The sequence below is a fragment of the Strix uralensis genome, unplaced genomic scaffold (assembly GCF_047716275.1).
Source record: "Strix uralensis isolate ZFMK-TIS-50842 unplaced genomic scaffold, bStrUra1 scaffold_117, whole genome shotgun sequence".
NCBI classification, from domain to species: domain Eukaryota; kingdom Metazoa; phylum Chordata; class Aves; order Strigiformes; family Strigidae; genus Strix; species Strix uralensis.
Genome location: NW_027436759.1, coordinates 117,288 through 189,376, shown reverse-complemented (window position 1 = coordinate 189,376; position 72,089 = coordinate 117,288). Strand labels below are relative to the sequence as shown.

The 72,089-nt window shown below is 42.1% G+C and overlaps 1 long non-coding RNA gene and 1 pseudogene across 1 annotated transcript in view; one reads left to right on the top strand and one right to left on the bottom strand.

Moving 5' to 3' along the window:
* Window positions 1-24,865: 24,865 nt before the first annotated feature.
* Window positions 24,866-60,267, bottom strand: LOC141938500 (uncharacterized; annotated as a pseudogene).
* A 3,362-nt stretch (window positions 60,268-63,629) lies between these two features.
* LOC141938499 (uncharacterized) overlaps window positions 63,630-72,089 on the top strand; it is an 8,822-nt gene continuing 362 nt past the window's right edge. The window contains exons 1-4 of the long non-coding RNA XR_012627312.1: window positions 63,630-63,742; window positions 67,401-67,577; window positions 71,428-71,522; window positions 71,777-72,089. The exon at window positions 71,777-72,089 is cut by the window's right edge and continues 362 nt beyond it. This is a non-coding gene — a long non-coding RNA (uncharacterized LOC141938499). The remainder of the gene's footprint in view (window positions 63,743-67,400; window positions 67,578-71,427; window positions 71,523-71,776) is intronic.

The window sequence follows — 72,089 nt, the reverse complement described above, 5'->3', positions numbered from 1 at the left end:
GGGCCATATCACAGTGAGCAGCAGGTCAGTTGTGGCCATGTCACTGTGGGGCCTATGTCACAGTGGATAGCAGGTCAGTGCTGGCCATGTCACTGTTGGGCCATGTCAAAGTGCGCAGCAGGTTAGTGGTGGCCATGTCACTGTGGGGGCCATGTCACAGTGGGCAGCGTGTCACTGGTGGCCATGTCACTTCTGGTCATGTCACAGTGTGCACCAGGTCAGTGGTGGCCACGTCACAGTGAGCAACAGGCCACTGGTTGCCATGTCACTGTGGGGGCTATGTCACAGTGGGCAGCAGGTCAGTGGTGGCCATGTCACTGTGGGGACATGACACAGTGGGCAGCGGGTCAGTGGTGATCATGTTACTGTTTGGGACATGTCACAGTGGTCAGCAGGTCAGTGGTGGCCATGTCACTGTGGGTGATATATCACAGTGGGCAGCAGGTCAGTGGTGGTCATGTCACTGTGGTGGCCAGTAACAGTGGGCAGCAGGTCAGTAGTGGCCACGTCACTGTGGGGCCATGTCACACTGGGGAGCATGTCAGTGGTGATCATGTTACTCTATGGGACATGTCACAGTGTGCAGCAGGTCAGTGGTGGCCATGTCACTCTGGTGGCCATGTCACAGTGGGCAGCAGGTCAGTGGTGATCATGTCACTATGGGGGCCATGTCACAGTGGGCAGCAGGTCAGTTGTGGCCATGTCACTGTGGGGGACATGTCACAGTGGTCAGTGTGTCAGTGGTGGCCATGTCACTGTGAGGTCATGTCACAGTGTGCAGCAGGTCAGTGGTGGCCATGTCACAGTGAGCAACAGGCCACTGGTGGTCATGTCACTGTGGGGGCTATGTCACAGTGAGCAGCAGGTCAGTGGTGGCCATGTCACTGTGGGGGCCATGTCACATTGGGCAGCAGGTCAGTGGTGGCCATGTCACTATGGGGGCCATGTCACAGTGGTCAGCGGATCAGTGGTGGCCATGTCACTGTGGGGGCCATGTCACAGTGGTCAGCGTGTCAGTGGTGGCCATGTCACTGTGAGGTCATATCAAGGTGGGCAGCAGATCAGTTGTGGCCATGTCACATTGGGCAGCAGGCCACAGGTGGTCATGTCACTGTGGGGCTATGTCACATTGGGCAGTGGGTCAGTGGTGGCCATGTCACTGTGGGGCCATGTCACAGTGGGCAGCATGTCAGTGGTGGGCATGTCAATGTGGGGGCCATGTCACAGTGGGCAGCAGATCAGTGGTGGCCATGTCACTTTGCGGCCATGTCACAGTGAGCAGCAGGTCAGTTGTGGCCATGTCACTATGGGGGCTATGTCACAGTGGGCAGCAGGTCAGTGGTGGTATGTCACTGTGGGGCCATGTCACAGTGGGCAGCGGGTCAGTGGTGGACATGTCACTTGGGGCCATGTCACAGTGAGCAGCAGGTCAGTTGTGGCCATGTCACTGTGGGGCCTATGTCACAGTGGATAGCAGGTCAGTGCTGGCCATGTCACTGTGGGGCCATGTCAAAGTGCGCAGCAGGTTAGTGGTGGCCATGTCACTGTGGGGGCCATGTCACAGTGGGCAGCGTGTCACTGGTGGCCATGTCTCTTCTGGTCATGTCACAGTGTGCACCAGGTCAGTGGTGGCCACGTCACAGTGAGCAACAGGCCACTGGTTGCCATGTCACTGTGGGGGCTATGTCACAGTGGGCAGCAGGTCAGTGGTGGCATGTTACTGTGGGGCCATGTCACAGTGGGCAGCAGGTCAGTGGTGGCCATGTCACTGTGCGGCTATGTCACAGTGGGCAGTGGGTCAGTGGTGGCCATGTCACTGTGGGGACATGACACAGTGGGCAGCGGGTCAGTGGTGATCATGTTACTGTTTGGGACATGTCACAGTGGTCAGCAGGTCAGTGGTGGCCATGTCACTGTGGGTGATATATCACAGTGGGCAGCAGGTCAGTGGTGGTCATGTCACTGTGGTGGCCAGTAACAGTGGGCAGCAGGTCAGTGGTGGCCATGTCACTGTGAGGTCATGTCACAGTGTGCAGCAGGTCAGTTGTGGCCATGTCACAGTGAGCAACAGGCCACTGGTGGTCATGTCACTGTGGGGGCTATGTCACAGTGAGCAGCAGGTCAGTGGTGGCCATGTCACTGTGGGGGCCATGTCACATTGGGCAGCAGGTCAGTGGTGGCCATGTCACTATGGGGGCCATGTCACAGTGGGCAGCAGGTCAGTTGTGGCCATGTCACTATGGGGGACATGTCACAGTGGGCAGCAGGTCAGTTGTGGCCATGTCACTATGGGGGCCATGTCACAGTTGTCAGCGTGTCAGTGGTGGCCATGTCACTGTGGGGGCCATGTCACAGTGGTCAGCGTGTCAGTGGTGGCCATGTCACTGTGAGGTCATGTCAAGGTGGGCAGCAGATCAGTTGTGGCCATGTCACATTGGGCAGCAGGCCACAGGTGGTCATGTCACTGTGGGGCTATGTCACATTGGGCAGTGGGTCAGTGGTGGCCATGTCACGGTGGGGCCATGTCACAGTGGGCAGCACGTCAGTGGTGGGCATGTCACTTTGCGGCCATGTCACAGTGAGCAGCAGGTCAGTTGTGGCCATGTCACTATGGGGGCTATGTCACAGTGGGCAGCAGGTCAGTGGTGGCCATGTCACTGTGGGGGCCATGTCACATTGGGCAGCAGGTCAGCAGTGGCCACATCACTGTGGGGCCATGTCACAGAGGGCAGCATGTCAGTGGTGATCATGTTACTGTTTGGGACATGTCACAGTGGCGAGCGGGTCACTGGTGGCCATGTCACTGTGTGTGCTACATCACAGTTGGCAGCGGTTCAGAGGTGGCCATGTCACTGTGAGGTCATGTCACAGTGGGCAGCAGCTCAGTTCTGGCCATGTCCCTATGGGGGCCATGTCACAGTGGGCAGCAGTTCAGTGGTGGCCATGTCACTATGGGGGCTATATCACATTGGGCAGCAGGTCAGTGGTGGCCATGTCACTATGGGGGCTATGTCACATTGGGCAGCAGGTCAGTGGTGGCCATGTCACAGTGGGGGCCATGTCACAGTGGGAAACGTGGCAGTTGTGGTCATGTCACTGTGAGGTTATGTCACAGTGTGCAGCAGGTCAGTGGTGGCCATGTCACAATGAGCAAAAGCCCACTGGTTGCCATGTCATTGTGGGGGCCATGTCACAGTGAGCAGCAGGTCAGTGGTGGCCATGTCACTGTGAGGGCGATGTCACAGTGGGCAGCAGGTCGGTGGTGGCCATGTCACTGTTGTGGCCAGTCACAGTGGGCAGCAGGTCAGTAGTGATCATGTTACTGTATGGGACATGTCACAGTGGGCAGCGTGTCAGTTGTGTCCATGTCACTGTGAGGTCATGTCACAGTGTGCAGCCGGTCAGTGGTGGCCATGTCAAGGTGAGCAACAGGCCACTGGTTGCCATGTCACTGTGGGGGCTATGTCACAGTGGGCAGCAGGTCAGTTGTGGCCAAGTCTCTATGGGGGCCATGTCACAGTGTGCAGCAGGTCAGTGGTGGCCATGTCACTGTGCGGTTATGTCACAGTGGGCAGCGGATCAGTGGTGGCCATGTCACTGTGGGGGGCATGTCACAGTGGGCAGCAGGTCAGTAGTGGCCACGTCACTGTGGGGCCATGTCACAGTGTGCAGCAGGTCAGTGATGGCCATGTCACAGTGAGCAACAAGCCACTGGTGGCCATGTCACTGTGGGGGCTATGTCACAGTGGGCAGCAGGTCAGTGGTGGCCATGTCACTGTGGGTGCTACATCACAGTGTGCAGCAGGTCAGTGGTGGCCATATCACAGTGAGCAACAAGCCACTGGTGGCCATGTCGTTGTGGGGGCCATGTCACAGTGGGCAGCGTGTCAGTTGTGGCCATGTCACTGTGAGGTCATTTCACAGTGGGCAGCAGGTCAGTGATGGCCATGTCACAGTGAGCAACAGGCCACTGGTTGCCATGTCACTGTGGGGGCTATGTCACAGTGGGCAGCAGGTCAGTGGAGGCCATGTTACTGTGGGGCCCATGTCACAGTGGGCAGCAGGTCAGTGGTGGCCATGTCACGGTGGGGGCCATGTCACAGTGGGTAGCAGGTCAGTGGTGGCCATGTCACTATGGGGGCCATGTCACAGTGGGCAGCAGGTCAGTGCTGGCCATATCACTGTGGCGGTCATGTCACAGCGGGCAGCGCGTCAATGGTGACCATGTCACTGTGGGTGCTAGGTCACAGTGGGCAGCAGGTGTAGTGGTGGTCATGTCACTGTGGAGGCCATGTCACAGAGGGCATCATGTCAGTGGTGGCCATGTGTAAGAGTCGGTCAGAAGATCAGCATTGTCTCAACATTGTTATCTGGGACATGGACATTGAGGGACCCGACAACGACCTTTTTGGAACACAGTTGTCGATCTCTGGAGTGGAATGTGGTGCAAAGTCTCCTGAATGCAGAACTGTGTGGCACAGCCAGTGTTGTGCTGTTCTCCTGAGCACTGACCCGTGTGGTGCAGGCAGTGCCGTGCTGTTCTTTGGTGCCTGAGCCGTGTAATACAAAGAGTGTTGTGCTATTGTTCGGTACCTGGGCCTAGCCGGAGCTGTTAGAGTTAATTGCACAGCCCTTGTCAAAAAAGATGGATCGCGACTGTTGCCATAACATCGATGAAGAAATCATGAACCTTAGACTAACTTTGTTTCATTATAATACCAAAACACAACACCTGGTTGAAGGTTACCCACCTCCAAGACTGACCACGCCTCAGACACTCCTCCCCGTGCATGCGTGGTAGCCTCACTCAAGAAGGGCGGAGACCCCTGAGGCAGAGGTGGAGCAAGGTGTGTTCCTGAGCATAAAAGATGACTTCTGGACAACGAAAATGAGAAGCTTCCCCACCAAGGACCACGACGATCGACGACGCAGCCTCAGCTGGACCCGGGACCGTTAGGACGTCGTGAGATCAGCGGTGGTAGCTATAACCTCTCTCTCCCCTCTCTCTAACCTTAACTTTACTTTTCTCCTTTCTTTCACCCATCTCAAACTATCACGTGCCGCTTCACAGGCAACACAATAAAGTTTCACTGTTTGATTACTGCTATCCCCTTTGGTGTTGGTCACCTTAATTTTGCACTTTCGAGATCGTAGCAAACGAACCATCACGAGTCCAACGAGTGGACCGTGGCAGATGGTGGATGGTGGAGGGTGGATTGTGGAATGGTTGATGGTGAATGTTGGATTGTAGGACCGTGGATGGTGGATGGTTGGAGGGTGGATGGTGGATGGTGGGAAGGTGGATGGGGGATGTGGTGTCGTTGGAAGGAGGATGGTGATCTATTGTGAGATGGTGTATGTTCAATGGTGGATGTTGGGAAGTTGGATGGTGGATGCTGGATTTTGAGACGGTGGATGGTGGATGGTGTAAAGGTGGTTGGAGGATGGTGGATGGTTGATTGTGGGAAGGTGGATGGTGGATAGTCTGAAGGTTGTTGGTGGGTGGTGGATGGTGGATTGTGGTATGCTGGATGGTGGATGTTGGAAGCTGGATGTTCAATTGTGGATTGCGTGATGGCAGATGGTGGATTGTGGGAAGGTGGATGGTAGGAGGTTGGGTGGTGGATGGTGGATTGTGGGATGGTTGAGGTTGGGAAGGTGGATGGTGGATGTTGGACTGTGGTATGGTTGATTGTGGGAAGATGAATGGTGGATGTTGGATCGTAGGATGGTTGATGGTGGATTGTGGATGGTGAATGGTGGAAGGTGGGATGTTGCATGGTAGATTGTGGATTTTGGGATGGTGGATGGTGTGAAAGTTGTTGGTGGATGGTGGATTGTGAGAATGTGGATGGTGGATGGTGGATGTTCGATTCAGGGAAAAAGGATGGTGGATTGTGGATGGTGTATTTTGGGATGGGGAATGGTGGAAGGTGTGAAGGTGGTTGGATGATGGTGGATGGTGAATTGTGGGAAGGTGGATGATAAATTGTGGATTGTGGGATGGTGGATGGTTGGATGGTGGGTGGTGGATGGAAGAAAGTGGGATGGTGGATTGTGAATAATGAGCAGGTTGATGACTGACTGTGGATGGTGGGCAGTGGGATGGTGGATGGTGTGAAGGTGTTTGGAGGATGGGGGGTGGTGGAAGTTGGAAGGAGGATGGTTGATGGTGTATGGTGGGAACGTGGATGGTTGCCGATGCGGAAGTCTCGGACACAACTTAGATGACCAATTTGATCAAGCTGATGTCACTTTATTAAAGGCTACACAGCAATTTATACTCTATCACAAGCTTCACGCGCCGCTATCTTATTGCTAATAGGCTAAAGCTACTTGTTCACGCGCCCTTTTGCCCCCTATGATTGGTCCCGGTGTGGCGTCCACGCACTGCTCTCCCCCCAGGTAGACCCCCTGTTTTCGACATTCCAACATCTTTATCTCTTGGGCAGGAATGTAGTTTCTCAGGCCATCTCGGCCTTGTTTATGTCCTTGAACACAGCTGCAGCTTGCTGTTACAGTGAGGCCCCTTGGTCTGGATCGCTCACAACATGTCCGTTGTTCTCCAGCGATGCCACAAATCCCCCTTTTTGTTTTTGAGCAATCCAGACCCCTCTGTGGTCCTGTGCTAAAAACATTGCACCGACAGTCCTCTGCAAGCCCCTTTGCAGAAGGCCTATAAGGCAAGGCAGCATTAAGAGCACAGTCACTACAATCAAAAGGACTACTCCGACAGTTTTGACTCATGTTATCAATCAACCAGATAATCCCCAACCTTTAAACATCCTTGTCAGCCAGTCCAAGCCATCATCTTCTGTTAAGCGTTTGAGTCCATCCTTCAATTGCTGAATGCTTTTAAAAATAGATTCTGAATGATCAGATAGATTCATACAGCACATTCCTTCAAATTCAGCACAACCATGTCCTTGCGCTAGAAGCAAAAGTCAATCACAGCTCTATTTTATAACGTAGCATGTCTGACACTATCAGCATCAGTTAAAAGACCACTTAAAGCCAAAGAAGTAGCATTAGTTTGTTTGCTAAGCCAAAACTGCAGTGGATTCGGCCATGTATCCACAGGTATTTCTACCAAGCACGTAGAGAACGGATTTTCAGGGCTTCCGGTGGCGTTTGGTTGTGAGACCACCCATCCTTCACCCTGAGACAGGTTCCAACACAGGCCAAACACCAAGCAGGAACCCAGCGAGAGCTGGCATCTGTGAAAACACAAACATAACCCTCGCTCCAAGTTAATATCTCATTCGGTTTCTGTTTCATCTTTCTTAACCCTTTTTCCAGGGTCGCACCCATCGACTCGGAACCCATCTAGTGCCAGTATCGGTAATAACGCAGGCATAGCCTTGACCCGTCATTTTTAGTTCCACAGGTCCTTTCCACTCTCCTATAGTAACATCTTTGTACTGAGCAAAAGCACCATCTCCACACCGGCTTATATCAGATTTCAGATCCATGCTACGTATTACTACTGGTGGTTCCTCCCTATCACCTGTGAGCCGTAAGTACTTTAACACATACACCGCTTTTGCAAATGGTTCTGCAGCAGCCAAGACCTCTCCCCCATTTTGTTTTTGCAAAAGCACTTTTAAAGTTTGATGCGCTCTCTCCACTATGGCTTGCCCCGTGGGGGAATGTGGTATACCTGTGATGTGACGTATACCCCAGAGTTGACAAAAAAGAGCAAATTTTTGAGAGGTATAGGCTGGTCCGTTATCAGTTTCACGGATCAATTGAACTAATTTCCCATATTCTCTGGCGCATTCTGCCCTACCACGATGGTAACTTCTCACAGCTTAGTACTTTTTCACAGTTCAGTGTTGCAGCTGTCCGCTGGTTTTGCCTGCTACCTTGACACATCTCAGCAGTTTCTTATCTATCTTCCAAGGCCTGTTCTTCATCAACCCTAGCTATTGCTTAGAGGCTGTGTAAGGCTGACAGGCCAATGCCTCCCACAACTCCCCTTTCTTTGTTTTGCAGCAGCACCTGCAAGACTTATTTCGAGACTTTATCAATTAAGGGTTAGGCAAACTTCAAAAAAAACCAGCATACTTAAAACAGCTTCACAGAATGCTAGAGACAATACAGCAGTTACAGTTATTAGGTAAAAAAGAGTAGGCTAATTTCAGTACCCATAACTAAGGGATATGACTAAATACTACAAAAATAAACAGTAAGGAAAATACGAAATAACACGCTTGCTTAATGGGGTGCTAACATTCAGATCCGCAATTGCTGGGGAACCCTGGATGCATCGAGAATTTAGAGTGCCCTTCCTCACAAACCAGAAATCCTACGCGATGCGTCCATCTGTAGGTGAGGCATCCAAAGTCGCTGCAAGCAGGTCCAGCCTCATATATCCAAATCAACAGGCCAAAATAACTGGCAATTTTCTTTGAGCGGAAATATCTGATTTCATCCTCCTGTTGGGTTCCACCCAGAGCCTGGCCACCACTCAAGGGGGAAAACCAAGGGAGTTTCTAATAAGGTTAAACACTTAAGTTCCTAATTCTTAATATTGCTAAAGAAAGAAAGTCAAATACACACATTCTTACAGCATTTCATCCTTATTAATAGCTACATTCTGTCTAAGCTACATCTTTCACTAGTGACTAGTAAGCCTATAAATTTCATCAAGGAGTTGCAATTACTGTTAGCATTTTCTCTTAAAAGAGTTGGCAACTGCAGTGTGATTAAGGACAGAGATAGTGTATTTTGTCCTATTGCAGCAGCAAGCATTACCCATACATTCTGCTTAAATGATCAGTTGAAGAGACCACAAACTGTCAACACAGGGGCATCCACAGCACACACAGCTGGCTCCTGAGTGTCCACCAAAAGCTGCCTCTCACACCTCAGGTGTAGTTGCACACAGCTTGCTGGTAACCACCGGGACTGTAACCTGTGAAAACACAAGCATAACCTCTTCCCCAGGTTATTAAAGGATATGGTCCTTCCCAGTTACATTTTCCAGGACTTGAGCCTTGCCCTGGATTTCTTGTTGATCTGATATCTGTGATGAGAAGTGCTGCAATATTGACGGCACCTATTTTAACGATCCAAATGCAGCAAAGGGAGTGATGTCAGATTGCCATAATTCTGAGGAGTGAGTCCCCGAGGGTTGACACCACTAGCTGTTGAAGAGAAGGAGTCCTTCTGGCATTCAGGGCAAGTCGCAATGATGTCTTCAGCCTGATGCTTTGATAAAGAAAACTGGTTTTGTATTGCCCTGGCATTTTGGTGGAAAAATTGCATGTGAAAGCCGTGCTTACCGTGTTTCTGAGATGGCATTAGCTGCACGGTGGAGATCTTGTTTTTGCTTTCTCTGTAAGTACTCTGGGTGATGTCAGTGAAGGATCTCTTCTCAAAATATAAAGCAAGCTATGCACATCATCATTAGTTAGGCCCAACAACAGCTGTATCCAATTTATGGCTCCCAACAGTTTTTGTAAATCATTTAAAGTCTTAACATCAGTTTTAAGTTTAACCTGTTGCAGGACAATGGTCTGTTCACAAATTCTCCACCCCAGGTACTGTCACGGTGATGATATCTGTACCTTTTCAGGCACTATTTGCAACCCCACTTGAGATACTGAGTCTTTGGTTAAAGCAAGAGCCTTTTCCATGATCTCCTGTGTTTCTGCTGCTATAAGGATGTCACCCATATAATGATATATAACAGCCTGGGAGACCTGCATTGTGGCAGTATTCTTTATGCCTTATGGTAAAACAACCCAGTGGTACCGTGTTGCAGGTTCACTGACATTAATACTGGGAACAAAAAAGGGAAATTTAGATGCATCATCCAGATGCAAGGGAATGGAGAAAAAATCAATCTTTCAGATCATTTATTACAAGATGCCAGTTTAGGGGAATCAATGTGTTGGAGATCATGTAAAAGTCACCATTTACCACTTTTCTTTAAAATAACAAACACCAGGGGGTTCCAAGGACTGGTGGTAGGTACGATATGTCCTGCACTTAACTGTTCATGAATTAAATCATTCAGGTGGAACAACTTTTCCATTGGCAAGGGCCACTGACTCACCCACACAGATGATTCTGTTTTCCAGGTTAGTTTCAGGGTGGGTTTAGGGGTGGGTTGTGCTGCAGTGGCCCTTAAGACAAATTTCATGCAATTTGAGTTCCCCATGGAGCCATACAGTCACGACCCCATGATGTAATAGGTGTTTCCAATATAAATGGATGAATATTTGCTACCCAGTTTTCTGGGCCCCTTACATGGATGAGATCTCTGCTTTGAAACGTTACAACATGACCACCAACCCCGAAAAGCACTCGAGTTACCCGAGCCAACGGCCAATCTGCTCGCAGATATTACAGTCACATCCGCACCAGAATATAAAATGCCTGTCAGTGCAACAGATTCTTCTGCTTTAGTGAGGTTACATTTTATCAGAGGTCGACTTTGTCTTCCTGTCTGAGCTGAAAATACTTCGGGAGTACTTGCTGATCCAAATCCTGAGTCACCCCAGCCTCTCGGCATACTATTAGGAGGAGCTGTAGTAAAATAACAAGCTGAGTAATTTTTGACCCTTTTGTTACTGAACATGCGTCTATGACCTCTGGTAAAACGAACAACCCCTGTAAGGTTGTTGATGATTTTTATGACAATACCCTTCTCAGATAGATGGTACAAAGGTGCACTCTCCCCACAGAGTATGCACCTGAATTCAAGACAACAATTAATACAGAATTACTGCCTCCTGCTAGAGGAGTTATTTCAGCTATGACACTTCAAACACTGAGCCCAAACAAACAGGCAGCACCGATGACCCAGCGGGTACTATGGCACTCTGTCAAAGAAGTCTGCAGTCCGCAGCTGCCGCTGGGCTGCATCTCGCACACGCAAAGCAATCACACAAAGAGGCCTCTTACACTTATTACTCACACAACATAAAATGATAAACGCTGCAAACATCAAAACACTGTTAAGAATATATAAAGCCATTGCTTATTGATTATGTGGGGTGCTGCATGCCAGTGTCAGCAGCTTCTGTAAAAACTGCTGCTTTTGGCGGGGGGGGGGGGGGGGCGGGGGCGAGAGCGAGAGCGCAGTGCCGGTCTCGGCCACAGGCGGTTAAGACTGAAGACTCTTTCAGCCCTCCCATCAGCACCATCATAAGTAATGATAGTGATAAAACTAAGAAAGTCCCAAGCCCCCCAAGCATCATCATGTAACTCAGGATTAACATCAATAGCGGCATGTAGTCAGGCAATAAATTTTGGATAGGGCTCCGTGGGCCCCTGTCTTATTCCTGTAAATGCTGGTGCTGCTTTTTCATTGTTTTTAAGGCCAATTCTTCGGTTAACGGTAATGCTTCTGGTTGAAATCCGACTTCCCAGTTGGAGCTAGCAAAAGGGCCTGCACCTGTAAGCGTTTGAGCTTGCACCTCATATAGAGGATCTCCTTGCTGATGGGGTGTGGCTGCAGCAGCGTCACAGGCCACTTGCCAACGTTGGAAAAATTGCAATTGTTGGGAAGCTGTTAGTAAGATTTGTACAATCATGCGCACATCAAACGGAGTTAATAAATGTGCTGTAAAGATATGCGGAATTACTGAATTTGTATATGGTGATTTCAACCCATATTGTGTTACAGCTAATTTTGCCTCCTTAATCACTTTCCAATCTAAGGCTTCCCACTCCTTGCCTTGTGGGGTTACTGTTACCGGGAACGTCATTGGGCCAAGTTCGTTAAACTGCCCCTCTATTACAGAATCCCGAATAACTCCCAGCCATCGGCTTGCTGGATTATCATTACCACTCGCGCGTTCCAGTGCCCCCGCTCCCATTTGAGCCAGTGCCCCCCCTCCCATTTGAGCCAGTGGCCCCCCTCCCATGTGGGCCGACGATGGCAGCGACCCGATAGCCACCATTTCCCTCTGACCATCCCCCCCCCCACCCGTGTCACGGAGGAAGGGGTTAATAGGAAGAGGGGGAGGTGGCGGTGCTGTAGGGGTGGGCTGAGCCGCTTGCTGCATTCGGATTTCAAATTGCTCTAATTTTCTCGTGAGTTCTTGCAAGTGCTGATCTTGTAAATCATAACGAGATTGTTTCTGCACCGGGGTATCGGGGGCGAGGGCGGGGGCAGGGCTGGGTCAGCGCCGTCCTCTGGCGAGGTGGCGGCGGCGGCGGGGGGGTCGGGCGGGGGGCGGCGGGAGAGGGGCGGGGCCGTGCGCTCCGGTGATTGATCTTTTGGGCTTGAGGGGAGGGGGAGTCGATCTGGAGTAAATCTGTTGATTTTTGCTCTTGATTTTCCTGCCGCACGGGTGCTGCGCGTGAAGCGTCCCCGTCCCTCCTTTTAGGAGCCGCCTTGGGGAACAGGGATCCCACAAACGTCCCAGCAGTGACGGAATCCTGAGAGCCAGCGCGTTCTGCCTCTGCTGACCGGGCAGTGAAAGCAGAGGCGGGGGTCTGCAGTTCCGCTTTCAGTTCTTTCAGAGTGTCTAAGACCAATCTCCACACAGTGGAGAGTTTCCTACTGTCTTTAGAGCCTGAGCTAATGTCATCCCACAGCGCCGCAATGATCTTTTTCCAAGTAGCAGGTTCAAAGGCTGCGGTCACTGAGGGGATTAGTCCGCGCTGCCGAGCCCACAACAGCACCCTCCTCAGGTTCCCCTGATAAGATAATCCTCTCTTAGAGAGTATATGTTGGAGGAGCTTAACCACTGCTGCTTCTTCTTTACCCAGCGTGGACCCCATCTCCTCCCCAGCCGCTCACCTGATCAGGGCGAGATTCCCGACGATTGCGCGCGCGTCTTCCCAGGTGCCGGGGCAGCACCTGCTACGGCTGCTTCCGCCCCCTCCGGACCGTCTTCTCTTGCTCGGGCGAGCACCAACGGGAGGATCCCGATTCCCCAGGGCTTGAGTCCCGCGTATCTTCAATGAGGCTCCCTCGGGTCCCTGTTCGGGCGCCAGTTGCTGACGCGGAAGTCTCGGACACAACTTAGATGACCAATTTGATCAAGCTGATGTCACTTTATTAAAGGCTACACAGCAATTTATACTCTATCACAAGCTTCACGCGCCGCTATCTTATTGCTAATAGGCTAAAGCTACATGTTCATGTGCCTTTCTGCCCTCTATGATTGGTCCCAGTGTGGTGTCCACGCGCTGCTCTCCCCCCAGGTAGACCCTCTGTTTTCCACATTCCAACATCTTTATCTCTTGGGCAGGAATGTAGTTTCTCAGGCCGTCTCGGCCTTGTTTTTGTCCTTGAACACAGCTGCAGCTTGCTGTTACAGTGAGGCCCCTTGGTCTGGACCACTCACAACATGTCCGTTGTTCTCCAGCGATGCCACAGTCCCCCAGGCTGCTATATATCATTATATGGATGACATCCTTATAGCAGCAGAAACACAGGAGATCATGGAAAAGGCTCTTGCTTTAACCAAAGACTCAGTATCTCAAGTGGGGTTGCAAATAGCGCCTGAAAAGGTACAGATATCATCACTGTGGCTGTACCTGGGGTGGAGAATTTGTGAACAGACCATTGTCCTGCAACAGGTTAAACTTAAAACTGATGTTAAGACTTTAAATGATTTACAAAAACTGTTGGGAGCCATAAATTGGATACAGCTGTTGTTGGGCCTAACTAATGATGATGTGCATAGCTTGTTTTATATTTTGCGAGGAGATCCTTCACTGACATCACTCAGAGTACTTACAGAATCCAAGATTCATCTAGGTTGGAAAGGACCTTGAAGATCATCTAGTCCAACCGTTAACCTAGCACTGACAGATCCCAACTACACCATATCCCTAAGTGCTATGTCGACCCGCCTCTTGAACACCTCCAGGGATGGGGACTCCACCACCTCCCTGGGCAGCCCATTCCAACGCCTAACTACCCGTTCTGTAAATACTTCCTAATATCTAGTCTAAACCTTCCCTGGTGCAACTTGAGGCCATTACCTCTTGTCCTATCACTTATTACTTGGTTAAAGAGGCTCATCCCCAGCTCTCTGCACCCTCCTTTCAGGTAGTTGTAGAGGGCGATGAGCTCTCCCCTCAGCCTCCTCTTCTCCAAACTAAACAACCCCAGTTCCCTCAGCCGCTTCTCGTACGACATGTGCTCCAGACCCTTCACCAGCTTCGTTGCCCTTCTCTGGACATACTCGAATAATTCAATGTCCTTTTTGTAGTGAGGGGCCCAAAACTGAACACAGTAATCGAGGTGCGGCCTTACCAGTGCCAAGTACAGGGGCAAGATCACTTCCCTGGCCCTGCTGGCCACGCTATTTCTGATACAAGCCAGGATACCATTGGCCTTCTTGGCCACCTGGGCACACTGCTGGCTCATGTTTATCCGGCTGTCAATCAACACCCCCAGGTCCCTCTCTGACTGGCAGCTCTCCAGCCACTCCTCCCCAAGCCTGTAGCGTTGCTGGGGGTTGTTGTGACCCAAGTGCAGCACCCGGCATTTGGCCTTATTGAAGCTCATACAGTTGGCCTTAGCCCATCGCTCCAGCCTGTCCAGATCTCTCTGCAGAGCCTCTCTACCCTTGAGCAGATCAACACTCCCACCCAACTTGGTGTCATCTGCAAACTTACTGAGGGTGCACTCGATCCCCTCGTCTAGATCACCAATAAAGTTCTTAAACAGTAGTGGCCCCAAAACCGAGCCCTGCGGGACACCACTCGTGACCAGCCGCCAAGTGGATTTAACTCCATGCACCACAACTCTTTGGGCCCGGCCATCCAGCCAGTTTTTTACCCAGCAAAATGTGTGCCCATCCAAGCCGTGAGCATCCAGTTTTGCCAGGAGAATGCTGTGGGAAACGGTGTCAAAGGCCTTACTGAAGTCAGGTAAACTACATCCACAGCCTTTCCCTCATCCAATAAGCAGGTCTCCCTGTCGTAGAAGGAGATCAGGTTTGTCAAGCAGGACCTGCCTTTCATAAACCCATGCTGACTGGGCCTGATCATCTGGTTGTCCCGCACGTGTTGTGTGATGGTACTCTGGATGAGGTGCTCCATCAGCTTCCCGGGCACTGAAGTCAAGCTGACAGGCCTGTAATTTCCCGGATCATCCTTCTAACCCTTCTTATATATGGGTGTCACATGGGAATGGTGTATGGTGGGAAGTTGGATGGTGGATGGTGGGGAGATGGATGGTGGATTGTGTGATGGTGATTGTTGGATGGTGGATGTAAGAATGTGGGATGGTGTGTGGTGGAAGAGTGATGGTTGATGGTGGGATGGTGGATGTTGGGAAGGTGGATGGTGGAAAGTGGGATCGTGGACGGTGTATGGTGGATGTTGTATTGCGGGATGGTGCATGGTGGATGGTGGGTTGTGGGAAGTTCATTGTCGATGGTGGATGGTGTATTGTGGGATGGTGGATGGGGGATTCTGGATGGTGGATGGTGGGAAGGTGGTGGGAGGGTGGATGGTTGGAAAGAAGAATTTGAATGGTGGATGGTGTATTGTGGGATGGTTGACGGTGGGAAAATGGATGGTTGATGCTGGATTGCGGGATGGTTGATGGTGGATTGTGGATAGAGGATGGTTGATGGTGAGATGTTGGATGGTAGATTGTGGGATGGTGGATGGTGTATGCTTGATGATTGATGGTAGATGGTGGATGGTGGATGTTGTATGGAGAATTGCGGGATGGTGGATTGTGGATGTTGGTAGGTTGATGATGGATGGTGGACTGGGCGATGGTGTATGGTGGAGGGTGGGAAAAAGATGGTGCATGGCCATGGTTGGATTGTGGTATTGTAGATGGTGGATTGTGGGATGGTGAAAGTTGGATGGTTGGAAGGTGGATGGTGCATTTTGGGATAGTGGATGGTGCACGGTGAACGGTGGGAAGGTGGATGATGGATGGTGGACTGTGGGATGGTGGACGATGTATGGTGCATGGTGTATGTTGTATTGTGTTTTGGGTAGAAGGAGGACGGTGTATGGTGAATTGTGGGATGGTGAATGGTGGAATGTGAATGTTAGACTGTGGAATGGTGGGTGGTGGGTGGGTGACAGTGGATGGTGGGAAGGTGGCTGGTGGATCTTGTATTGTGTGATGGTGGATGGTGTATTGTGGGATATTGGGTCGTGGATGGTCAGAAGGTAAATGGTGGATGGTGGGTTGGTGTAAGATGTATGGTGGAAGCTGTATTGCGTGATGGTGCATGGTGGATGGTGGGTGGTGGGAAGTTGCATTGTAGATGGTGGATGATGTAATGTGGGAAGGTGGATGGTGGGTGGTAGACAGTATTGTGGGATGGTTGATGGTGGGAAGTTGGATGGTGGATGTTGGATTCTAGTATGGTTGTTGGTGGGAAGATGGATGGTGGGTGTTGGATGGTGGGATGGAGGATCGTGCATGGTGTATAGTGGATGGTGTATGGTTTATGGTGCATGGTGGATATTGGATGGTGGGAAGGTGGATGGTGGGTTGTGGATGGTGGGTGGTGCATTGTGGATGGCTGATGGTGTGTCGCTGTTGAGACGGACACGACAAACACCAAATTGTGCAAAATGGCTACTTTATTGTTCTAACAAGCTTTTTTATAACTTTATTAAGAGTATGTATCCATATATGATTGGTTTAATTAGAGACTAACAGTTCATGATTGGATGACCTCTTCTCTGTTGCACCCTCAATAACCTTCCTTTCCTTGCGGTCAGGCAGTTCCGGTCTGGTAGTTCCTTACTCTTGTTTACTCAGCTCTTCTTGGGACTTTCAAGCCTCTTAAGGGTACACGTTTATCTGCTCAAGGTCAATATCAAACTTACATTCTGATCCCTCGGACCAGCCGAGGTCTCGCAAAGGTATTTTTTTTTTAAAAAGTGCTTCTGTGATGTAATAGCATATTATAAAATATTTGGTACAGGTGAAAGCTCTGTTAACGTCTCTTGTTCCAAGTTGTTCACTCTCACCCCTTCTGTGACTTTGCCTCTAATGTCACATGATCAATAACTTGAAGATTCCTTGAATGGAAATATTTGCTCAAGTAATTTGCAGATTGCAGTTAATCGGAGTCAGCTTCAATGGGCTCACCGACCATTTCAAGCTATAGTGTTTCATTTTTGCAATCTGACCCCGAGGCATTCTGCTGTCTACTGGAAGCATTTGCCCAGGTCTCATTAATACTGGAAGGAGATAACGGTTTTTATCTGATTGGATTCCTTTTTTCTAGGTACTTTTGCCTCCCGTGTTAATATTTTTTTGTCCTTTCCAATGCTATCCTAAAACCCAAACCAAAATAAGTAATACGGGATAGAAGTAATGTACACATTTCCCTGTGGAGTAAGACATTGCATGCATCTCCTTAGAGTAAGTCAAATAATACTTTTAAAACTAGTTTCTGCCAAACTTCAAACAATGTTATCTTGTAAATGTTATGTGTGGAACAGGTTAGCAAATTGTAAGAACAATCATTTCAAATGCATCTACTTCTATAACTTCCTTGTTTAGGTACTTGTGTAGTAGCTGTCTTGCCTGGGAGTCACGAATGCTGCGTTCCTCTTGAGATTGGCACTAACCTCCTCATCCAATAAGCAGGTCTCCCTGTCGTAGAAGGAGATCAGGTTTGTCAAGCAGGACCTGCCTTTCATAAACCCATGCTGACTGGGCCTGATCATCTGGTTGTCCCGCACGTGTTGTGTGATGGTACTCTGGATGAGGTGCTCCATCAGCTTCCCGGGCACTGAAGTCAAGCTGACAGGCCTGTAATTTCCCGGATCATCCTTCTAACCCTTCTTATATATGGGTGTCACATGGGAATGGTGTATGGTGGGAAGTTGGATGGTGGATGGTGGGGAGATGGATGGTGGATTGTGTGATGGTGATTGTTGGATGGTGGATGTAAGAATGTGGGATGGTGTGTGGTGGAAGAGTGATGGTTGATGGTGGGATGGTGGATGTTGGGAAGGTGGATGGTGGAAAGTGGGATCGTGGACGGTGTATGGTGGATGTTGTATTGCGGGATGGTGCATGGTGGATGGTGGGTTGTGGGAAGTTCATTGTCGATGGTGGATGGTGTATTGTGGGATGGTGGATGGGGGATTCTGGATGGTGGATGGTGGGAAGGTGGGAAGGAAGCACAAGTTATTTGAAACTATGAAATATTGTATTTGATACGGGGAGCTATCAATCAGTAATTTCAGAGATGTCAAATGGCTGAAGATATTTCTATTACTTCCACACATTTGAATCAATAAAGAAATCCTACACGCAACAATCAAGTAATTCAGCATTCTTCCAATCCTGCGCTTATGTTGCAGATGTTTTTTGGTGAAATAAGAGCTATAAGGCCATTTGATGATTTAATAAGCAACCACGTGCAGATGCATCTGGCTAACACCAAGAAGTTAAACTTCCACAGCTGAAGTTTTTAATAAGGTAATTAAATATAAATACATATTTTATGTGGGTTTTTTCACCAATCATTTTCTCCAGAACACAAACCTGGATATCACAAGTCTACAAGCAAGGAAAAAGCTTATTTGTGCAGCAACAAATACTGTAATTCTGTCTTCTTCAGAAAATATAACCGTTCATTCTATTGCCAGCTGCTTTTAAGGCAATTCACTCCTGTCAAACACTCTCAAGTACTCACTCATGTCAGCTTCCTCCCATACTTCTATCCTTTGAGCAACTGAATCCATAGGAGATTGCATGGGGACATATTGCCAGCCAAGAACCTTTCAGCTGGCTCATCTGACTACACCCGAAGTTTGAAAGGTCACTCAGGGGAAGATTAGTCTTTGGGGTTTTGCACAGAGCCTGTGCAATCATTTTTGGTGCTGCTTTGAGGCAATAACACATGTCAGAGCAGAAGTACTATTTAAGGGTTATTGACCACAGATGACAAGAAAAGAACATCTAAATCTACCCTGGTCCGTCATGCACACAGGAGCATAGGTGGATAGTTTTCTCCATATGCAGTCAGAATTATCCACTTGACATGGGGTCTCCAAGACGAAGTATACCTGCTCGTAAGGTATGATACCTTCAGGAGATCTAAAATAGACATGCTGTTTAAGGTACTGAGTTATTTCATCTACACATGCTGCCTCTCCTTTATCCACTTCATTTATTTAGCCAGAACTTTCTATTCTTTCTAATCTGACATGAAACAGCACTGAAGCATCACATTAGCAATTCGTCTATGATTCAAAGGGACTCCTTGTTAAAAGCAAATCACACTTTAAACAGTTGAAAACGAAGTGAAAGAGGTGCAAGCTCATTTTACCCAAATCTAATTATTTAATGAATTGAAAAAGCTGATCTTTCAGTTAAACTCCCAAAAACTGTCTTTGTCCCCAGACAAGAGTTTCAGAACTCATTTTTCAGCAGCAATCAGTGAGCACATGGAGGCTTCAAGTGCCCAGCAGGGAAGGTACAATTTGGCATTATGTTCTGAAATAAGCCAAAACTTGCTTCTCAGAATAATCCTTATTCTCATAGATAATTCAAAGATAAAACAATGTTATAGCACCTACATGAAATGCACCCCTATAGCAGAATACTGCTTTTGTTTAGTGTCAACATCTCTAGGCAGAAAAAAAAAAAAAGAGTCCAACTTTATCCATCAATACAAAGACCTATAAATATTGAATCCAGGAACTCTGGAAACAAACTCTCCCTTAATGAATCTGATCTCATCCTTTTTCTCAAGCCTAGGAGGACCTCTAGTTCTGCCCAATGAATTTTACAACGGAAGTACCTTTTGTCTTTGTTAAAAGAGAGTATATAAACTCCTGTGAAACGTTCATGTGCAGCAATGGATGAACAGGTTACAGTAGGCATCAGTGTATATAAACCAACACTTCGTCTCAGAATCCTGACCCAAGAAACAAAACCCTGTCCCAGGGCTATATATTCTAATCGCTTGTGTGCACGGGTAGTGTCAAGTGAATTTAGTCCAGCAGGGTCCCGTTCTGCACTTTTTATGCAGCTTGGCTAAACAGGCTGCAAAGTGCGTTAATTTAAAACAAAGCAAAACATTTCCACCCCCCTGCACCTCCCAGATAAAATTCCTGGTGTGGAGACCGGCTATCTCAAGCAGTGCCTCGGCGCCATGTCCTGGGGATTTTGCTGTCGTACGTGAGACATGGTAACCGACTGCAGAGACCCAAGTAAGCATGTTTTACTAAAAATATTTTCTTTTTCCTCTCTCACAGCCCTAATCAAGTTTCATTAATGTTCAAGTACTTACATTATCTTATCTATGGAAAGCTATTACTGAAAAATCACCCCAAAAATATTCCACTCCCTTGTCTCACTCTCAACTCCAGAAACAGTTCCCCTCACTTTATGAGCTGTCTGATCAAATGGTGCCACTGTTCCTCCTTGTTTTCTCAAAGAGAAAAGTTTGACCTATATGAAGTAGTGTCCTCATATTTTCCTTCCAGAAAACTTCATTATGTCTGTAATTGGAGTGCCATGAGCATGGCAAAAGAGAAAGTGTTCACCCCAAACAAGCTGAAGTTGAGTAAGGAATAGTCTTTTCAAAATGAGGCTTAACCACTGGAAAAGTTGGAGCAGCTTGACACTAGTATAGGCTATTTTCTAAGAATTATCCCCAGCGTGACGTGCTCAAAAGGAACTCTTCAAAGACAGCGGTGTTGCTGTACCAGGCACTTTGCAGGATTCAGGTGTTACATACTACAGAAGACTTTCCTTCCTTGTGTGGGAAAACAAAACACCAAAGAAGTGAGGCCAAGTCTGAAGAGACTGTTATTAAAGTTATAAGGTTATAAGCTTATTCTGTTGGGAAACAGAAACTTTAAGTATCAAAAGTTTTCAGTGCATAGAAGAGATTGATACTGAACGAGGTTGTCCTATTGCAGATAGTTTCAGGAACTAGATTTACCCAAATGGGGGTGGGGGGCGGGGAGAGCAAACCAGTGGAAGTCACTGTTGGTACCCCAGGAGACTTTCCTTTGTGGGATTTGAGTTCTCTCAGCACACCAGCAGTGCATGACCAAAATCCATACACAGAAGCTTGTATTCCCCTCGTCAGCCAACGCTGCAGAGATACACGCATCACACAACACTGCTGGAGTACAACCTTCCTGCGGCCAAGGGAGTTCTGAAGAGAACAAGAAAAGTTTCAGTATTACCATGTGAAAACATAGACCAAATTTCCATGAAATGGTGCTTGCCTTTGGTCTTTGCTAGGTAAAGAATTGAGCTCTCCTCCATTAATAGACTAACACTAATTCTCTGTGCTCTGCAAGCTGATTGATGAATCTTACACTAAGGTAAGACTAAATTAAAGAGTAGGCCTATTCATGCTCAGCTTTTAATCAGTTACAGCACTTATGAGAAAAAGTCAGAAGGCAAAAGGCAAATGATGTCCTAAAACACCTTTTTGCTTCGCTGTCCAGAGGAGCTGAAAGAATGACAATACCCAGCCAGTCTCAGTATTGACCAGGAAAAAAATTATTTCCCATTACTGCCAAAGAACTGAAAGTGACACCTTTATATGTGACAGTACCAAAAAAACCTGCTTGCTTGAATTCTTTTTTTTCCTTCCTATCACACCTGTGCTCTTCCTGCTCAGGAAATAATTGATAATCCTGACATAGACAAAGGTGGTACACAAAGTCTGACCCATTTTCTAGGCTTCCAACACACAGGCTCAAACTCCAAGAGCTGTAGGAAGTACAGAAATCACCATCCCTTGACCAAAGCAAAGGGAGCATGCTTTATTTCTGTATATATTCAAAATCAGTAACCATGGAGTTTGATAACCAAGTCTCCACCTGTGAAGGGAGTTAATTCAGTGCAATTCTTGCAAAGGCTACCTTAGGGACAGAAAAACAGGGTAAGGGAAACAGACAACATTTTTGTACATGTGTATATAGCTACTCTAATGCCCAGATTATATTGAAAACACCCATTCAAATGACTTCCAGAAAAAACAGGTTGTCATACAGCCTCCAGATAGCTCAGCAACACTGATAGAATTTTAGTAAATACAAGAACTTAGAAAAACTGGCAACACAGGTGGAAATACAGGGGCATCCCCGAGTGTCACAGTGGCTTGACTAATTTGAGATTCTTCTTCCTAGTTAGTTGCAGATAACTAAACTAAAATTTACCAGAGTCATTGAAATAAACTGTTAAATGTTTTGACACTTGTTATTTACCAACAAAATCAGAAAGAAGCACAAGTTATTTGAAACTATGAAATACTGTATTTGATACGGGGAGCTATCATTCAGTAATTTCAGAGATGTCAAATGGCTGAAGATATTTCTATTACTTCCACACATTTGAATCAATAAAGAAATCCTACACGCAACAATCAAGTAATTCAGCATTCTTCCAATCCTGCGCTTATGTTGCAGATGTTTTTTGGTGAAATAAGAGCTATAAGGCCATTTGATGATTTAATAAGCAATCAAACTGCCATTCAAGACAACACGATGACATATGAATTTCACTGCAGGCAAGTGCCAGGTTATACACAATGGAAGGAACAATCCAGCTAAACAGGCACATGCTGATGGGTTCTAAAATTAACTGAAACTGTTCAGAGAAAGCAACAAGGGTCAAGATGAACAGCTGACTGAGAACATCTGCTAAAAATGGAGAAAACCAGACAAAATGTTAAGAGAAAGACAAAGAATAACTATTCCAAGTACTGTCCTATTGTTTAAGACTGTTATATGACTTCACCTTGTATATTTACTGTCTCCAGCTACGAGACTTCTGTAAAATGAGCAACTAGCACCTACATGAGGCAAGAATCTTCACTGCTGTGCTCTTCTATAGCCCTGAAAGATCAATCCAGGTATCTGGACACGGATAGCAGAAAATGGAAGATCTCAGGAAGGACAAAGGGGCTCAAAGTATAAAATCCTGCCTGTAAAGAGATACTGCATTTATTTTTATTTAGAATTATCTGATCATCACCTGAATTTTACATCTTTCTTTTACAGAACGAAAAGAGGGAAGAAAGAAGATGTCAAGAGCAAGCTTGACAAGGAAATCTAAGTTCTCATTCACACAGACAGATGAAGACAAAAAGTTGAAGCAATGGAAGAACTGAATGATTGGTGGATCAGGCTCACTTTGTCACTTTCAAGTTAGAAAGAATAAAATATCAATCTTTCTTTGTTGAAGAGTATAGGGGTACAACTCCATTTTACAGCCATGAAACTAGAGAAAAGACAGTATGAGAATCTGATCTTACAAGTCAGGATCTACAGAACTGAACTATGCATTATCCTTATGAAAAGACATTTCATGCTCAGACAATCTACTGGATAACAGCAGAGAAAACCATGTCAGAATTTGTTGCCACTGAACTGACTCACAGCACATTTAAGTTACAGTCACATAAAGAGGAAAGGAAAACTACTTCTACTAAAGAAATACTAATGACCATTTTTACGTTGATTTGCATTTTTAAAGGTATCACATTTGTTAAAACAAAACTGCAACAGGTATTCAAAGTCCCTTTTTTTCCTCTCAAGAAAAACAACTTTAATCTCATGTTCAAGTCAATCTGATTCTTTTTGTCTTCAATCAAACAAAAGACAACAGAGAGCAGCAGTCCAAGAAAACAAACAGAAAACCCCACTTATAACTTAAATCATGGAATCATTTCAAAAGGACAGTAAAGTTGCAGCTGTACTATCAAAAATAAGCAGCACTTATCTGGCTGTATGAGCAAACTATCACTGCCTCTACAGACCAACTGGTTGTTGCTGATGAACCAGTATGGCTTGGAAGGAGGGAACAAAAAAAAAAATAAATCTCAGACTCAATGTTGACAGAGAATTTCTGAAAAATTTTTGTGGTCAAGACAATACCAAACCTCAAAATGCAATCCTGTAGACAAGATATTCTTCCTGTGGTGCTATACACGTGCAAAACAGACTGATAAGGAGTTCTTTAAACAAAGGCATCATAGAATCATATAGATGATGGGTGACAGACCAAAATGCAGTAATAATCAAAATAATCCAATAGTCCACGTAAAAACAGTGTTGTATGGTTGGCATTAATTCAAGAAAATAAAAATAAGAAAGCTGCATGAGCAACAAGTTAGAGTACCTGATCACTTACTGGGATTGTCTTGTTCCATCCATGCCAACAGCAGGTCCTTGTCAATGTAATTTCAGCTCTTTCTGAAAGGTGATCAGGACTGTTCCTCAAACAGTGCAAAATCCTACGAAATACAGTCACTGCCCGTGACTTAGGTAAATGCTACATTGGTGAAACCAAAAGGGTTTTAAATGTTTACTCAGTCACTGATTATAAGCTGAAACCTTACTACATATAGCTGTTCTAGTTGAGCAGAACTGGATGGTTGGAATAAAACGTCAAATGTCTGAGAGTGGGTCACTTTAATAGCAGATTATAATTATCTATGGATATTATAATCCCCAAAGAAATAATATTGTGCTTATAAATTCCTTTAGAAGAGTAAATAAAAGACAGTTAAACCACACCAGTGATAAAAAGCATATTTCTCCACATAGTGCCAATTCCTTTTTTTGTCACTTCACAGAATTTATTGCATACTCATATTTTTTTCATTAAAAGTTATGGTTGGTATATTGGCCAGCTGAAAAAAACAACTTAAACCATTCCACACAGGCATAGTTCTTACTGCACAATGGATAAATTATGAACACTTCCAGAGACACCATTCCTAAAAAAAAATATTCAGACACAAACTTCTTGAACAGTATTTCAACTTTAATGGAATCAGAACAGTAACCCATCAGAACAATTCTATACATCTCTATAAACACTTTGGAGCATGACTAAGTACCTATTACTTCCTATATACAATCACCTGAAACAATACACTGTAAATATGCCTTAACTAAGAAAATACAAACATGCTTCTGCAAGATTATTTAGCTCTTTTTGAGCGTAGCTGTCGCTTGATGATTAGCTGATCGCTTTCCTTCTCTTTTTTTCTATAAAGACCTGAAAAAGATGATATTTCAAGAGTTACTCAGCATTTCTTCAGTGACGAATGACATGCACTTCTAGACCCATGTAACCAACAACATGTTTTTTCCCAGAAGCTGTTTTCAGAATGAATTTTGCCTATTATCTTCTAGTCAGAGGTCTCCAGAACAGAGACACCATTTTAGTGCATCATAATAAGCAAAAAATACTGGGAACATATGAAATCCCTTTTTTTGCTGAAACAAATATCAAAGTCCAAAGAAAACAGTGATCTGAAAGCAGCTCTCACTTCTTATCTCTAATACTCATTTTGTGAAACAAGAAGCGTTCAGAAAACATATTTTTAGCTTAAATTTCTTTAGCTTTCTGACTTTCCCAGGATTCAGTCTTTAACTTTTTCTTCCACTTCCAAGCTCCTTAGCTTCTTTTGCCCTGCCTTCCTGTCATTTCCTTCAGCCTCCTGTGGACAGCATTTTGGTTACTGCTGCATCTATTCATACAGTTTACAGAAAAGTCAACAGAATAACTCAGTATGGGCAAATGCTCACCAGAGCGAATGAAAAAGGACTGAACAGAATGAAGAGATGTACTTCTAACAGCCAGAGCACGCTCAGCACTTTAGTTACTGACAAAACCATAAAGCTGGATTTCAGAAACAGTCCATCAAGCCCTGGCCTATAAGACTCTCTATAGGCTGGTTTAGACAGGGCAACGCAATTTAAGCACACGCAGAAGACTACTGAAACTGTGCTTTGAAAAGCATGGGTGTATCCAAATCCTAAAGTAACCCTAATAGCAGCTGGGCAGAAAAGGAATCGGAAATTACCTCAGATGCTCACTTGCCCTGCAAAGTTAATCGTACATGCAGACCTTTCTCTTCAGTGTTTCAATCATGCTATTCCAAATCTATGGATTCCTTAATGGTCTCTATTTCTGTTATCCCTTCATGCTACTCTTAAATGAACACCAACTACTGGAAAAACAAATTAAGACTCAACTGCTGTACTAGAGGAAAAAGTAACACTCCACATACCACAGCTAAGGTATCTAAGACTCCAAATGTGAAGATATCGCCATGACTGCTATATAGGTGATACAACAAGTCAGCAGTCACACACAGAGAAGATAAGCGAGAAAACAGAGAAAATTAAAGTAACACATCAGGAAGAAAAGACCAAAAGAAATAAGTCAGTACTTTCAAACCTCTTCTGCAACTTGACTCAATCAGGTTTGTTCTGTCCCCCCAATATCTTATTTTAAGCCCAGATTACAGAAATAGATTACAGCGGACAGAACACTAACCCGTAATCACTTACCGAAGAATCAGGGATATCTAGAGGGCAAGAACTGTCCGTTGAACACAGCTTTCTCTTAGATCGTTTTGGCTTGAGCTCCTTTCCTTTGACATTTTCTGGTTCTGCAGACTTGGGAGAGCTTATTGTTGCCATCAGCTTCTTTGCTACAAGAAAAAATTTATTGTAAATCAATGTCTTATTGGTTTTATGAGCCTCAAAATTAATGAATAAAGGTTTAATGAATAAAGGTTTATTAAAATCAGTTTAAAAATGAAACAGATGTAGTCTGAAATTTAAACATAAAAATTCAGAAGTGGTATGTATTTGACTACCACAGTCTTCTATATCCTGAAACAGTTTTCTATAGCTTCAAATGCAAAAGCTTAAAGGACACATTTAAATAGCACCAAAAAAATCAATTGGGATTCAGATTTCACTGGATGTTAAATACAACAGGAATTGAAAACCAGGCTTAACTTCTTTGTACTGACAGAAGCACAAGGTTGAGTCAATTTTCTCTATGTACTTGTATAGTTTTATCAAACTAGTACCAGCTCTATGAAGAGATGAGTGTGTGCATCTTATGAGCTAGAAGGAAAGAAGAGATCCCAATCAATACTAAGTTATGCAAAGGAGGGAAAAAATACAGGACATGGTAATAAAGGTTACAAATTAGACCTCATTTGCTCAAATAAAGTATTTCCAGGGTGAAATTTTGATTACTCTGAATTTGGCTTCCATTGATAATGACATGTTGTCCTCATGGAACCACTCTGACAAATGTGAAAAATGTTAGAAATCCCACTATCTTAACTGTGCATCGTGAATAATGACTAACCTTGTTTTAACCAGCCAAATAGTAGTGTCTTTTAGAATTTAACACTGGTGATTCTTTGTGCCCTCTGCTAATTTTAATCTTTTTTTTAAAAAAAAAACCAGTAACTCAGAAATCATGTCTTACTGTAGGAAAGAATAAAAATATATTCTTCAATGGAAGGTCCTAGCAGTTAATTTTCCCAAGGCTATACTTAAACTTGAAATCCATTAACTGCTTCAGAGCTAGTTTATTGAACTCTTCCACATATTTTCTGGAGATACTGGCTTTCAGATTCTGTAGAACTAATCTTCCTCTCCTACATACATACTTCAAAAAACATTAATACAATTTCCACAGAAACAAAACAGGAAGTGGGGGGGAGATTGCTTATAGAACAAGGTCAGATCTGGGTTTGAATTCAACTCTTGATTTTTTTAGATCAACAGGTCAAGTTTCTGAAATTGCCTTTAACTGTTTTACTGTAAGCAAGAACAAAGTAACTCAGACATTTTGAGCTTATCATTGCTTTTATGATAAATTTATATGCACATAGTCCACACTGCATCCTTTCGCTCTACCTGGCTTACCTTTCACACTTAACCTAAACTTTAGAACCATGTGGTCCTTGTAATCCAGTCGGCCTCTTCTACTCTGCAAGATTCAGCAGAGCAGGCCCCAGCTCAGACTCCATTGTTTCATAAATGAAAGAACAACTGGATGCAGCAGACGTGGCCTTTAACAGCACATACATTAACAGATTACAGTAGAAAAAAGCTATTCTACAATACCCAGATAACATGGAATAAGCCTTATTTATTCTGTACAAACCTTTAGAGTGAAAAATAACAGGAGAACTTTGGAAAAAATCTCCAATTTTTTGTAGTGTTCCATCTTTCTTTTTAGCTGACTTTTTACGTGAAGTAGATTCTTGCTTTCTTAAGGGGTATTCTTTTCTTTTCTTCTGTGTAGAAGACATCTGTACAGAAATACACAGTCATTGTTTAAGTCAAAAAGTTGACTTATCTTCAAGTTTAATTCCATTTTGTTTGGCTTCAATGTTATTTTCAAGCTGACATTTTGAGCTTTGCTACCGAAACCTCTGCTCATTAATGATACTGCCGCAGCAAGCAATGTAGACAACCTTATTTTATACCCAAAAGAAAAAAAATTGTCAGTTTCACAGAATACATCTAAGGGCATGAGTAATATAGGAAACAAATAGTTTCTTTTAAAAAAGTAGATTCAAAGTTTTAGAGTATTTCATTAGACTAGCTGTTCTAGTTATAAAACAGAAGAAAACTGATGGTGAAAATAAATCTACTGTCCACCCTTTGAGCCTGCCCAGGTTACTACTAAGGCCTAAAATCATATTTTTATAGTTGTCATGCATATAGATGACACAAACCTTAGTTTTACTTCAAAAGGAATTGCCTATAACATGACATATGCTAAGAGTATGCTCAAACTAGTCTTCATAACTACTCAGCATGCAACATCCTTCCCTGGGAATCCCTGTACGCTGCAGCCAGTACACGTTCTGGGCAAATACAGACTGACTCTCCTTGCTTAGCTTAGAAAGTTTAGTAGGAAGACAACGTACATGTTTAAGAATCCTATTAAAATACATAGATAAGGATTAAGATACTGCTGCATAAGAATGTTTGCTCCTTTCACAAGTCCACCTTTACAGAAAAGGTGGACTTATGAAAGGAGAAACTAACTTCAAAATTGAACAAAACCAAACTATTTTCTTGTTGCTTGTAGAAGGTGAATTAGTCATAGCAGGTTTTGCATTTTCTTGTTCTCACTTTTCACAAAATCCTAAGAAAATAAACATGACAAATTTTAACTAGGATTCTTCCGGAAAGAATAATGATTACCTATATTACAGAAGCAGCCACTATTTAAATGCTATGACTAACAGTAGGGAGGCATTGACTACTGCTGGATAGAGGTAACTATTCAAACGTGAAATAAACACTAAACAAACTTGTGGAAGGGAACTAGAAATGCCTGTAGTCAAACCATTCTGACATTTACTATTTTCTTCTCTCTGTTATTTCCTATACTTTTGACTTTAAGAGATTTGACAAGCCAACACCCAAATTGAAATTAATAAATCTAAGTGTAAATTTGGATTTATGGTGACAAGTATATAAAAAACAGGTTGGTAGCACAGTGCCATTGTTAAGCTGTCTTTTAATGACATCTTCTATCTTGTGAAGTGGTGCTGAGAGATTTCAGATAACCGACAGCCATACCAACTGATAATAGCATCAGAAAATGGAAAGAGGATTTTGTTCTTTAATTAGAAGGGAGCCTCTGAAAAAGATTTGGTTTTGTTTGTTTCTAAAACACCAGGGAGTTTGTTTCATTTTTAAAAAAATTTGACATGAGCAGTATGTGGTTATTTTAGCACTACAGGTTTCCCCTCAGTTTTAGTTTTCACAATGCTTTTCAGTTTTAGGAAATTTAAAAAAACAAACTGTGTCTTCAGTAGACTTGTAACAGTTAAAGTTACTGAATCATTTTATAATCTGTTTGGCATATGTAACATGAAGATAAATATTTAAATATTTAAATATGGGTACAGAAGGCCCCATATGCAGACCGGACCCGCTTCATAGGGAAGTCTGCTGCCTCCCTGGGGGCCGCGTCAATGACCTCAAGGCAAAACTCCCCACTCTAGTGAGACCCAAGGACTACTACCCTCTCCTGGTTTTTCAGGTAGGTAGTGACGACATTACTAGGAGAAGTCCTAAAGCAATGAAGAGAGATTTCAGGTCCTTGGGGAAAGTGATTAAGGGGTCGGGGGCACAAATTGTGTTCTCCTCCATCCCTTCAGTTGGAGGGATGGATGAAGAAGAACACAGGAGAACTCAACAGATGAGCTTGTGGCTCCAAGACTGGTGTTACAGTCAGGGCTTTGGATTTTTCAATCATGGGTTGGTATACAGGGCGCCAGACCTTTTGGCATTAGATGGAATGCACCTGTCCCAGAGGGGGAAGAGGATCATGGGACAGGAGTTAGCTGGGCTCATTGACAGAGCTTTAAACTAGATTTGAAGGGGGAAGGGGGAAAACATCAGCCCATCTGAAGTACATGTATACCAATGCACACAGTATGGGTAACAAACAGGAGGAGCTTGAAGCCATGATGAAACAGGAAAATTATGATGTTGTGGCTATTACAGAAACATGGTGGGATGTCTCCCATGACTGGAGTGCGCCTGTTGATGGCTACAAGCTCTTTAGAAGGGACAGACAAGGAAGGAGAGGTGGTGGGGTGGCGCTGTATGTTAGGGACTGTTATGATTGCCTTGAGCACAAGTGTAGCGAAGACAGGGTAGAGTGTCTTTGCGTTAGAATCAGGGGGAAGGCCAACAGGGCAGATGTTGTAGTAGGAGTCTACTAGAGGCCACCCACCCAGGACAGAGAGGTGGATGAAATATTCTATAAGTATTTAGAAGAAATCTCATGATCGCTTGCCCTTGTTCTTGTGGGAGACTTCAACTTCCCAGACATCTGCTGGAAGTACAGTACAGCAGAGCGAGACAGTCCCGGAGATTCCTGGAATGTGTGGGAGACAACTTCCTGACGCAACTGGTGAGAGAACCAACCAGAGAAGGTGCCCTGCTGGATCTCCTCTTTGTGAACAGAGAAGGACTGGTGGACAATGTGGCAGCTGGAGGCCAACTAGGGCACAGTGATCATGAAATAATAGAGTTCTCTATTCTTAGAGAGGCCAGGAGAGGGCTAAGCAGAACTGACATCCTGGACTTCAAAAGGGCTGACTTTGTATTGATTAGGCACCTGCTTGAAAGGATCCCTTGGGAGACAATCCTGAACAGTATAGGGGTCCAGGAAGGCTGGGCACTCTTTAAGAAGGAAGTGTTAATGGCTCAGGAACAGGCAGTCCCCAGGTGCTGTAAGAGAAGCCAGCGACAGAGAAGACCAACCTGGCTGAACAGGGAGCTTTGGCTGCAACTCAGGGAGAAAAGGAAAGTTTACAGCCTTTGGATGAAGGGACTAGCCACTCACAGTGATTACAAAGACACAGTGAGGCTATGCAGGGCAGAAATCAGGAGGTCTAAAGCCCAGCTGGAAATTACCCTGGCTTCAGCAATCAAGGATAACAAGAAATGTTTCTATAAGTATGTCAACAGCAAAAGAAAGACCAGGGAGAGTCTCCATCCCCTGCTGGATGCGGGGGGAAACATGGTAACAAGTGATGAGGAGAAGGCTGAGGTCCTTAATGCCTTCTTTGCCTCAGTCTTTAATAACAAGACTAGTTGGACTGAGGGAATCCAGCCTCCTCAGCCAGAGGACAGAGACTGGGAGAACGACCCCCCTGCAATCCAGGAGACAGTCAGTGACCTACTGCATCACATAGACACACACAAGTCTATGGGACCTGATGGGATACACCCGAGGGTGCTGAAGGAGCTGGCTGGGGTGCTCGCCAAGCCACTTTCCATCATTATCAGCAGTCCTGGCTGACCGGGGAGGTCCCGACAGATTGGAAACTGGCCAATGTGACGCCCATCTATAAGAAGAGTCGGAAGGATGATCCAGGAAATTACAGGCCTGTCAGCTTGACTTCAGTGCCCGGGAAGCTGATGGAGCACCTCATCCAGAGTACCATCACACAACACATGCAGGACAACCAGATGATCAGGCCCAGTCAGCATGGGTTTATGAAAGGCAGGTCCTGCTTGACAAACCTGATCTCCTTCTATGACAGGGTTGACCTGCTTATTGGATGAGGGAAAGGCTGTGGATGTAGTTTACCTCGACTTGAGTAGGGTCTTTGACACCGTTTCCCACAGCATTCTCCTGGCGAAATTGGCTGCTCGAGGCTTGGATGGTCGCACACGCTTTGCTGGGTAAAAAACTGGCTGGATGGCCGGGCCCAAAGAGTTGTGGTGCATGGAGTTAAATCCACTTGGTGGCTGGTCACGAGTGGTGTCCCCCAGGGCTCGGTTTTGGGGCCACTACTGTTTAAGATCTTTATTGATGATCTAGACGAGGGGATCGAGTGCACCCTCAGTAAGTTTGCAGATGACACCAAGTTGGGTGGGAGTGTTGATCTGCTCAAGGGTAGGGAGGCTCTGCAGAGAGATCTGGACAGGCTGGAGCGATGGGCTAAGGCCAACTGTATGAGCTTCAATAAGGCCAAATGCCGGGTGCTGCACTTGGGTCACAACAACCCCCAGCAACGCTACAGGCTTGGGGAGGAGTGGCTGGAGAGCTGCCAGTCAGAGAGGGACCTGGGGGTGTTGATTGACAGCCGGATAAACATGAGCCAGCAGTGTGCCCAGGTGGCCAAGAAGGCCAATGGTATCCTGGCTTGTATCAGAAATAGCGTGGCCAGCAGGGCCAGGGAAGTGATCTTGCCCCTGTACTTGGCACTGGTAAGGCCGCACCTCGATTACTGTGTTCAGTTTTGGGCCCCTCACTACAAAAAGGACATTGAATTATTCGAGTATGTCCAGAGAAGGGCAACGAAGCTGGTGAAGGGTCTGGAGCACATGTCGTACGAGAAGCGGCTGAGGGAACTGGGGTTGTTTAGTTTGGAGAAGAGGAGGCTGAGGGGAGAGCTCATCGCCCTCTACAACTACCTGAAAGGAGGGTGCAGAGAGCTGGGGATGAGTCTCTTTAACCAAGTAATGAGCGATAAGACAAGAGGTAATGGCCTCAAGTTGCACCAGGGAAGGTTTAGACTGGATATTAGGAAGTATTTCTTTCCAGAACGGGTTGTTGGGCATTGGAATGGGCTGCCCAGGGAAGTGGTGGAGTCCCCATCCCTGGAGGTGTTTAAGAGTAGGTTCGACATAGCGCTGGGGGATACGGTGTAGTTGGAAACTGCCAGTGCTAGGTTAACGGTTGGACTAGATGATCTTCAAGGTCCTTTCCAACCTAGATGATTCTGTGATTTAAGAGTAACATTCAGGTGAATAAAACAGCAATAAGATACTTCTAAAATTAGTTCCATGTTATTGAAAAATTACTTAGCTAAATGTTATCCCATCAGGATATGAACATCTACGCTATGAAAGGATTTATAAATGGATTGGTAAAACAGTCTTCTCAAAACATGGATAACTATGTTAGATGAAATATATTCATCTGTAGATAAGGTTCAGTACTTTTCCAGTGCCTTCAGAAGGATGGTTATTTTTACACTTACTTTTCCAGCAGCCTAAGAGAATACTCCTCTCAAAGAAAATTGGTTCAAGACATAGGAAGTTTAAATCAAATCTGGACATTATTCCAGAATGAAGCGTTCAATTCCAGATGAATTAACTTACACAACTTTTAACAGTTACTTTTGCAATCCAAGTTTAACAAAATGAGTTTATTGAAGTACTGTTGAACACTAATCACTGAAGTGACCGTTTCTCTTAACTATTTTACTAAGAGATTAAAAAAACATCACTTGAGAACACTTGAATGAGAATGCTAGAAAACCATCAGACACTTCACTCTCCAGCTGAGACAAACTCAGAGTGATCACTTGCCACTTATGCAAATGACCCACAGGTCATCTCCCTATACTCACCTGTCAGCTTCAGAAGTCCTTAGAAGTACAGAGATTCATAAGCCCCACAAGTAGGATTACAAGTAAGTACCACCACAATGAGGTATTAGGGTTTCATAGTCTTTGTGTCTTAGAAATAGCTCTGTTCATGCTAATGTTGATAAAAGTCAGAGGAAAGAAATGTGCGGTTCAAGTAGGAGCAGTGAAGATTTTTACCACCCTGAACTGCTGTGAAGCCTTAGTCTCGCACATAAACACCACAGCACACTAAGAACGCTGGCACATATAACCTAGCACAACTGAAGGAATTAAAGAGGAATTAAGTTCTACAGAAAACAGGGAGGTTCAGGTGCTCGTGCAATTAGTTCTGTATATTCCCTTTAAATACAAAAAGATCAAAGAAAACACAGACTGGACAAAAAGTCAAAGGAAGTGGTCTTGAAACTCTGAAATGCAATGATTAAGCCCAGAGGCTTAACTTTTAATTGCCTATTAGAAGAGGTTATAGTTGATACCAATGATTGCTTAAACCAAAAGAAGCAGTTCTATTGAACTGGTCTCTAATCCTGCAGATCACAGCTACAGACAGAAGCAAATAGTAAGAGCAAGGAGAGAGAAATGTAAAAGGTGAAGAGGAAGTACATATCAGGGACAAGCGTCCAGAGTCTGGATAAATTGAAATCTATGACTTTATTCAACATAGGCCAGAGATCCACACCTTGGCAGGAGGTGGGGGGTGGGGGGGAAAGAGGTTTAAATATTCTCTGTATATATCCTTAGGATCTCAGTGAGAATCAAAAGGATAGGATTTTAACAAATGATCAGAGTAATTAAATTGAAAGACTACACAACACATTTTGTCAGTTGGTCTAGGTCATACCTCATCCCTCTCTTCACTTGTCCTTTTCTTTCTTGGCTTGAGCACTTTAACTGTAGCTGGTAAGGTGCTGCCCTGGTGTTTCACCTCCCTCTTATCGGGTTCCAGAGGTGTGAACTGAATTTCCATCTCTGGTTTTGGGAACCAACTAGTATTTCCACTTTCTGTGGACACTTCTGAAGAGTCAAGGACAATTTCTGAATGCTCCTGCAAATACATGGAAATTTTAAGAACACAAGTTTTAAAATAACTGAGTTAAAAAACCCATAATACACATCTTTCCCCAATGGATTGCAAAGTAAGCATTCCATTTCCCAGCTTTCACTTTCAGAACACTTCTAATTGAAGGAATCTACTTCAACCATAGCAGAGTTTAACCCTTACTTTCTAAAACTTTTTTGTTACATTTTAAAAAGTTAACGTTTCTATCTACAGTGACAGAACTTGAACTCAGCCTGATACTTTGTTTCCAAGTCATTTTGCTCAAGGGCAGAGACAGTCACAGTTTTCACAAGTAGCAGTAGTAGAATGGACATGACTTTCATCTTAACTCTGCTGCTCCTTAGGAGCTAGGCAGTGATAGCAGCTTTTGAGAGAAAAGTATAACCTTTCTCTAGCCTATCTTTAAGGAATTTTCCCTTCCCCTTCTACACCAGAGAAGTTGTGTAAGTAACAAGGTCCAACTAGCAAGCTACAAGCCAAATTCAACCTATGAGAGGCTTCTACATCACTACCTGTTCTCTGGAGGAAGAGCAGGCATTAAGGCAGCCCGCAGCCCACAAGCTGAAAACCTTGTCTTGTACCTGCTTACAGCCAAACTGCAAGAACTGCACAGTGAGGGTGGGATGGAAAAATCAGTTTGACAATTCTTCTTCCTCAGCAGCACTTACCTTCCACCATCCACCCAACCTGTTTTTCTTAGCAAAACCAGCAAGTGAGAGCTGTGGTCCTCCCAGCTCCTGCATCTCTGTGGCAGCAGTTCAGCTGCTGGCTAGCATACAGGAATGGATTCAGCAGCTGTTTGAATGAAACCTGAAAGACAGGCTGCTGGGGTGGTTGGTGCTTAGAAACTGCAGGTGGCTGCTACTACTGCTGCTGGTGGGGTCCCAAACAGAGCAGCTGCTGTGGCTTCTCGAAGGGCACTCTCCTCCTCTCAAAAAGGAAAGTGATCAAAGCTCATGGAAAGCCCAGAGATAGTCACATTCTGCAACAGGCTCTGCTGGGATTCTGAGTAAGAATACAAGCACCACTGCATTCCCAAGAATGGAGTCGGCTAATAGAAACATTTTTCTTTATAACTGCTATTTCATGAGAGTTAGCCATCAAAAAGTTACACAGGAATGGCTAGTGTCATTAGCTAACACAGCTACACACAGGAATCCTGTAGTGGAAGAAAGCAAATCCAATTTGCCCTGCTACTGCTCATCCATTTAAAAGGGTTTATATATTTGTTTCAAGTGACTTATCTAATAATCAGCCACTTCATAAGCATTGGTGAGAGGTAGGATTTCAAGAGCATGCAGCTGAAGTCAGATATAGCTATTCACATGATTATGTTATACATCTTTTATTTCTACCAAAAGCCACTAAAATGAGGTGATCTGATCACCAAGAAAGGTATTTGCAGAATAAAACTTTAGAATTATTCAGACAACAGGATACATTTTCTTCCCTATTCTGCATTTAGCAAAACCCATACAACTGCATAAAATTTTTAAATTTCAGTTTTGTACCAACCTCACTTAATGAAGAGGCACTGCCAGGACATTGAGATAATGAATAATTCCCTTTAACTGCGTCATATCTAACTGAAATACTTGACAAAGTATAGGATTAGTCCTGCTTTGTTTTTCTATAAACTGTAAATATTTAGAACGAGAAGAGATTATGCTAAACTGTAAACCTCAAAATATTTTGATTTTTCTAAAGCTACAATATAAAAGCTCAAGTGCAGACAGCTAATGAACACCTGGGCTGAGAGACAACACAAGTTTAAGGCAGTAACCTCTACTCACGATGCCATCATGAGATGTGCCCTGCTGGGTCTCACCAACAGTCCGTCTAGTTCAATATTCTGCCCCCAGAGTGGCAAAGGGAGATGCTATTTAAGGATAAGATAGTGATCCTGGTCACCTTGTCATCTGTCCTCTCCATACTCTCCCAGCATTCTTAGCTGTGCATTACAATTGTCAGAGTCTACACCACTGTCTAACCCTCAGAGTATCCATTTAAAAATATATTGATGGATTTCTACTACAAAATTTTTCTAATCCCTGCTGACAGTAACTGTTTCCACCACCTCCAGAAAATTACTAGCTGCTTCATATAGGAATATGTTATTTTAGCTGTCTTAAAATTATTTCCTATTAGTTTCACGAAGTGCTGCCCAGTTCTTGCAGGATTTTAACAAGGACAGTTCTGCCTTCTGTTTACCCACCGCAACCATGATTTTGTAAACCTCAGCCCCACAACCCTCTGGTGGCCTTAACCTCTCCTAATCACAGTGCCAGCTTCTTAGCCTCTCCTCACAAGGCAGGAGACACACATCGTCTTGATCACCTTAGATTTTCTTCTTTATCTCCACTATATCTTTCCTGAGAATTATTTGACTTCCCCCCAAAACTCTACCCCATTCACTTCACACCATAACAGTTTATCACATGATAATCCTGGTAGTAGCCTCTCCTTATTCATAACATCAAGTACTGTGGCTACTGGCTTGAGGTAAATACTTCAGCACCAACTGTTCACAACAATTCTTCTCTGTAACTAATTTTATAGCAAAAATAACTAACTTTATGGTGCTCTCTTAGCTGCCATTACAAAGCTGTATAAAGCAATAACCATTCTGAGAGCTCCTCTCTACTCCCTCATACATCACAAGCTTTATCTATACGGCACCAGCTGAATTGATGAAATAGCAAGAAACTGGCCAGTCTTATTTGGCAGTAGACAGGAGAGAGATGAAGAGATGCATTTCATCATTCAGTCCAGTTCTGCCACAAGAGGAGAATCGCATCTTCTAGCAGCCAGGGGAGGGTCTGCTAGGAAATCCATGTTCAGCTCTCTTCATTACTAGTTAGCAATGGAGTCACGGAGCATTAATTCAGTTTGGGAGGAAAACTACCTCACTGAATACTGCTCACGTAGCACACAGGGATTTGGTCATAATCAGAAGGCTCAGTACAGGTGCAAGCCTTTCAATTTTTGTTCAGGAAATATGCAAAGTCGATCTTTTCTTTGTGTAAACTTCAAATATTGTTTTGTTTTTAAGTAAGATGCAAGATACCGTTCTGTTCTTGTGAACCCCATACGGGCTGGCAGCTCTAATTACAGAACCATCTCTACTACCACACTATAGGTGGTATCAGGAAAGTTGTCTGAGCTGAAATCCCCTTAGCACTGACATAACCAAACAGAGGTGACATCACAAATATTATGTCTTCAAATCTCTAGAATCTGGATTAGTTAACTAGTTTTTCCCTCAGGTACAGAAGTTTTATAGTGTATAGAGAGGTGGTATTCTCTTAACTAAAGTACTTCTTTTTCTGAGAGGGAACTTGAAAGAGGGAGAGAGAAGAATAAACAAGAACTCAGAATTAATGATATAGTTAAAGTACGAAGAACTACAGAAAGTAACTTTTGGGAGATTCCCCACATTGCTGAAATATATACTGAGAAAACAACAAAAAAAAGATGTTACTAACAACATATCATTAGTACATACTTTCTATAAATATAACAAACATACCTCTTTGTTTACAGACTGATCTATTTTATCTTGTCCTTCAGGTAAAGGTACTTCTGCCAAAGACTGAAGACTTTTATGGTTAACGCCTTGTTTCAATTCCTTTATAAAGTCATCTTTCTCAGTCAGCTGTTTTCTTAGTTCTTCTGTATCAGTTCCCTCATCCTAATAAACATAGCAAAAATTGCCACAAATTGCAGGATTGGCAAAAGAAATTAACATGTGCATGAGCATCATTACAATTACTCAGTAGCATCAGTTTTAGAATTGCAGGCTCAAACAGCCAGCTGTCCAACAAAAAGCCAACAACTTCATGTATGAGTGGCCTCTACTTAAAGCCAAGAAAGGTCATACAACAGCCTGGGAAGATGCAATGCAAAATTTTTATTTTAATCTAGTTATGTAGGGTTATAAATTTCACCTCCCATTGTTTGTGAAGTTCTTGGTTCTGTGCAAAAGGCAGCTGATGTGATAGTTGTTTCAGATTTCCAGTCTAATCAAATTGCAATCAAATGATCAAATAGACTTGAGTGTTTATTTGAACTACTAAGTTTTTTGAAACTTCAGTTACTGTTACAAATTCAGTTTCAGAAAAGCATAAAGCTTTTTTTTTTTTGTATTAGCTGCAAACAATTTCAATATGTTTGGAATAGAGCCAAAACATAGTGTTTTGCAGAGTTAGTGAATAACAAAAGAAAAATCACAAAAACAACTAAAAAAAAAATCCCACAGAAACAACAGAAAGAATGAGAGAGGACCTTTCCTGAATCATTTACTGCAGCTTCTTTCAGTTCTGCTATTTCTTTATCTTTTTGTATGGTGATAGAAGCCAAAGTCTTGAGCTGTACTTCCAAAGCTTCTATTAATTTATTTCTTTCTTCACGCCACTTTTGAAGATTGTTGTCCTTTTCTACCAGCTGTGCAGCAAGTCTTTCCTGAATGGGGGAAAAAATAGGTTAGAATTGAACACCACTTCTACAAACCATCTGAACTGTTCTGACAGCTTAGTTTGGCATAGTCAGTACTATTTTATGGCCTCAGTAGACTTGAGAGCCTATGTAGATCTTAAAAAGCTCACACAGAACTAGTTTCACTACAAATATACAAAAGCAAACCATGCTTCAAATGAGAAAAAACTGTATCTATATTTATACTGTTTGTGAAGAGAATTTTTGTCAAGAACCACCACTCCTGCTTGCCCACTTACTGATTTTATTACTGGAAAGTCTCAGGCAAGCAAAGTCACAGACAAAGTGAAAGTAGTCCCAAGCTCCTAACATCCCCCTGTACTGATTGCAGGTCCAGAAGGTCATTGCTAACTACTTCTAGATGCAAGTACAGTTTTAGATTGCACAGATTCATACAATAATTTCATATGCTTAAGAAATTACAACCTTGATACAGCCCAGTGACCAGGCAAGGTATCCACCTTGTTATTAACTATCAGTCACCCTACTTTGAAAGTGGTATGGGAGCAAAACCACTAGCATTTTGACCAAGTATTTTTACTGGAAAGATCTGGAAAGAGGCTTTTTTTGTCAACTACTGCTTGCTTCTTCTCTTCCTTCTAAAGCCTCATAGGCTTCTCCCCCCCCCCCCCCCCCCTTTTTTTTTTTCAGAAAAGCCAAGCAACAAATCTTGTTTTTCAAAGTATGTTTTCTTAGCTTCATTAAGTAGCAATACATTTAAGCATAGGTTACTTATTGGTGTTTTACACACAAGATGAAGTTTGAAGAAGGTGGTGGTGGTGATAGGATAGAAAGGAACAGGCACACTAACTTCCATTACGTATCACGCTTTTTCATTTTGTGACACTCCTATTCTTCCCTTTCACATTGAGATGATCTCATGTAGGCTTTGTCATGTGATAAATGAGGGGACTTTGACAAAGGCCAGCTCCCCTCAAGCACCCACACTGTTAACACTTGACACGAGATCTGCTCTGTACTAACGACTTACGCTAGAGGACTCTGACGAGACCTCCAGTCACTTACAATTTCTGCTTGCTGCTCTACATAACGTTCTCTGTCATCCGCAAATTTTCTCATTTCTCTGTTGTGATGGCTCTCAGCTTCTTTCACTTCACTCATGAGTCTCATTTTTTCCTCCAGCCAATTCTTTTTATCAGTTTGATACTTTGTCTCACTTTCCTATTTTAGTGGAACCAGAAATAAAGCCATAGGCAGAGATTAAGCAACAAAAAAAAGAAGTCTTAAAATCCAGATTACCATTAAACTCATTAATTTCAAAAAGATAACAGAAATACTAGCACAGTTTTACTCCAGCATATTCCCAAGTGCAAGTATTATATTCTCATTTGTTCCTTTCCAGTTAAAAAAATTGTTCAGCAGTTCTCAGAACTTATTATTCGGACTGGCACATCTTCAGGGAACAGACTTTTTTCCCTCTAAAAAATGCTCTGGGTAGGTCACAAACACTATTAAAGTTACACCAAAGGTAATGGCAAAAAGACCCTTTTTACTTACAAATTCCCAATCTTTTATACTTGCAGAACATGTTAAAAAACCTACTTCAAGACTGAAAGGCAAAAAATGCAGCAAAATTTGAATGGTAAACAGAGAGAGTGTGTAACTAAGAATGTCGCTTCAATCACAGCAACTTTGCCTCCTTCTCTGCCACAATCAAACCTCTTGTCAGACATTCTCCCACATAGGACCTGAAAAGCTGCTTGAGAAAAAAGTCTACTTTCTAATCCAAGGAGAATTAAGAGGTAAATCCTTAGTCTAACAGGAAGGACTTACAGGTCACACAGCAAGCACAAGATCTTTAAACAGTCTGATTTATTTGCCCAAGCAACTGACGGGAAAAAGGCTTGAAACAATCCAACTCTTGACATCTGTTCAAGACAATTTTAAGAGGAGCCCAGCTAGAGAAGCACCGTCCATGGTAGCATAACATAGTGAAGGGTGCACTCCATTATGGAGCATCAGTGATGCTGTATATTACAAAGACACCACATCCAGACTTTGCTGCACTGATGCACGGCAGTTTTTAGAGGAGGTTTCCTTTACCAGAACTTGCCACATTGTGCCCTAGTTCTTGAAGATAGCAACACAAAAAAAATTTAGACTCCTAAATGAAAGTTATGGCTTTAAACCTAAGTATGAATTACATCACCATGTTTTACCTTCAGTTCTTTTCGCAGCTTTATTAATTCCTCATTTTCATCTATGTTTTTTTCTGTGGTTTTGCTCATCTTTTGCTGCCAGTCACTATTGCTCTGGTTATCCAGCTCTCTATATCTCTGCTTCCATGCTTCCAGTTCTAGTCAGCACACAAAATGAGGTTATATAACATAGTCTTAAATGCATATTTGACCACATTCACATCCTTCTACTAAAGTTACTTGGATTTATCAGCCATGACCACAGAGGGACAACAGAAGCCTTTAACTGTTAGAAGTTTGTTATGTACTATATAAAATTAATGCCTAAATAACACTCAGCAAATCAAAACAGAGATTTAAAGCAGCTATCACAATACATCCAAAACAATTTTGTCTCCTTGCTCCCTTTCCATGGAGAGATTACCCCAAACTAATCTGTTGGTCTCTTCTAATTTGGTTTCAATCACTTGATCTTGTTTAATATGAGTCTGTTCTTGTTCTTCTAATGTCATCCGCATATCTTCAATTATTTTTTCCTTTGCACACAGATCTGAAAATATATTTACAGATGAGCCCCCATCCTAGTTCCCACCATTCTCTCCCAAAGTGCCTTCATCACAAGTAATTTCCCCCATTTCCTGAGATCTAAAGCTCTATTAGAAAGAAATAGAGTATCTCTACTAAACTTTCCAAATCCAAAATTCTGAAGTGATTCTCATCAACTTGATTTAGGTGAGCATTTCATTGTTAATGTCAGACTAAGGCTTGTATTATACGAAAACCTAACTATTGTTCCACTGCTAAATGTTTATCAAACCTGCAAAAACTGTTATTGTGCTAGTTCATGTTTCAGGGTTTGACTTTTTCCACAATAGGCTTACTTTCAGAGCAACGTTTTCTTCCCACTTTCAATAGAGTCTCCTCACAATCCCTGAATTGGCTGCTTTCAATCAGTTCATTAGAGTTCTTTTCTGCCAATTTTCTTTTAATGGTAGTTACAGTGTTGTCCTGTGTTAAAATAAGATAAATTACTTTGAAGTTTTACAAAGTGAGCACTTAATAGGCTTAGTAATCTTTTAGATGCAAATATTTTTACAAATCTATCTGGGTAACCTGTATATGGGTTGTCAGAAGAACAAGTCAGTTACAGATCAGTTGCTTAAACAAAAAGCAGGTACACCTTCAGACAGTAATAAGCACAATGCTTTGCACTGTACAGAAAGTAGAGCAAGAGACTAGGAAACTACGAAATGCAAAAGGAGTTTACCACCTGAAGTATCCAGTGTCAAAAGAGTTGAGGAAATCCATGATTTGCTCAAAGGGCCAATGGTCAGCTCTACAAGTTCATCACTTTCTTGTCATAGTTGGTAGAGCTGGGAGTCTTAACCACCTTCAGCAAAGCCACAGATCATTTTTATCATGAAAGATCTGATGCAATTTGAAAGCCTAGTCAGTTCTGTCATACATACTTTAGACTATGTATTTGACCAAGAATAAAGTTTCTTTACTCACAAGATGACACAAGTGGCAAGCCATGCCGGTTGCCAAGGACCAATCACTCATCTAAGTAATTCATTAAAAAAAATAATGATCTATAGAACAGACTTGAGGTTTGTTGTCACATTTTAAGTTTCATCCCACACAGTCTCATAGAAACACTGGACAGAGCTAGAGCCTGTCTCTTGGAAGGAGCAGTGATAGGAAGCAGTCATCACAACTGTTACCACTCTGAGCATTAATACTATTGAAAAGCTAAGTTGCTCAGAGGCAGAGAGGGAATAGAAGATTAAGTATGGTCAAAGCTTTAAGTTCACAGTGGAAGAGAAAAATGGATCAGAGCGCTGCCTAAGTTTAACTTAAAATGTTCTCAGAACTACATTTCAGGTTACAGGGCATCAGGCTCAAAAAAACACCTAACCGCATGTTTTGATTTTTTTTTTTTTAACCTGTGTACATGTAGCCAAGCCAGCCTTTTGGCATTCAGCAGCCAGCAGCAGACTAGCCAGCTGCAAATTTTATTGATCGCATCAAAAGCAGAGATACCCTGGCCATCCACTCTTAGATCAAACTCTGCTCAATACATTCATATTATTGCTCTGCCTTAGAAAGTTTGTGTGCATCATGGTAGTAGGTGGGACACACTGATTTTTGTTGCCAATTTACACAACCACTGTCCTTCTCACACTAACTTCTAACTTCAATTAAATTTGAGCTTTTGCTGCAGCAAAACCTCCTTTCCTTCCTCTTCCATTCAAGCAAAAATAAAAAAGACAGTGACATAATCCCTCTCTTCCCACAGCTGGAGTCCTCCCAGTTTGAGTGTTGTTTTTTTCTTTAGAGTGGCTCTTCATAGTCTCATCGACAGTCCTCCAATAGTAACTCCAGATCACTGCTTCCAGAAATCCTATTTTCCACACACACCTCTGCACACATTTTGCCGTAACTTCAGTTGTAATGCCAACTTCGCCTGCTACCATTTCAAGAAAGTAGCAATTACTTACAGAAAATTTCAATTTTCCAAAATAGTCAAGTCCGTTATAAGCACAGATTTAATTTTTTTGTAAACAGAAAATTGAGATGTCTAAGACTTACATAGTCTTTTATGGTTTCTTCTAAACAGGATATCAAATCTTGCAGTCTCGTGATAGCATCATCTTTTTGCTCTGCGATGTCCATTAGTTCTTGAATCCTTTTATTCTGCGTATTCATTTTCTTAGAAAAGAAAGTAGTTCAGTCAATGCTAAATTCTTGAACTATACAATGCATTTAGAAGCAAGATCAGTTAAGCTAAGCTTGATATAAAAAAAGCTAGAAACATACTACAATAGCATTTTAAGCTACTGAAATTTTGTACTAAAGCAAGTAATTTTGCACAAGTTTTTTTTGAGAAAGTTACCTCAGTTGCTTCTTTAAGCTGCTCAGCAGCCTCATCCGATTTAATCATCTGCATTTCAAAGTCTGTAACAGGAAGAGAAGCCTGCATCAAATAAGTGGCTATTACATGGTTTACTCAGTAATCCATTTTTCCAGATCTTCTGGTACTTTAGTAGCTTTTGAATAGACTCATTTATTTTTGTGTTGGCTTCTACTTACAGGACACATTTCAAAAGTTCAGGTTTTTTTGAACAGAATTGGGCCCTGTAACCCGTATAAAATATAGATCATGTCAAGAGACTTCTGCTGAAATCATATTATGAGGTATTGATACTTTTATCTATGAATGTTCCACAGAATACCTGAAAACACTGCATCAGCAAAATGTGAAGTGCTGGGATCACAATATAACCATGAAATCAAGAATAAATAATGTTGACATGTTACCCCCACAATTCAGAAGTCTTCAACTGACAGTTCTAAGTTTTGTCTTAAAAATGAAATAATCAAGGCCTGTGGAATTGTTCAACCCAAACATACACAAAACAATTGATTACCACCTATAGAGGTAACATACGATTTGGTTCCAAAATCCTGCTCAACTGGATTATTTCTATTTTACAGTGTCATTTCTTTTTTCTTTCACATCACACACACACCCAGCTCACCTTTGGTTTTCTGTGTCAGCTGTTCTTCAATTTTGATTAGTTCATTGGTTTTCTCTGTCAGCTTTTCTTTGGTCTGAGTTAGTTCAGTGCTAGTTTTTCCCAGTTGCTTTTCAAGCCAACCTATAGCTTCCTGTGGGTCCTCCAGAGACACAATGTATCTGTATGTTTCTTCCGCCTGCTTTTTGGTATCAACGACATCATTCTGCAGAGAATCAATAACATCCTCAAGATCAATGTAGGTGCCTGGCCCTATGCCATGTTCTCCATCCTGAAAGATAATTTATATCCATTTAGAAGTAGCAAATAGTTACACAATATCCATTATTTCTACTGAAAATTTCAAAGAACGTTATGTACTCAAACATCTAAGTACAGTTAATTCTGACTTCAAAGCCATCTTGTAGGTTCACAGGCAATTTGATTGCCAGTTTCTCTCTACCTTCACACAGAATTCTCCAGCATCAAGTAACAGCTACTTTATTTTTAAAGCATTTAACGGCCCACCATCACATTCCCTTTTATACCACCACAAAAGCATCCCCTCCAAATTTAATATAAAAGCTAGCATTTTTACCCGATGAGAACACTGAATGAACACAGCAAGCAAACAGTTTTAGAAGGAATACATCTGAAATTTTCAAATATCAGTAAAAGTTTGTGAGGTCAAATAAGTTTGTGGTAACTTATCAAATTAAGCTGTACTTAAAACACTGACTTTCTTTCCTCCTTGTTTTTTTAAAAACAAAGGGTTCGAAACTCACAAGAACCAGCCTCAACTTCAGAGTTTAGTTATGCTTAAGTGTATATACAATTATCATTGCTTCAGTTGTAGCCACAATAGCCTTAAGAGGAAAGAAGTCTCTGGGACCACTCCAGTACCATCCATATATGGGGTCTTAGAAGTCAGCTTCAAATACCTTAAACAGGCACTCAATGCAACAGTTTATAGCATAATTGCAGCTTTTCCCCCAGTTTCTTTGTACACAGTAATTCTCACTTTGTGTTGCAGAAATGCAGAAAACCCCAGATTCCTAAATGCATATCCGAGGCACAGCAACTACTCCTATTGAACATGATAAATATATCTTGCTGAGGATACAGTTAGGCAGCATGCAATTCCTTGAAACCATTCTTCTAATTCTTGAGACGTACCATCACCATAACAGGTAGTTAGTGAAAGGGATGTTATCAGGGGCATAATACCAGAGGTCCAGCTTGTTCACTGCGACGCTTATCCTTTAGTTCATTTTCTTCATCCATGTCTTCAAGATCACCATTTACAAGTTCCTTGAAGATTTCCAGGCGTCTGTCAGAATCTTCTTGAAGCCGTTCTCGTTCATAAGAAAGGAACTCACTATAGTAGGAAAAATAAGTCAGATAAAAGCTAGCTAGTATGAGCTGCTACAAAGTTATTAGTACAGCTGCCTATAAACAAAGATGTTTTTTTCTTTATTTTGGCACAATAAAACAATACACAAAATGGTGTTGCTACACCAGAGTACGCACACTCCTGAAGAATGAGAGGGAGACATATATACACAGATATGGCTAACACTTGACTACAAGCATTTTTTCTAAGCTTCTTGAGCCAGAATACCCATCTGAAGTATCACTAAGACTGCAGTAACCAAAGAATTTGCAAGTGTCACTCTTTCTACAGACATCCTATCAAAGCTCTTCTGTTAGGGAGAGCTCTACAGGAACACTGCTGACAGATTACACACACACACACACACACCCTATGTGCCCCAAATCAAAGCCTTTCCTACACAGTATTTTTCCTGAACTCATAGTCCAAACAGAAACTGATCTATTAACAGAGGCAGTAAGTCTAGCAGAAGAGTGTGGTCTCTTATAGCCAAGAGACAGATTTAAGAAATAAATGAATGGAATTTAATTTTTTTTAATCATTAACTTTAAAAACCACTTAAAGCTAACTTACTTGAAATATATTTCCTGCTCAGCAAAATATTGGGCAAATTCCTGCATCACCTCTTCACGAATCTTTAGTTCCAGCAGTAACTTATTCTTCTTTTCAGCAATAAGTTTGTTCTTCAACTCTTCTATGAGATTCAGCAGCATCTAGAATTACCATTAGTATTAAGTTTTTCATAACGACATGGTTTCCCATAAGTGAGATTTTTCTCATTCCTCAAACACTACAACACCACTTTACCCTTCCACCTGACAAAATTTCTTCCAGTTCTTTTATTAGCTTATTCATAAACAGGAAGATTTATGAGTAGATCAGAAGATCTCTTTGGTACTAACACAGCAGTTTATAAGTTTGCACAGAGCAGGCATTTGTAAAGAACATCCATTTTATTACAAGAATTCTTGAAGTTGTCTTAAACAGGCTTAAGCTCCACAGGATTTGGCTCTTGTTTTCCAGGTGCTCATTTTTGGGACAATATTAATGAAACCTCCACAAAACAGTTTCTAGTCCTCAGTTCCCTCCTCATCTTCCCTAGAAGTGACTAAATTTGCTGTTCCTTAAGGAACAGTTTTCAGCATTTTCTTGAACACAGAATACAGAGAAACAGTCTTCTGTATTGCTAAAAGCAGGTAATACTTGCTGTGCATTGACCACAGGCTACCAAAAGGAGAGAAAGCCAGATCTGCAATTCTTACTGCTTGGTCTATATTCAGACACATTATAGAGTTTTCCCACAACAGGCATCATCACATCATGAGTAATCCCACTTTTAGTTCTTAATGCTGGATTTAGATAAAATAAGGGTGATCAGAAAAAAAGGTGAGAGGGGGGAAAACCAGAATAATACCTTGCTTCAAGACTCCATGCTACGCTAATTAACCCTGGCTAAAATAACCCCTGGCACATACCATGTACTCTTTTTTTCCCATAATAACTTTATTATCTTCATGTTTCTGCACTGCTTCTTCTCCTGACATATGCTGTTCCTCCATCTCATTATCATCTTCAATCACATCTTCTAAGCTCCTGTCCCATAGGACAGTAACTCTTTTCCTTGAAATTGGCATTTTAATGTGACTAAGTAGTGATGATGTTGTTGATTTCTGGTCAAATGACTGATCTTGGACAAAAACAGATGTGTCCATAGCTAAAACCTACCCAGAAAACAAAGAATAAAGTCTTCAGTATTTTTTAATCCTCTACTGGCACTTCCAAGATATACCCGCTGCACTTCCCTATAGGTCTCCTGAGCACAGTACTCCCCCAGTCTATCATCTGTTCAGAGTCACTACTTCAACCGGTTTCCAGCTAGAGTATAAAGGAGTCACTTTAGAGTCTAACCCTTCTTTTGATTGCAGGAACACCAAGTTTCACTAGCTTGACAACGTACAAGAGGGTTGCCACCTCATGCACCTTCAGATTTCTGTATTTCCTATACTTTGAGTTTCTAGTTGCATTACACAAATGCCATCCAACAAATTCTGTTTGTTTTAGTGTTGTACTTAACCCATTTAGATGAGCCCACATTCTAATGGCCTGGATCTCTTGTCCTTTGAACATATTTAACTGTCAACAGAAGTTTTCCATGGTTTCCATTAAGGCTGCAGCACTGATCCCCAATACTTTTGTCTTCCAACTCCACCAGGGTTCTATCCCTGCACTTACTCCTACTCATTCTGCTTAACCTCCACCTTCCCACTGAAGCTCCTGAGGACATAAAGACAACCTTTCAAATTCTCTTTGGTGCTCAACCTACATACCTCAGGTGAGCAATATTCCACATTAAGATAGCAGTAGTATATGGGGCAGCTAGACTTGCTACTAGGTGAGAGCATGCTATGACTACAGAAGAAAAATTCACCCAGATCTCATGGAATTTCTTCCAAATATAGCAAGTGTCTTGTCAGGCTGGATATTTTATGGGAATTACGGATTTTTAATAGGAAATATATGTCCCAACAAAGCCTTTTTAAAAGCTTTACAAGGAAATAAAGCCTGACTAGGAGCAATCAGAAAATACGATTGCAACATGAGACAGAAAAACCCAGTCACTAAATTCATATTCTTAGGAGTGAGGGAACCTGCTCTTTAAAGGCAAATCAGAAGTACTGATCAAGATAAACTGCAACACACTTACTTTTTGTGCAATGGCCGAGAACTTTAACACATGGAGTGTTTCATCATACGTTGAAGCACATTGGCTTATGTTTACTATCATGTATACACTCCCCTTTCCACTGAAGAATCCTTGAAGGAAATGAGTTAGTTTACTTTCCCGAAAGGGTATGTGCTGCTGCGACCTTTAAAGACAAAAGAACAGATGACCAGATGTTTAATAATTTCCAGTCAGTGTAAAAGCTACCCAGCATGAAGACTTAAAAATATTTATTAAAGTAGTAGTCATTAAATAAATTAAAATTGTTTTGGACTAGATGCAGCTGTTTGTAGAGAGACCATGTGGCTGTTGTGACTGTGGCTTTAGCCATTATCTTAGATAGGCTATAGCAATATAACCAATGGGAGCACTTAAACTGAAAGTGTTCAACGTTTAGCCTTGGGCAGGTCACACAGCCTCATGCTACACCAAACTATACCCCAACCTCTCTCTTCCCTTCCACATTAATGAAGAGAACATATCTAGTTCTAGGCATGCAGTATCCAACATCATCAGAGATCTCTCTCACTCAGTATCCGGCCTCTGAGAATGGACAAGAGCAAGTGCCTAGGCAAGAAAATGAGCATACACCAAACACATGGAGATACTTTTCAGAACTTTCTTCCTAATCTCCCAGCAGTTTGGCACTTCCTAAAAAAAAAAAAAAAAATCACAATTTGTGCCCTTGAATTTAACAGCTGGGGATGTAGTTTTTGATGCTTATAGGAAATTTTATGAGAATTCCTAAAACATGACTGAACGCACACTTGCCACCAAATAGGTTGCCTGCATTTTGGACACATAACAGCTATTCAGTTACATGGACAGTGCTACAGAACTCAGGAAGGCAGCGACACTCCTACCAGAGTACATAGACAGCTCATAAATAGCTTTGCTGCAGGACTGGTAGTCCAAAATAATTTTAAGAAAGTTTCTATTTCCTATTCAACTTGCAAAGGGCATGTATTAACACTTTAACAATATAGAAGAAATGCTCTGAAGCATGATCTCTTAAAATTCCAAGTTATTGGGATCAGAAGAAGTCATTCTGAATACATTAACAGCCCTCTAAGCAGCCGCTAGTTTTAATGCATCCTTCCTATCTGGAAAGAACAGAAAAATAAGACAGACTGTAAATTCACAGAACATAATCAGGAACACACGCTAGCAAAGCTTCTTCATCTTAAGGTGTTACAGACTTTGAACAGGCTGTCAGGAAGAGTGCTACGGGGTAAGTGAATTTGGCAAAGCACATCCATCAGCAGACTGGGTTCATTTAACTTCTGGGACAGAAATAGAGCTGCAAATGAGAACATGTGGAGAAAGCAGTTCCTGGACAGTTATATCCAGCTGTGACTATATATTGTACTGTTTTTTAGACAACTAGCTTCTTGTATTATTTCACTCTTATTTAGATCCCCAAGGTAGGGCATAAATAGCAGGAAGGCTTTCTTTTGTCTGCATATGGTTAGCTGGATCAGGAGGAGAGTGTTAAAAGTTATGTCAGTATTTATTAAAAAACAGACAAATTTTGTCAAATGGTGCACAGTTATGATAGCACAGCAATGTTCTGCTGATGAAAAAATGTTACACTAGAAGTATTAGACAGTTGAGTTAGTTCGTAAGGAGTAATAAAAGGCTAAAAATTTGACACTTACTATGACACTGGTGAAAAGGGGGGTTTAAACTTATTCCAAAGTTTGATTTTTTGATAAACCAAGCTCAGAGGAGTAAAGTTAAATTGCTAAAATATACAATAGCATGCTTAAAGGAGATTAGAATTGATGATTTAAAGAGCAGAACAAGGCAAGTTTAAGATGACTTTGGTAGATCAACAAGTCTATACATCATTTCCACCAAAAACTTAGTATTAGCATTGCATATTTTAAACATTGTAGGTAATACCTAAAAGCCACAACCAGTTTGCAATTCGTACAAGGACTTACTTTGACTGTTGAGAATTCTTGAGTGCGTTAATACACTTGCCTAGAATCAGAAGAGAGGTGTTTATATTTCCACTCTCTTTCAATCTATGACCTTCATTGTGGGTCTTGGCATATCTTTCTGAACCAGCAAGATCACACAGTGACAATCTGAAAACAGATAAGGAAAACTCCCTTTATTTACCTTAGAACATGCACAAATTATTCACTTTTTAAAATGATCACTGTTTTTAGAGGAAGAATTTCTTGATCTTCATCTGCACAAACACTTCCATTCTTTTCAGTGTTGCTTTCCCAATCAAATTTTACATTACCTCCTGACAAATCTTTTCCCAACACACTTCTTATTTCCCCTCCCCCCCACCACCATCCTCTTCCTTTTGAGGACTTAGACGAGTTCAGGTATATAGCAGGCTAACAGAAACTTGTGCTGAACAGAGGGGACAAGATATAGAACAGCACTGCAACCTGATGGCTGGAGATAGAGGGCCAAGTACTGCATGATTGTAGAAAGTGGGGAAAAGGAGTGGGAAGTGGGTAGAAAGTGCATGAGCTTCTACCAGGAAGCACTGGGTATATAGTCAGTACCAGTACACCAACACAGAAGATAACTGACAACTTCATCACAAAAGAAGAGAGGGTCTCTGCTCTGAACTTACTCATTGACTCGGGTGACTTGTGGGGCTCCTGAATCTTCAATTTTTAGTATCTTAACTGTGAACATGCTGTGACTAAAAGGAAAAGTTTAAATCAGCAGAGAAGATAAAGTAGACTAATACCTTCAAAATATTTTTAGCCTCCACAACATCTGTTCAAAACACTGTTGAATCTGTCAACATGTCTCAGCATATACTCTATCAGATACAAACTTTTAAAGAGATGCTGGTGTAGCCTTTATTTTGCTTTTTCCTCAGACATTTAGATGGAATAAAGCTAAGTGCTTTTGCTTGAAGGACAGTATTTGATAAATCTGTTAGCTTTTGTACAGGTTCATCTTACTGACGGATTGAATCCTTTTGACTAAAAACATTGGGTCACACAGTGCTAAAGGATGCCAAACCTAGATATCTAGACCCTGTTAAAGCCTCTTCCCCTCCTAAAAGCCACAATCCATATTTTAGTTCCCCCTTCCTCCCAGACACCATCCTATGCCCAGTGCTATTCAAAAAGTTTCTCACCTTCTGCTGGCGAAAGTATTTAGCTTCGTGCTTGCGATACTCTGGTGTTTCAACCCCAGTTTTAGAAGTCTAAAAGCTTCTTTAGAATCAGAAATCTGAACCCACTGCAGACCTTTAGGAAGAACAAACACAGTAATCTTGTAAATATCATTATCAAAAAGAAAGAAGGGATTAGGGGATAACGTATGCACACCAAGAATAATACGTTTATTTGAGACAAAAACATTTTACTAAGCATGCTTCAGACAGAAATTATGTGACGACAAAATCAAGATTCTTCCTTCCATGGGAAAGGAAGGGCACATATCTCTCATCATTTCATCCTATTAGCACACAGAAATATGCTCCATCCAAATTAAGTGAGCAACCTTAGCCTCCACTCTGAAAAGCCAAAGCACAGGGTCTAATATGAGCATGAACGCCCTATGTTCATACTCATCAAGGCAGAATTCTACCTGGACAGCTTCTCTGGTTTAGCCTACGATTTTGAGGGTGCGGGGGGAAAATCACCTAGACATCTTTCAGGGCCATCAAGTTAAAAAAAAAAAAAAAAAAAAAAAAGAAAATCAGTGAAGAATTTTGTCTGCAATATGATGACTGTATATCACCTTGGTATGGGCTAGAGTAAATACCTACAACCCTACTAATGGAACTTAGAATATGAACATTATGGCCTCTGTTAAACTAGAGGTCACCAAAATTGTACTAGCAAAAATACCAGCTGTGAGGAAGAAAAATAAGAAAATCATCAGCTGGTTTTCCTCTAGAACATCAGGAACAGCCTTATACCTCCAAATGTTATAAAAAGAGATTATGCTGAAGCATAGCTCAAAGCAGACTATTTCCTACTTCACACCTCTTCTAGTCTTTGAAGAAATGAAGGAGTTGGGTTTATCATCTGATTCAGCTTTTTGAATTATAATTTGGCATATAAAAGATAAAAGGAGCAGGCCAAACACCTCCAAAAAAGCCTTTAATCTAGAATTGGTGTCTTGATTTTCCAAAGAACCTATAAATCAAATAGGATTTGAAACCTGTTATTTCCATGGCCAGAAACAAACACTGAACTGTTAGAGTTCTGCTAACCCCCCGCCTCCCCCAACCCACAACAAATCACATCACAGGCTTCATTAGAGTACTGTAAAATGTAATTTGCAGTCAGACTGAACTTTCTCACATATTCTCTGAAAATACTAACAAAATAGAACTGTTGAGCCAATTATAACTATAGGTAAGAATTTGGAGTCTTTTTTAAGAAAATGGAAAAAATCAAAACACTAAAAAATTTGTCAATTGTTCTCAATATTTCTCCCATTTCAGAGAAATATCAAGTCAGTGGAGTGCACGCAGGCTTTTAAGAGTTACAGTTAACAACAGAGAGAAAACACTATTAAAGGTACAGATACTTCTGTGTATGTAGATTGTTGCCTTTCATACCCAAGGCAGACATTTCTAGTGCCACAGTGAATACAGTTAGGAGTTTTCTAATCTAGAAATAAATATTATTACAGGAAGACTGACTTCTCAAATTACACGTTTGGCAATTTGCAATGTATTCTAATCACCTTTTACATAAGAACATCCCTTGATGTCTTGAGCAAGGCGTAGTGTTTTTCTTTTCTTGTCATTTGACATAGGAATCAGTAGATCATAAAAACATTCATTGTAAATCTCACAAAATGAAACCCAAAGAGAAAATTTCACGTGATTTTTCGCAGTTGTGCTAGATTGTTCTGAGCCTTTTAAGAGTTCTTCCAAATCTGTCAAGTACAAAATATTACAAGTCAGTATAGACCTTGTAAAATAAACTTTATTCAAAAAATTAGTAAGTGAAGACTGATATTACAGCAGCCTTCTAAAAAGCACTTACCCCAGACAAAAATCCCTTGAAACTTTTCTCCCCTTTCTTAAATATCTGGAAGTCACATGCTTACCCTACATATCTGCCAGACACCTCATCTACCACTTCCTTTCCCACTTGCAAATTCTATCAAAAACATGCAGCTTTGTTAGAATTATTCAAGTCTCTTCAATGTCTTTAAAAGAATCAAACTGACAAGTACATATCATTCTAACATTTTAAAGCAAACCTAGTATTTAGGTAGTTTTTAAATGCTAGAATTAGGTTTATCTAATTACATACAGGGTCAGGATACCACTAGAGACCATAGCATAAGTAGTACTATTTTTCCTTGCCATAGTTTCATCTCATTTAATGTCTGTTCAGGTAAACTTCTAACCATTTTATCCTTGTGTTTTCTGGCCAGATAAATTGATCACTATCCAATTCACAGGCATATAAAAATGCCAAGCAGTCATTTTATTATTAACATAGGCCAGAAGTCAGTTGTTGACTTTAAGAAAGCTTCTTTGCCTGCTTTAATTGCAATTCTTTAATATAAAACATACCCTTACAACCAACTGGTGCTTTGCTGTTAGTGCTATCTTGATGGTCTACCTACAAAAGAGAACAGAGGCTTTAAGATACATCGTTGACAGTAGATCACCAGTTCCTTTTGTAACAGCTCCTACTAGACAGTAATACAGTGTAGTTGCAATATGCCAATACAAAGATCCTGACTAGGCATCATGTCTAGTTCAATGCACCTGTTCACTCCTATTGAAAGGATTGTTCTTACCTTAATACTCATCCCTGACACTTCCCTTACATCAGGCCCTATCACAGTACAGAGCACTTCAGCTCCCTGAGCCAGAGGAAAACTAGCCACAGAAAAATAGAGGGGTGGGACCCCACAGAGAAACAGGGTGATTTAACAGGATGATTTGCGGAACTCCAGTTGCAGTTTACACATTATTCTTAACCTGGTGAATCTAGAGAGTCTGGAAATTTTTTAGTATTGGTATTTTGCTAATTCAGGATTCCGTATCTTACAGCTTCCTAGGTCAACTCTCAGAAATAGAGGTAAATGTAGAACACTTGTTCACTTAAGAAATTAAGTGAACAACTTACTACTACATGATACAGGCTGTATCACAGTTGAAATAAAGCCCAGGTTTTAGAAAGAGAAGGAAAACTTCCTTCTGCTGAATTCTTAAAAAAAAAAAAAACAAAAAAAAACCAAAGTAAAACAAATCCCTACAGATAGAGGTTAATACACACACACTCCATTCCCACTCTTAGTTTTGGTTGTTTGGTTTTTTTAGGCACAGAACTGCAAAGAAGTGCAACTCGTCTACCAAAACCAGTATGCTTAAGAGAAGAAACATGGATTAAAAAACAGGTGTGATTTGGGTTGGGTTTTTTTAATGTTTTGTCAAGAGCATATGTCATATAAAGCTGGGATTCCATAAAGCAATTCCTGAAATAGTTAAATACGTGTGTAATCAAAACTTTCAGGTTTAAGCTTTACACATATAAAACACCCACCCAAACCTCTCTCTGTTGAAGTAGGTGCAAACTTTGAAAACTGTTGTTATAAGAACAGCTTAGAGATTTAGTGGCAAAACTACAGGGGACACATACATGATCGTTTTTTCTGAAGCCCTTAAAGACTGCTAGAGCTAGATAGAACATACGCCTGTGCTTTTGAAGTGAAGTCTTGAAGAACTCTGCTGCCACCTGCCTTCCACACTGGAGAATTCTAGTTAAGTAACTCGGATAAAAATCAAGGTAACAGATAGATTCCATCCCACAACAGCCACACCACTGTATTATAACCCAGCATACCACTAGGCAGATAATTCTTTTCACTAAAAATAAAAAATGCACTGCAATCCATTTCTAGTTCCAATTCCTAGCATATGCTCAGTTTTCTTACATTATTGCATTCATTTCAGAGTTAAAGACACCAGGAAAAAGGTATGCTTATACAAAATACAAATCCCCACAACTGTAATTGGACTAAACAGCTTTAGAGTTCCAAGCAATTCATGAAACTGAAGTGTATTTCTGGACTACTCAATAGTGAACTGTTTAAGAATAAAGTCCAGCAGAAACCTGTTTGAATTCAAATCTTTAGAAATCCAACAGCTTTATAGCTCTGCTGTTCCAAAAAACCCTTTGCTTCCTTTGAGGTTATTGGCATAGACTGGAAGAGGGGAACAACCTCAAAATCATTCATTTCTTTCAAGTATCCTGGAAGAGAGTAAATTGTTTAAAGGAGCAGACCTACTAGCATCCCCGCAGATGGCGAGACTATTTGCATTCCATCCTTATTAAGCACCAGTAACCCCAGAGGATAAATTATCAGATGCTCAAACTATAGAAAAAAACCTTAGTGTTTACATTGTATAAAGTATTCAGCCACAAGGCAGAAATTCACAGAACAGGGTTCATCAGCAATATTGCTCACTTTGCTGCTCATCTGAAGAGCTACCTGACAGCAAAGACACGTCCATACTTAAATACAGAGAGTTGCTTCCCATTGAAAAATGAACATGGTAACATTGAGCTATCTAAAGATGCATGTACTCGTCAGTACAGAAAGAAGTGCTCCTCTACCTCTTTTGTTAGGCGAAGTATTGAATTTTTAATAGCAGTTTCTTCTTTCACTTGGTCTCTAGTCAGCCTTATATAATCTCTGCACCGATGGGGTTTGAAATCCATTGCTGTGTATAGCCTCCCTTGAATACTTTTAAACAACATATCCATAGTCCTTGGCAGAATACCGATGTCATCTTCTGTCCCTGAAAGCAACATACCAAAGAAAGACCCTAATTATTACTGTGAACAAGATATACAAATAAACAAAGACAGAAAGATAAGCAACTCTAATCTCAAGGCATACATGATGGATTTGGAGGCCACTTACAGCACGAAGCAGTGGGTTTTTTATTCTCAAGGTAATAGCAATGTCATTAGTGTTCTGAAAGGTATTTGGCTTTCAGCAACAGCTCATGCTCTACCCCTTAGACAGTAAGGGGCAGAACATAAAAACTGATGGGGTGTTCTGCATAAACTTAGCCTTAAGGAAAAAAAACAAAAAACAAACCAACCACAACCAACGCACATTCAATAGAGATTTGCAGTTTTTCAATTGCATTTCATAGGCTGCCTTCACTCTCTCTCTCAAGGAAGTAATCTGCAAATACAACTGATGACTCCTCTCTCAGCTGCAGTCCTGTACTAATTCCACAGACCCTACCAAAAAAGTTCTAGAAGCCTTGTGAAGACTCACTCCTTTCCCTGTCCCAGACCCTTTCCTACCAAAGCATCCTACTTTTGCACATGAAAGGCAAAAAGGAGTCAGATAAAAGCCTCAGTGAACACTTGATCTTTCTGAATCCAGATGCAAGTTTAAAAAGGGTTCACTTAACTTTGATTTCTAAACCAGAGAGGAGAGGAAAGAGGGGAGAATGGAAGAGAAACAACTATCCTGTCTCAGACTGACAGCATTATCTTCCAGCCTCTGATAACTCCTACCGCTCCTGAGACAGATGGGCTTTCACCAGTTACAGCACTAGCTGTGTTGCCCAAGTCAGAACCTATGTAAAATCTAGCTGGCACTCAAACACCAAGCTAGGAACCAAATAACATACTAAAGTACTGTTGGATTACATTTGTTTCTCCTCATCTACTCGTAATTTTTTGTTTCTCGTAATGCCACTTGTAATTCAACCTCACATGAACAAAGTAGCAGTCACTGGCAAACAACAAACAGTCCTAAAAAACTGTTGCATCTTTCACTTAAGTCCCTTGCCATTGACTGAATACAGACTGCCATGTACTGCCACAAAGGAAAGGCTATATTGACAATACTGGGAATAACAGAAGAGGAAATCATGGCACCCCGTAGGCAACATTCTGCCCTGACAGTTCTTATCACAAGTTGATAGTTAAGTCCTAGAAAAATATAATAGCATGAAAAAGTCTGCAGAGTCTGAAAAGACATGAATCAAAAAGTCTTGAAAACCCACACAATATAGCCCAAACTAGCCAAGCATGCGGGACTGTACACTTTAGGAATTTTGGGGGGTTGTTATTTACCTATTATTTATTAGGACAGAGCATGCCATCATTGCCCCAGATTAATGATAACTGAAAATACTGGCAGTAGTCTTTAGTTATAATCTACCTAACAGAAGATCACTTAGAAGACAATGTCACTTCAATAAAGATCAATTTCATATGGCATAAGACATAGTGTCCTTCTACTACTTCTGTGTATAAAATAAGCATTATAGAATCTAGAACTGCCATTTTATTACAGGAGAAATTGTTTCCATCTAAATCAAGCCACCTTATTTGTTAAAATGTTTTGAAAAATAATTAAAGAATGACATCTTCCAACCAGAAAGGATATTGAGCTTTAACAGTACAGAAACAGTACATCAGGAGACAAGGTCTCCTAGGATATTATTGATAAACTCAGAAACTCGAGACAAGACAGAAATACTTGGAAGTACTCAAATATGTTTCAAAACATTTATGCTCTGCCTGTAATAATTGAAACGGACTCAAATACTATTCCTTATTTGGAGACAATGCATATAAGATGCATATGACCTTTATAATAATGATTAAGAAAATATGAGTCTGGACTTACACACTTTTCACATTCTGATATACAGAACACATATTTTCTTAACTCCCCCCTCCACCCTCTAGATACTTGGAGGAAAAAAGAAGTCACATACACCTGGTTGAAATTATTACAGCCTTACAAAGCAATACCACTGTATGTTTACGTAAACTCTGGCAGTGACTGTCAGTTGGCAGTTTAGTGATATTGGTTATGGAAGGAGACTTTCAAAGGCTATTTATTATTATTATTATTCAAGAGAAGCCAATGTACAGGGCCTACAGCTTAAATAAAGGAAAGAGTTATAATATTTCTGCTAGAAGTAATCCTCTCAAAAAAAAAAAAAAAAAAAGGAATTTCATTCAAGAACACATTTCTACTTATACCTTGGAATGTGTAGGTTTTCCCAGCATTTGTAACGCCATATGTAAAAATAAGACGATTATATCCATCTAAGAAGTCTTGCACTGGTTGCTTCATGGTGCCTTCAAAAAATTCTTCTTGAGTTGTTTCAGGGGCAAACACCTGAGCATTACCAAGAAACATCTTTATTTTGTTTCAGCAATCATTAGAGACTTTTAAAGAATCCTTTAAATTCTGTATGTTTATAATCTTAAAGACTATTGACAGTTTAAAAATCTAGTTGGATTGCTATTTAATAATATAAAGTTAAACAAATTTTTCCAGGAAAAGATTAAAAATTTTTAAAGACAATTCATTTACTTGTGAAAAAGTGAACTTCTGTCCAACAGTTTTTTCACTCAGTCGACTCAAAGAATATTGGGGTGGCTTCAGTATGACACTTGTTGAATCTTCAATCGAAACACAGCTCTATTAAAAGGAACCAGAAACAATGCAGGCATGAAAAGTGTATGAAAAGCTCAGCTTAGAGGAAAAAACAAACCAAAAACCCCAAGCATACATTTAAGGTATTTTCAAGTTATATAAATGTCACACCTGCAATTCATTTTCTCTCTCCAACGATGTAAATGGCCTAATACGCAGGCAAACTTGTATGTGTCCCTTAGGCTCCAAAACGTTCCTCTTAAATAAAAAAAAAATAAGGAAGTTAGAAATTTGACTAGCTTCTTTGTTGGATAGCTAGCATCTTAAGGCAGTTTTATTTTCACCAGGCTACTTTGAACAGACTTATTTGATGACAAGAGAAGCAAAAGTAATTCACTACATCAGTTTTCACAAGTGCTTAGGCCTCTGCAGAAGTTCGCTGTGATAACTTAAGAGTTCATAATCTTGCAGCATATATATATACACACACACACGACACTAAGGCAATGAGAAATCAAGAATGAAACCCACAAAAACATTCTATGATTAAGCTGCTCCAAGACTGATGCGCCCAATAAGGTATCAATGCAGTGCCACACAACTTAGTCTAATCCTATCTATCTCCTCCAAATTAAAAACATACTAAAGATGCTTTTCATCTTCTCTGTAAAATTCTGATTATTCGTATTGATGAAAAGACTAAGCTTATTAAAAAATATCCAAACAATGCAAACGTTAAAGCTTTCTTACCTGGCTTGTGTCCGAGTCTGAAGAAACCAAAGAAAAATCACCAGAGAGATCTGTTTTAAGGTCTTCCACACTTACTGGCCCTGTTCTTTGAAGTGGCTCAGCACTAGCAATATAGGATGGTCTGAAAAATTCCTCTTTATCCAAATTTGGTTCCATCCTGCGAGATAAAATAAAATCCTTCTTTTGTTTTCTGATCACATAACATAGAGCTTCTGAAGTCTCTTATATAAGACAAGCCAATTTGAAACTGATAGCTGCAGTTTCTTTAAGGAGAAAGCTTTCTTTATCCTATTCAAAATTTACACAGCAAGTTTCTGATAGCTGGGGAGAGGGTCTGCAATGGAGTTCACATCACGATGAAACAAGACCAGCCATTCTTCTTTCAATGCAAAGCAACTGTTTACGAGGGAAAAAGCCTTACACATATACCACAACCTTGCTAAAACCCATGTTTGACAAGGAAGATAGAATTAAAAAATAAAAACACCAAACAATCATATTGTTCCACATCCGTTTCTCCATCATCCCATTATTGTGTCCATTTAGAATAAAAGTTCATTGCAAGAGTAACCCAGACTTCATGGTTATCTCTGCAGGACCTGATAAATAATTGGTATTATAAATATAACACAATGTAGCTTAATGCATGACAGAGTTCAGAAAAATTCTGAAGACTAGCATATAGTTTTAGCTATTAAGGGGACACTAGAAAATTAGACCTCATGCCAGAGGGCAAGTTACAGAATTGCTTTTTAGTAACTTTTTCAGTCATTTTATAGATCAGCAATTCATCTATTAATCCAAAATTTAATGATTTTTGTGCATCTCAGAATCTGGGCAGTGAAAATTTGCTATAGAAAATGAAAGTAAATTGATTCAGCGTTGATAGTAGACAGGTAGATTTCAAAATAATCTTTAAAAAGTGCATTTTATTTCAAAATATTAGCATATTTTGTCTGCCCTTCACTCTCCAGTTGCTTTTTCCTGTGATGTTACAGACGTGGCTTGGCAGCTTTTGTTATGAATTAAGTTTAACTCATTGGGCTCACAGACTATGACAGCAACTCACTGGGCTCATAGACTATGGCAGCAAGCATTCCAGCAATTAGACATCTACCACATGGTCTCCTACAGTTTTGAAGCTTTGGACATGATGAGTCAATGGTCTAATACTACATTCCCATGTCTATGCTACAGCCACGTATATATATTTTGTCTCTAAATACTAATGGAGAACACACAGCATTCATTAAAACAGTGGACAGACCAGGGCTGGTTCAGAAAAGGTGTTGCCTATTAAGCAGTCGTAATATTTTTGTTCCGCCCAGCAAAAAACCTGAAATATGCCAGCACTTTGGTGTCAAAACATTTAACAGTTCAGCCTGACTATCTAGCTTGTAAAAGGCAGATACAAGGCTTCATGAAGCCAGACAAACTTCACCAAGAGGCAAATGAGGTAAAGCTATACATAAACTAAGCAGCAATGTTTAGTTTAATCTACAGTTCTTATTTTGTCAGACAACTATATGAAAACCAGGAAAAACTTGGCCTGAAATACTGACAAAGCTTGAACAAACACCAAGTTGGGAATAAGCTACTACTGGAAAGAAACATACCTGTGCTGTCACGATCTAGAAGTCTTCCTCATCAGCTACACAAAGTCACAGGGCAAAACTCTTACCAGACCTTGACAGGAAACATAGTTGTTAGGTAACTGACAGTTTAGTTGTTTTAAATATAAGCTTATTTTAAAGTGTGATTTGTCGAGATTATGCTCTCACTCTGTGCTTTTTTACCTAAGGGGCAAAATACAAACATTAAGCTATGTATGTAAAGCTGGAATTCAAAGCATTCATATGAGCCCAGCATTCAGATAAGTCAGGTTGAACCACTAATAGCATGTAAAACACAAGATGCAAACTGTCCATCTGTCTGCACATTGTGTCATACAGCACTGTAATTACCTTAGATGTTCTGGGGTAAACAGGTATACTGCCCGGCTGTAGCCTCTAAAATGTACTTGTATACTGGGATACGTTATTGTAATTCTGCTTATCGTGACAACAGAGTTTAGAGCTGCAGACACCTTAAGAGAAGGGTATCCAGAATGGCACACAAAGCAAAACCTGGTCACGGTACACACACAACCTGTAGCACTGTCAGACAGCACAAGGGTTGAAAAGGCTCCAAACCTCACAGCTGGCAGCTTATAAAGAAACATAACGCATCCGTACTTACACTTTAAAAAATTTAAAAGAAAAGTTTTCCTCCGCAATTACCAATCTCTCACTGCAAGGCTTCGCAGTGTTGTCCCGTTCTTACGGGACACTGTCGCATGGCCTGGTCATAGCCCTGGACGCTACCCGTGACTTGCACGCCCCTCAGCAGTACCTAAAAGTTTTCACACACACATCCCCCGCTCCACAAGTTTTCACCCACCGTAGTGCCAGGGGAGAAGCGAGGGGAAGAGGCCTCAGCACCGCCCGCCACGCAGACCCCCCAGCACCGCTTCCCAGCTCCGCGACCCCGAGGTCGAAACCGCCGCCTCCTTCCCTCCTCTAGCGAGCGGCCGGCAGCCCGACAGCCCCACAACCCCTTACCGGAGAGCGCACGGCAGGCTGAGCGAGCCCAGCCACCGACCTCCGCCAGGCAACCGTTGCGACTCACCAACAAAACTAAGGCACGGCCGCGATTCTTTTCAAATCTGACCAATGGCAGAGCTCGGCGCCGTCACGCGACCGCCGGCGAGGGAGGGCGGACGTTGCCGCGGCGAAAGGCTCGGCGGGAAATGTAGTCGGGGGGGGGCACGCGGCGGGGCCGGGCCGGGCCGGGCCGGGCAGCCCGGCTGGCGGTGCGGGGGGGAGGTTTCCTCTGAGGCGGCGGCTGGGCTTCGCAGTGGGGGCGCGCTGCGCTGCGAGGGGTGTTCTCTGAGGCTTCTGTGTTGCAGGCACCCAGAGTATGGAAATGTACGGATTTAGGTAACAAAAATCACCATAAGTTTCTCTTTAGACTCAGACAGGAATTCTTTGAACTTTAATAAAGAATGTCTGCCTGTTTTAAATTGAAATAAAAGGAAAAGTAACTTGAAAGTAGTCAATAACTACCAAAACCAAACGTTTGTCTTTCATTTGAAGAAAATGCCAGCTAGTGCAAGCAATTCTGTAAAAGAATAATTCTACACAGATCCTGTATCAGCTGCTTTGATGAGGTTGTCTTTAAGATTATATCCCATCTTTCGTTAAACAGAGGTTGTGTCGTATCAGTAAAAGATGTGTGCTTGATTTCAGTTCAGATGCAGACCATGTTGCAAGAGTCGGTGTGTTTTAACAGCAGAAAGTGATGCGATTTTGGATTTGAAATTGCTTGCCAAACAAAACCGAAAAGCTCTTGTAGACATTCTTTAAGACTTAGGCTAACTTTTTTAAAAGTATTTTAGTTTCTATCCTGAACAGAACAGTGAATTCAAACTACTGAACTAACCTAATGCCAAACCACCTTTTTCATACCAGGAAGGGACTGAGAATGGTTCTCAAATAAAGGGGAAAATTAGCTCCTGCGAGCAAACCTGAAAGTTGTTCTCTTCTACTTGTTGAAAAGGAAAACTGAAGATCTTCTCGGAATATTTTTCAAGGTATATTCCTAAAAATGTTGGGTGCTGTTTTCTGCAGAACTTGGGGCATAACAAAGCTCATAGTACAAGCAGTATTTTGGTTTTGTTTGAATATTAGATTTCTGAAACTGATTTTAAAATACTGCACATGCTGCGTAATTTAAACTAGTATCTCAAAGGACTACCATCAACATACTAAAAGAGCAAAACACAATCTAACATGTGCTCCTAGCCTCACACAAACCATGATAAAGAAAACATTACATCAGCATAACCAACCCAGCCTGTTTTGGAGTGGGAGATGATGAAACTCTATCTATGTAAATAACCTATATGGCTTTTCACCAATATATTCTCCTTAAAGTAGTTTATGCAAGGACAGCCAGTTGCAACAAAAATATCTGCTGCCAAAAGTGTTAACTCATTAGCTCCTGAAATTATGTTTCTTTTTAAGTCCTCTATAACTTGTGGAGCAAGGTTGCCACTCTGCAAGGGGAAAAGATTTTTTTTATGAATTACTTGTTACAGCTCTCATCATTACCCTTAGAAACTTATGCTCCTTATATTTGGGACAGGATTGAAAAGTTGTGGATAGTCTCCTCATCAGAGTGATGAGATGATGCCCTCTGAGACAGCGTATCTCGGGTAGCTTTTACACTGCTGTCAGAAGAAATTAGAGACACAGTCAACACTTCTGGGACTTGGCCCAGCATCCTTCAGCACATCTGAGCAGCAGCCAAACCAGAACTGGCTTCAGCGTCTTTGTACTCAACTCATCTTCCCCGGGGAACTGACAAAGCACTTCAGTTTCCCCTCAGCACTCCTGGTTCTGCTGCGCTTCCCTGTGCCCTGACAGCGCTGCCTTCCCATCCTGGTTGGAGGAGAGTCCTTCTTCTGCAGGGCTTGTTTGGAGCTGACTGGCAGGAAAGCTCCCGTTCCTTGTCACAGAGGTGCCTTGGAGGAAAATGGTGTGCTGCGTTACCTTCTTGGTAGTCTGCCATATCAGCCCCTTTTCACCTGTCTTTCAGGGCAGTGCGTGTCATTGATCTTGTGATTTGCACAGTCCTGTGGGTGCATTTCACACTGCCTTTAATTTGAACCTATATAGTGGTACCCTCGTTGGCCCAGTGCCATCAATTGCCTTCAGGTGACATTATTTCTAAGTCATATACAGCTGATTTTGTGAACTCATGACTTTGCAGGCTGTTGATTTGTGCATTCTTCTTTACTGATATAGGTATATTTTCCTTTATGTCTTTTAAGCAATAAGCTGCTTCTTCAGTGTCACATTTCCCAGTTCATCCAATATATTTTTTCCACAGCTGACTTTCAATTCTTCAACTATTTGCTTGTTTCCTGCTCAAGATTAGCTTTAAAGGCACAAACTTAAGAGAAAAATGACTTGAGTTTGTCCGTGTAATTGTTGTGCATCAGCGTGCATACGTTCAAGCCTTCCCTTGAACCGAGGGGCGCAGAGGCAGTCACTGGCAAGCAGACGATATTCACGTTGCGGTCCGGTGTCAGTCGGCCAGCACAGCGTCTCTTCCTTCAAAGGGACCTGAACTTACGTCAAATTAACGACGGGAGACAAGGTGACGGGGCCCGGAGCGCGAGGCCCGCCGTAACGTCCAGCCGTAGCACCTCGGCCCCACCGTCAAGGCCCCACCGGCCCCGCTGGCCCGGCAGCGCTGGCGGAAGCCGCCTCGGCGCGAAGCGAGGCCACAGACCACCCGCCGCCGCCCCGACCCCGCCGGGCCCTCGCACCCAGCCCCGGCAGAAGGCGCCCGGCCTGGGGGCTGCCGCGGGCGCTCCCCAGCTCGGGAGGCGTCACCCCGGGGGCAGGTGACGGCGTCGAGGCCCAGGAGATCCGAGCGGGGCTGGGCGTCCCCGGCCGGGAGCAGGCGGGGTCCAGCCCTGCAGGGTGGGGGGCGGCTGGCTGGAGCCCCACGGCGGTGTGGGGCCGGAGCCGCAGCCGTCCCCGGCGGTATCTGTAGTCGGGGCCCTTTCCCCAGGGGCAGGAGCTTTCTGCCAGCCGCCGGCCTCCAAATGCTGCGGCTGTTTCGTGGGTAATTTGGTTAACTGAGTAATTGCGGGAGTTCGGGCAGGGTGGGAGGAAGGAGTTGGCGGATGGTCATGAGGCCGCTCCCTTGAGGTGCTCTGGAAGCATAAAATACAGTCTGGAAAATGAATCCCAGACCCACCGGCAAAGAGGGGGCTTGAGCAGCACATGGCAGTGTGAAATAGCCAGCCGGGGGCCTGGGGAGGAAGGAGGGGATCGCTGATGGGCTGCTGGAGGCAAGCCATAGCACCTGGTGCTGGACTCGGGCCTTGACACTTGGCCTCTGGCGGCTTCCCAGCGCCAGGGCTGGCTGCTGTGGCAAGTAAGGTGTTGGGGTTGCCTGTTGCCCTGTGGTCGTTTAAAGTCATTCACTGAGAAGAGAAGAGACAGGGAGCTCACAGCTGGAGGCATGGTTGTGTTAAGGCATGTTTAGGTACTGCTGCATGTGTGCTTTTCATAGATGCATTGAGGCCACCTGGTCCCATGACAGGGTTTTGTGTTATAAAAATGTGCTACATGTGCTCAGCATATAATTTTCAAATCTTCATAGCTTCATTTGAAAGCATGTACATGGCAAACATAGTATTACTCCTTGAGCAGGAGCTGTATTGTTTTGTATTGTATAGAAGAACTATATTTACTAAGATGTATGTTGTTCAATTTGAATAACTCAAGACTTAGTCCTTGGAAAGAGTGCAACTGAGACAAAAAAGCTATTGCTGTTTCTCCCTCCACCCTGGTTATTCATTCTACCCTTTGATTTATTGCATAATTCTCTGATGAGCTAAAGAGATCATTTCAGCTTTAACCAACCTTTTAATCTTGTAATTAAACCAAATAGTTTCAAAATCGATTATTCTCTGCAATACGGTAATATAAATGATTACTGTTTTGAAGGTCAGATCTAGCATTTTGAAATCAGAAACTTCTATCTCTCATCAACAGGCTTAAAAATGTACCTGAAAACATAATTGTGTGTCTTGGATCATTACGCTTACCAAGTGTATGAGTGTACTTAGGTTCTCAGGTCACTTTAATTCGAACAGCTCTTAAAGAAGCGTGTGTAACCAAGTGCCTCACAGTAATAGTGTTCTATACTGGCTCTAGCAACTAAAATAAGTGAATGGCTTGGATATTTTGAGGAATTAGTAATGCAGTTTTTTTCAGTATTAGTGTGCTGTATATTTTTTACATCCATCCATCCATCCATCCATCCATCCATCCATCCATCCATCCATCCATCCATCCATTTAAATCTTTTGTTACTATGATTAGGAAGCTTTTCAAGGCAGGATCATTAGGGCCTTCCATTAGCGCAGTTGTACTCATGTTTGCCTAATACAGTGCATTCTTAACCTCACAGGAGCTTTTTAACATCATCACAGCATAAATGATGATAAAGTATGTTTCTTAAATGTTTCTGTGACATACCCTACTCATTTAAACTGCCAATCTGGAGTAAAATTTAATAGACTCTCAAGATGAATAATAATTGAGAAATATTTTGTGTATGTATGTGCATATATATATATTTATATGTTTTACTACCAAAGGAAACTGAAGCTTTACTAACTGGAGGGGAAAAAAACCCAACTTTTATTTTTCTTCTGCGTTTTCTAGGGTCTTTCTGTAACTCTGGCACAGATGCTGTAAGACCACCAGTGATGGCTAAGTATTTTACTTCTTTATTGCTGAAAGGGGCTGAAGCATTTAGACAGGAGTTGGCTGATCAGGCCAAACAACACAGTATCACAGTAGTCAATGTAACAGCAAAAGTGGCCTCCGTTGGAGAAAATGGTAAGAACTGTTTTCACATTGTGACACAAGTATTTGTCCTGTAAATGTTTTGTCTGTTTGATTCATTTTGTTTGTCAGTGTCAATGTCTGATGCAATTTGTTGTCAAATGTCAAAACATTCAGTCTGTTTTGTCTGACTGATTCATAGTCATGTAGCAAATAGCTTAGCTATCAGGTATTTAAGATACATGTTGTGAATAGTAAAACTATTGTTTAAAAAATATACGGTCAAAGGTTTTTTTGTGAAAGTGTATTTATACAAGAAAAGATGACTGCTCTTAAATTGCGTGCTGTCTTATTTTTAAGAAAAGTCTGCATAGATGGCTTTTCCGTAGAACTGGTTGCTAAATATAGTTTCTGGGGCATTTGTGATGTGCCCCAGAAAATTAACTCCATCCCAGCCAGAGCCGGTACACTGTCTCACTTTGGGTTGTGATCATGCTGAATCATGTAAACCAGGCATTTTTGAGTTACTGGTAATCACATAACTGAAAACCTTGCCATAGAAAGCACAAGCAGAAAGAGTGACGGTTGGTATCAACTAGGTGTGTAATATTCTTCTCTCCTAGCCGACATTCTACTGATGTCTCAGGACATACTGTTAGAAATAGCTATACAGCTGGAATAATAAATCGAATCCTGTACTTAGAGAAGTCAGTATGAGCTTTGCCGCTGTTTTCACACAGCCATCTTAGTTTTCCTATGGGTTTCAAGGTTACATCCTTTGGACATAAAAATAGAGTGGTATGGTTAATGCAGAAGGACAGATACAGTACAGGAACACTGGCTACTTCAGAAAATGTTTTTTATATGTGCTGCTTATATTTCATGAAGGGTGTTTGAACTGTGTATCCAAATATTGTTTGGTTCCCTAAAATGTCCCCTTTTTTCTTTTTCTTTTTCTTTTTTTTTTTTTTAATTTCTAAACCTATGCCTATGTTCTGCAAATATTTGCATAATGTCTTTTTATCTCTAAGTCTGGGACTAGGCCTGTTTTGCACTTTTTGCCATACATGATGTTAATTATTTTTTTTTGCAGACAGTATGTTAGCTTGAAACCTCCAGGTTAAGGGCTGGGCATGAATTCCAAATCTTACTAGTAAAACTATTTCTCTCCATGTGTTGTTGATTCTTTTTCAATCATCCACAGAGCTGTGTAAATACCAACATGGGTAACCATTATTTAAAGGTAAAAATCTCAGGATTGACTTTCCTGAAATGAAACATATGTTTGAATTTTATTTCAACTGAGGTTTCAGAAGTTTTATTTCAGTTCCGGGCTGCTTATGGAAATTCTTCATGGTGTAAGAAATTCAAGCTTTAATCCTTAGGATTACTTTTTTGAGAATACTGTTTCTTCTTTTGTAGTGTTATATAAAACAGAGGCTGTAAATAGCTGTCTAATGGTCCCAGAGCCCTCAGAACAGCCCAGAAAACTTTACCAAAGGCATTCTGTTGCTCGTTACATTCTCAACTGTTGCTGTCCTCTTACTAGAAGCTTAACAAGATAAATAAATTGGAACATGAAGTCAATACATATCTAGAGTCATGCCATTCTGAAATGGGGAAACTGGCCAAGATACCAAGATATATCTAAATAAATATCAGATATTTATCTGATAGCTGAAGAAACTGAAAGATCTCCACTAAAGGGGGGTGTGTGTGTACATATATATATATATATATATAGTTCTGTGTAGAAGCCAGAAGACTGGACACTTCTGTGTCTCAAAAATATAAGGTGCCTCAAAAAGATGTGGTTCAAGAGTAAGAAGCTTACTGCTCATGTAACATGGGCTAAATCCAAGGAGCAGGATATGTTACAGTGCAGCCATTACAGTATTTCAGTGTAGTATTACTCATCTTTCTGGCTCTGACACCCAAGACAGAGCTTCTTTTATCCTTGGCAAGTGTCAACTGTCTGTCTTGACCTCAGAAACTAGTGCCATTCTCTGATGTTATGTACCATTCCTCGGAATGTCATCATGGTTTTGGGCACTCAGGGCTTCTCCTTGAACTTAAGTGAAGATGTGACTGGAGTGGGATAGTCATGCCACTGACCTTCAGATGTTTTAACTTGGGCTTCCTGTAGAGCCAGTGGTGAGAAATGCTCAGAATAGTTTCAGGCCTAAGTTAAACTCTTGTTCTTTCCAGTTATGCTACATGGTACAGCTAAGCAATATAACCATAACCTGAATTGCCCCCTGGAGGAACCTTGCTTTCTAGCCGCTTAGTTTAGATGTTAAATTTAATGTCTAATATTGGGTAACACAGTTATCCTAAAGCATGATAAAAGGGCAAGGAATTAACATTTAGAAAACAAATTTCTTAACCAGTCACATCTTTAAAGGACTTGAAAATAATGGCTCTTTGACAATAACAAATGGCCCAGGGCATTTCCTGTTTTGGTCTGAGCTCATCTTCCTTTTTTTTTCTTTTGTAAGCTTATGTTTTAGTAGTATTTCAGGCTGGCCATTGCCCATCCTGTAGGAAAAACAGAAGGCAGGGAGCTTAATACACACTAGACATCTGCCCTGCATAGAATGAAGTCATACTCCTGAAAAGAAGAGCCTGTATTTGTGCCATGCGATGGGACTACAGTGTTCTTTGCAGTCCTTGAAGAGAAGCACAGTCTTCTTCCCTGAAAGTGCACCAGCAGATGAAAGATGATGAAAACTCATGAAGTCTCTGTTGCTTCTCAAAGGGTTGATTAATGAGCAGCTAGTTTTTTAAACATGTTTTTATACCATTATTTTCAGCCAAATCAGCAAGTAGATCCATGTGGCCAAACAGGTGCTGGGACAGCAGAAGAGCAGGCAGAAATGCTGGTGGGACAAAAGAGCAGGGCTGCTTCTCATCTATTAGGCAGTCTTAGATTGGCTAAATTGCTTCTGAAGTTGCATCTTTGGCAATTCTTCAGCAAGGAGTCAAATATGCAGGAGGCTGGCTGGATTGCAGCCTTTGGGCATATCCAGACTTGCAGAGTTAGAGAGAGTATTTCCAAATGTTGTTCAGCATAAAGTTCTCCATTTAATGCTGCCCTGATGTTGTCACAACATGCTGCAGCCAAGGATGAGAAGAGTTTTGAAGCAGGCCAGGCTTCCTTACTGAAAGTTTGCTCACAGCTGAAATCTGAAGAAATTGAAAGGTTTCCACTGAAATGATGAGTGTTACCAAGCACTGGCTGATCTGACCCTCTGTAGTCAGAATAAACCCCATTTTGCAAAAACTGAGCTGTAAACAGCAAAATTCTGTTGTTAGTAATTCAGTTTTGTGCATCTGAGTTTCCCTTTGCTGTTTCAACAGATTATAGGATCTGACTGCAGTTCCAGTCAGGTGCTTTTGTATAGTGTTGCCAAGTACTGTCATGTACTGCATCATGTATGGGGGTGCACTGAAGAATACACAGACATTTATAAAGCACCGTAAGATCTTTCTGGGTGAATGGTGTTATAAACCTAAGATAATTATTCCAACAATCCAAAAATTCTGTATAAAGCAGATTTTGGCATTGTGAAAAGAAACAAAACATGCAATATTTAGGGGTAAGGGAGGAATCCTTTTATTTTAAGGATAATATTAGTATAAAGTTAGAAATGAGTAATTTTCTAACTCATTTCTAACTGGGTGACTCATGCTCTTGGCAAATTAATTATCCAAGACAAATGATTCAGAAATAGATGCTATAGTTTTATTATTTTTTTAATCAGATGGCTATTGCTGTTACAAATAAACATGAGGCTTGATTTCAGGTATAACAAATGTAGCTATACGCTGCAAATTATGCCACAGTGCTGCTTGAGTATGTGTTACACATGCCAATTTTTCTTATCTGATGTTTTGGTTTCAGTTTTAGGTGAATGCTGTAGTAGCTACTGGGTGTCTAAAGCAGCTGTGGCCACCAAGAATCTCAGCAGTGAACTTTGACAAGGGAAGTCTAATGTGGTATGTATTTCTTTCCATACAGGAACTGTGATTTATTAAAGCCTCATCACAGGAACATTCCTATGAACAAACTTTTCACCTCAGAATTCTTAATAAATTGTTTGATGAATATTATTGAGAACATTGACATGGGGATGATGGAAGATCCATGCCATCTTTGTTTGGGATGGATATATTGTATTGTTGGCTGTAACCCCCTGTCTCTGTTCTCTTTCTTTTTTTCTCCCTGCCCTGCCCCTCCTCCTTGGCTGCAGTTTGTAAGGGAATATCACAATGCAGGTCTGATCTGTTGAAACCACAGCTAATGCCCATGCCTGCCTCTGATGGGAAGAGAACACAGACCACAAGTTTGGGATTTCTGGCCTCTTTTTAGGCAAGTCTGTTGCTTATCTTCCCCTTTGCCCCCCAGTTCCCTTTGTTCCTGCCCTTCCTCTGTATCATTAATTCATATCAAAGTTCAGTGTTATTGGTTGCTGGGAACGCAGTTTCATTTGGCTATACGTACACTCTTCCCTAAAAAAAGTCAGATACTACCTCCACGTTGCATGTTCATCGTGCAGTGAAAAT